The 54094-nt window shown below is 44.8% G+C and overlaps 3 protein-coding genes and 2 long non-coding RNA genes across 7 annotated transcripts; 2 read left to right on the plus strand and 3 right to left on the minus strand.

The window, feature by feature from the left end:
• Positions 1 to 5823: 5823 nt before the first annotated feature.
• Positions 5824 to 11278, minus strand: tra2a (transformer 2 alpha homolog). The gene is made up of 9 exons (XM_053446974.1): positions 11118 to 11278; positions 9470 to 9603; positions 9189 to 9345; positions 8324 to 8377; positions 7736 to 7924; positions 7271 to 7386; positions 6827 to 7033; positions 6674 to 6744; positions 5824 to 6512 (listed from the first exon to the last, which is right to left on the minus strand). Exons 1-9 carry the CDS (start codon positions 11151 to 11153, stop codon positions 6502 to 6504), a joined length of 975 nt encoding a protein of 324 aa, XP_053302949.1. The 5' UTR covers positions 11154 to 11278; the 3' UTR covers positions 5824 to 6501.
• Positions 11279 to 12203: 925 nt separating this feature from the next.
• On the minus strand, positions 12204 to 17202 carry ccdc126 (coiled-coil domain containing 126). The gene is made up of 3 exons (XM_053447138.1): positions 16826 to 17202; positions 13913 to 14575; positions 12204 to 13750 (listed from the first exon to the last, which is right to left on the minus strand). The coding sequence occupies exons 2-3, from the start codon at positions 14148 to 14150 to the stop codon at positions 13545 to 13547; spliced, it is 444 nt and encodes a 147-aa protein (XP_053303113.1). The 5' UTR covers positions 14151 to 14575; positions 16826 to 17202; the 3' UTR covers positions 12204 to 13544.
• Positions 16159 to 51150, plus strand: fam221a (family with sequence similarity 221 member A). Its single transcript, XM_053447137.1, has 7 exons — positions 16159 to 16364; positions 40519 to 40707; positions 40833 to 41006; positions 41070 to 41260; positions 41381 to 41454; positions 41538 to 41670; positions 50915 to 51150. The coding sequence occupies exons 2-7, from the start codon at positions 40643 to 40645 to the stop codon at positions 51001 to 51003; spliced, it is 726 nt and encodes a 241-aa protein (XP_053303112.1). The 5' UTR covers positions 16159 to 16364; positions 40519 to 40642; the 3' UTR covers positions 51004 to 51150.
• Positions 43190 to 45961, plus strand: LOC128461947 (uncharacterized). Of its 2 annotated transcripts, XR_008342311.1 has the most exons (5): positions 43190 to 43296; positions 43705 to 43887; positions 44507 to 44785; positions 45354 to 45501; positions 45732 to 45961. It is a non-coding gene; the product is annotated as an uncharacterized LOC128461947 (long non-coding RNA). The 2 variants fall into 2 exon arrangements; XR_008342310.1 differs by lacking the exons at positions 45354 to 45501; positions 45732 to 45961 and having other exon boundaries at positions 44507 to 45333.
• On the minus strand, positions 47429 to 50224 carry LOC128461946 (uncharacterized). Of its 2 annotated transcripts, XR_008342309.1 has the most exons (5): positions 50113 to 50224; positions 49522 to 49704; positions 48624 to 48902; positions 47908 to 48055; positions 47429 to 47677 (listed from the first exon to the last, which is right to left on the minus strand). It is a non-coding gene; the product is annotated as an uncharacterized LOC128461946 (long non-coding RNA). The 2 variants fall into 2 exon arrangements; XR_008342308.1 differs by lacking the exons at positions 47429 to 47677; positions 47908 to 48055 and having other exon boundaries at positions 48063 to 48902.
• Positions 51151 to 54094: the final 2944 nt, after the last annotated feature.

The following is a 54094-nucleotide window of genomic DNA, read 5'->3' on the forward strand; positions in this document are numbered from 1 at the left end:
TTCCTACACTTATCACTACATCCTAGTTTTTTGTATTCTATTTGACTTTCTTTTATTTAACATATATTTTTACTTTGCTATATTTAGATTTAACTGTTGAGCTAATTGCACTGCTGAGCTGACCCGTTCTTCTCGTCCATCACCTTTTCATCGTTGACCCTGTGTTAAGCTGCACATGACAGATAAAACCTGAGATGTGAAACAAGATAAAAGTTAATGATATGAGTAACTCAGTTTAAATGCTATTGTCACAGATACTGGCAACATTCTAGCTAATCTCTTGTCACCCGATCAAACCTGTCATGCTTTATTTTTGTATACGTTAGATAATTATAGAAGTACACTCACTTGTGGTATTCAAATTTATTTCCCTTCTGATTTGGTCAAACTAATCCCACCTGTTACATGTGTAAAATGATTTACTTTACTTCATCACTTACTGTCAACAATTCATACTCCTGTAATTATGTGATACGGGTTGTTAAATGAGTTATGAGGAGCTGAGTGGGCGGGACAATGTAAACGATGACAGTTACATTGCATTAATGGTTATTTCCTTGAGAAGATGCATGTTGTTTATGGTAACAGCCTATCCCTGTAGAAGCCTGTGTGCAATCTCATTTAGAAAAGTGAGTTGAATTGTGTTTTATGAGGAAAATGTGTAGTAAAAGTGACTTTAGGTGGGTGTAACCTGCACAGGGAGCTGCCATGATGTGTCCCTGCAGGCTCTGCAGACCCGAGATGTGCACGCTGGTGTACAAAGCAGGTTACAAAGGCAGTGTTGGTTCAATGGGACCTTCAGCCAGTGACCAGTCGAGTGTGTGTGTGGTGGGGGGAGGCGAGGGGGCGAAGGGGGGGGGGCGAGGATTTGCTCCTCCACTGCTGAACAAACACACCGAGCCAACCCATTGGTCAGGCGAGCCGTCCAATCACAGTCCCGCAGCCCCGCTCCGTACTACCGCTGCTGGCCTCGGCCTCAGCGCGCTCATTCATTGGCTCCGCGGCTCCTCTATTCTATATGAATCAGCGCGCCAAGCGTGCGTTTGTTTCTCCCCACGCTTCCTGTGCGGGGCTTTGTCACGAGACGTAAAGATGTTAACGAAACACGAGCCTGCGGGCGGATCCGCCGCCGCTCTCTCAACCAGGCACAACTTCTCAGGGAGTTCCAGGGCTGTGTTTACATCCATGGGAGGCTCTTATAAATAAACTCACTGGAGAGGGAATAAAAGAAAAACATTTAAACGCCCACTTCGAGCTCACTAATCGTAGCTTTTAATCGTCTTATTATTTGTTTTGTTTTCTTAAAGCTGAAACACCTGAAACGTGTCTTTAACTTCTTCCCCAGTGACCAGCTCCATAGATTCCTCACTGTATGGAGCTGGCTTGGACCCCGCAGCCGCCTGATGGGGCATTTAGGCTCGTACAATTTTTTCCAACCCCAGTTTATTTGACTTCAACTATTTCAGCCGCGAGGCGCGCACGCACACACACACACACGCAGGAAGCTCGGCGCGCCATGCGGGATAGAAGGCGTGCTCGTGGACGTATAGAGACAGCGGTCATGTGAGCGCGCTCGCCTGGCTCTGTCGGTTTGGATGAGCTGATGCATGGCTGCAGCCTGTGAGTGTGTGTGTGGCTGCAGGAGGAGAAGTGAATGTATCGCTGAGGAATGTACAGAAAGTCTCCCCGCCTCCCCCTCACTCCCACTAGTTTTCAGGACTCCCTCCTCGCCATGGACAAATTCCATAGGGGGACAAACTGACCTAAAGTTTCAGAGCTGGCTGCATCCTTATAATGTTGTAGTAGTGGGGGGAGATTTTCTGCGGTTGACGTCGATGCAGAAACGACAAAATCGATCCCGTGAAAGCCAGAGGATATTTCTAAAGAGGAAGGAGGGGGAGGAGAGGGACCGGGGCAGATTGTTTAAAGTAAAAAAAAAAAAAGAAAAGAAAAGAAACTGCAGCTTATAGCCCAAAACTTTGACCAAGATCTTAGGCTGCGTCGCCATGCGCAAGGCTCCTTTTTCCTTTAATCAGAAACCATTTAGGCTCCACTGAGTCAAGGGATTCTGTTCTGCGGTGAGATTCCTTCTATATTCCTTTGTTTTCAAATCGTATCTTTAGGTGATTCTTTTTTTGTTGTTGAACCCTTAACATTTGTTTTCGTTCCACTTGAGTGGTAGTAACCATCCCTGGCTGGCCGCCTCGGACACAGCCAGGGAGCCCTGTGCTGTGCGCCATGTTGAGGAGAAGCTGGAGCTTCCAGTGCAGCATTAACTCTTGCAAGCTGTTACGAGCTTAATACAGTTATCTTTATTTCTTTTTTAAAGGGGTCCAGACACACTTTTTATTTGTAAGCCCACTGCCTGACCAAAAGCTCCAAATCTGTTCTTTTCCCCCCTTCTCCCCACATTCTCCTATGGGATGACACCCAGCATCTCATTAGAAAATGGCGGTTTGTGCCCCCTCAAAACACAAGGAACATTTCTTTTTGGTTTCTAGAACTGCAAAAAAACTACACGGGTTAATGCTCTCAGGCAAATATTTATGGATAAAAGGGAAATGTATTCCAGTTTATGTGTGTTGTATTTTAAGGAGAGAATTTCTAGTAAAGAAGATTTTTTTTGGTTTTCTCGTGACTTTACCCTTGACCCTCCAAAACTGAAAAAGTTAAATCCTTGAAATGACCATAAACAAGTTTATTCAATTTAAATCAGTTGTGGTGGAGAGGACTATTTAAATTTAAAGGTTGACATTTTCGAAAAAGAAATAATTAGCCCCTTGTTTTCTTAAAATGTTCTATTTAAAGAAGCCACAGATTTTTACTATCATATTGTTGTGTTTAACATGTTTGCCTGTATTTATTCATGAAATATTTGGTTAATTCAACTCCACTCTGCACAGACTGTATTTTACACGCTGCATGGTGTGCACAGGAAACAGCTCGGAATTCTCATTTGTTTAATTTTTTTAATATTTCAGTTTAACTGTAGTTTATTCAAATAATCGTGTGAGAATTTCTGTATTTTTTGTGTCTAGATGGCTGCATTTTTACTGTCGTGGAGCTTGATCAATTATTTCTACGCCACATGTGCATGCAGTGTTTAGGTCTCACGGAAGTGTCTGTCTCAGACTCTTGTCACACACTGTACTATCTGCATGGCCATGTTTTAGCATGGAGCCCTGTCTCTCTTGTGCGACAACAACCCCTCTGGCTGCTGCTGTTTACTGCTCTCAGCACCTTGATTGATTAGTTTCACTGTGTCACTCATGTTGGGAACATTTCTGCCCCTTAAAAAGAAAAGAGTGGAGAGAAACGTGATTTGCAAGTTTTCACACTTGACATTTTGCCATTAGATTGTGTTTGTTGTGAAAATAAAGTGCACAATTTGTTGAATCTCAAATGGAGTGTGGGCCGTTTTTCTTTATTCAAGTGGAAAACAGGTTTCTGCAGTTTCTTTTAAAATGTTGCTGTTATTTATTTAATACAGACTTGAAGGAAAGTGCCGGAGGTAATTATTTGTCCACTTGAGGCTCACGGTTATTTCATTAAAGCAATACAAGTGATTTAATGTGGAAAGAAGAGGGGGTTTGAACCAGCAACCCTTTTAAAGTTGTTATGACATGACGAGTTAACTTTTCTGTCGCCTGTTGATTGTCACTTGTATTAAACTCAAGAGATGTACATATAAAAAATAACACTGATTACAAGCTTCAAATTGTTTCATAGTTGCTCATAAAATATTTTATTATGTTTGGACAAATGTGCCAACAATTAAAAAGTAATAAACACACACTGCTGGCCCAGTAATGAGGTGTTATTTTGTCTGATTTGGGCAGAAATAAAGAGTTACTTGAATTTAACCTCTGAAAAGGGCATTTTCATAAAACATTCAGTTCAGTAATATCAAAAACTGTAGATAAACCCGAATTACAGTGATAAAAAGGTTCAGGTGATATTTCACTCAGACAAATGCATCACAAAGACCTGCGGCTGGTAAATAAGATAAACAGCATGTGCTGGTCACATATCAAACTGATGTTAATGTCGGTTATTCCAAGTGGACCCACATGTTTATTGCTCAGACGTGAAGAATGCAGAGGTTGGGGAATTCTATTCTCCCCCCCACCACCACCACCACCAGTCATCCTGTTTTCAGACCATATAGAATACATGCACATGCTGTTTCCTGTTAACCTTCAGACCTTGCCCTGTACGTTAGCCGCCCGCCCTCCCACTTTTATTCTGCTCACAAAGTTAAAGCAGCAGCTTTCACAGACCTTGGGTGTGTTCGCTCAACATAGCTTTATAAATCTCTGACCTCTACAGGGAAACTTATGATACATTTAATGGAAAAACGAGAAAAGATGGTGGTGGTATATTTTATAGTCGGGGCGCACTGCATGTGTTTTGGTTCCTGAGTGTTACAATGATTAGACTTTTTTTTCATGCTTCCTCCAGGCAACTAGTTGACACTGTTCCTGATATTGTCCTTTCTCTGAAGAGGACAATCATGTACATGTATCTGTCTTTCTGAATATCTGAGTCCAGGCTCCACGGGCGAGTTATCACTGCAGGGGATCTCAGCAGTATGAATACCCTTTCTGTCCCCTACTGGTCAACCTACTGGTGGATAGCCTCGGCCATGACACCCGTGTCATTGTGCAATTTCAATAAAGAGAAAGATAATTTGCGTTTTTAACGCCGCAACCTCACGTCCAATCATAAATCAGTATTTCCTTGGGCATGTGCACCTGTTTCTTTGCAGTCAAAACTTCTGAGAGGAAGCTGCACTACACCTCATATCAGGGGACGATAAATTTAATATTAGTTTATTGATTTCATTGCAAAAAACCCACACAGGCACAATGTGTATGAGCAAGTGAAGTCAACTCAACGTAATCGAAAGGTGAAAATGAGCAGAAAGGTACCCTGTAGACATACAAGTGTGGCTTTGAGAGTCTTTAAGGAAAAGGACCTCATACTTTGACCCTTGATCCTTCCAGCTAGTGGCTACCTTGGAGCCGCAGGAACTATCTTGGAGTCAGTGTGAAAGGAGGCATAACTCTGAGGGGCCCCACGACACGTCAGCAGTGATTATTAACCCCATTTGAATGGAGTGCCTTAGCACTGGGGTTAAGGTCTACAGATAAAGAACCCTCCACATATACTTATCAGCCAATCAGTCTTAAGATCACAAGATGTTTAACCAAAGCTTATTTATTTGAGAGAAAATGAGTTTGACTCACTGCTGATGCGACCTGCAGGGTTTGGTTAAATGTATGAGTGTCCTATGCAGAATATAGCTGGCTTTACTCTGTTGCATTGTAATAATGTAAATCACACGTTTGTTACTTTAAATAAGGATATTTTCCTGTATTGACTTTGATGAGGTGAACTTAACGATAGTCCTTAGAAGGCACCGCGATCCTAAATGTGAGCACAATAGAACTGTTACTGCCATGTCTGTATTCTCACAGTCAACCTAAAGTGAGAGAATACTCTAAACCTTTTTTCCCCTTAAATGTAAACTTTGTATCTTACGCAATAGAAGCAGCGCAATAAAAGCCTGAAGTCCTTTACATGTTTTACCGTGTAGCCTGAAACATTGGTATTTTAAAGAGTGTCTCCTGATTGACCACTTTTAGATTTGTGTGAATATTATCTTATCATGTACTACATCTTGGCGCTAGTCTCATTCTGTGAGTCTCCCTGATTGTTTTCCGACTTCACCCACTCACCGTACAGTTTTAATTCCCACCCATATACGACCAGAGCCCGACTTCAACTTCATGCAGGAGGTCAGAAAAGCACCGTACAAACTTTGTTTTGTATACGTTTGTATTTCTATACAAAGAAACAATTATAAATGCAATACATAATACTCTCTGGAGAAACTGAGACGATGAGTCCTCGAAGAAAAACCAAAATAAGTGAACGTGAGCAGAGAGCAAAGCACCGTAAGCCAGGTATCACATCTTATTACAGCACCATTTTACCTGCTACTTACCAGTCATATCCACCAGAGGCAAGCAGCAATGAGATTTATCAAATTTATAAATTTTTAATGTACATATCCAGATTTATTCTCATATTTACTTACTTATTATAGCATGTAAAATAAAGTGTCACCATTCTTTTTAAGTAAAACCATATTTTATTTCCAAATCCTGACGGGAACAAAGTTAATAGTAATGAGTCTGAATCTCTTTTAATCACCTCTAGACAAAAAAAAAAAAAAAAAACACTGCTGCAGAAAAATATGGAGGAAGGAACTTGAGTGGAAGAATAAAGCAACAGTAACTAACAGTGGCTTCGATCTTTGCTCACACTCAATATGGATGTATCAAAAACGTCTAAAACTCAAGACATCTAGCATATGTTAACAAGAACTGAGAACATAAAGGAGTTCTGTGGATATAGACATGCAGTTCTGAGAACACCTTGGTGGGTCACACACCGTTAGGTATTGGAAGGAAGCTGAACACTGAAATAATCAGCTTAGTATCGTCCTGCGAAGAGAAGATATAAAATTCATATTAGTACAAGTACGAGTCAGTAAAATACTTATCAAGTAATATTTTTTAATATGCAACAGTCGAATTTGATGTCTGGAGATGATAGTTGCAGTTAGACAAGCTTTCTGTTGTTTGCATTTTCTCTTCACACTTACGTGGGCTGTAAGAGCGAGACCGTGAGCGAGACCTGTATCGACTGTAGTACGGTGACGGAGAGCGCCTACGACTGCAAAGACACAAAGACACATGAACACATTGCTTCGAGTCACGAGTGGAACACCGAGAACTCACAGATTACAGTTACACACCTGTCCCTATAATCACACTCTTCGTATCTGTCGTAGCGTTCGTATCCACGATCATTGTAAGAGTCCCTGTCCCTCCCCCTCCTGCCGCCGCTGCTACCACCGCCTCCGCTACGACCACCGTCGCTACGACCACCGTCGCCGCGGCCACCGTCGCCACCGCGACCACCATCGCCGCGACCACCGTCGCCGCTGCCACCGCTACCATTGCTGTTGAAATAAGGGAATCAAGTTTGACTTTCAGGCAGCTCATCTGTTGTGAAACACAGTGTCATGTCCAAATCAGAGTAGAAGGTTACATATCACAAATCTGTTTTGAGAGAAATACACAAATGAAATGAGTAATTCAGAAATCTGAATATTTCACTGTCCTCCATTATTCCCCAAAGGTTCAAATGTACATTAATGTGATGTAAAGCAAAAAGCTGACATTATTGTTGGACTCACTGAGTTGGTCGGCCCATGTAGATTCCTGGTGTGGGGGTATGGGGACGTTTGGTAATGGAATAATCCACTCTGATGCGCCTCCCGTCCAGCTCCATGCCATTGGCTCGCTCCATTGCCTGAAGAACATGAGGGAGGACAAGAACAATGATTTAGCACCATTGCTAAGATGTTAAAAAATTACTCAACTCACAAAGGTCTACCTACAGTGCATTACACACATTGACCTTTAGTATGAGACGCATGAGTGCAAGGTGAGGGAATTTGTGGCAAGGCAGACACCTAGTGGCTTATATATGTAATCACACCTAAATACATTCAGGGAAAACCAAAACCAGGTCGTTTTATCTGAAGTGGAGCAACTTTTCATTTGCACACATCTTGAGCAAAATTAGGTTCTCATATTGAATTAATCCAATCTAATCCGCCAGCTGATGAATAAAAAGAATCGCATGTTATTTCTCATACCTCTTTGGAATCCTCAATTCTATCGTAGTAAATGAAGGCGAAGCCACGAGAGCGACCCGTGCGCTGGTCGTACACCACGTTGACCCCGGCCAAAGGACCATGTCGTGAAAACACCTCCTTCAGGTCGCGCTCTGTGGTGTACAGGCTCAAGCCAAACACCCCCAAACACTTGCTGGGGTCAGGGTTTGCCTGGAAGAGTCAACAAAAGGGTCAGAGTCAGTGGCAAGGCCTTCTGCATCCATCCTGCTCACGTTTTGCATATCATATCAAGTTTGAATCAATATGCAAAGCATGATTCTTCAAGCACAGGACGGAAATTGAAATGTTGGATGCACATGACACAGACTGTAGAAGTGTTGGTTTCCAGAGGCAGTGCAAACCCCAAAATATATTTTCATATATCAGCTTTTTCAGAGTTTTTCACTGTTAAGGGAGAAAACCAAATTCTGTGTGATATTATTTTCTTTAGCAAGTTCCACTTTGTTTCCACAGGGAGTCCCCCCCCGATAATCATCATCAGGAGCAGCATCTTTGACCAACCCAACATTACATCGCTCTTCTCCAAAACATGTCCGAAAATCCACATACCCTCACATCACCATCAGCGCCAGGATTGCTTGCTTCTTTTGGGAATTCTTGGCTCTTTAGATATAGTGAGGAGAGGGGAGGGTTAATGACATTAAGCAGTACGAATCATATTGTTAAAAATAACAGGTGTTTAAATGATTGAATATCAAAAGGCAGGTTTAATTCCAGTTTCCCACATGTTGAAACCACTTGTGGTGGCAAACTTGTTGCTAAAAAGTATATTCAGTGACCTATTTCAGCATTTGCTTTTCTTTTTTCTTCATCTGTTTGAGAGAACGCCATCCACTATCAATTAACTCCCATCTCTCTCTACCCCTCCCATAACTGCTCATTCTGCCATGGCAAGAAGGGTGGAGACATGCTCTGCAGAGAACCACAGAAAGAGTTCTGCAGTATTACAATAAATAATTCAGACATGGAGGATATTAAACAAGCAAGACCGGGTACAGTGTTGGAAGCTACTGTACTCAAGTCTACTCAGCAGCCATCACTTGACCTCTGCCTTTCAGCTGCAGCAGGGTCGATCATCCCCCTCTCTGGTGTAAAATGAGACTTTTCAGTGCAAGTGAATCTTATCTTTCAATCAGTACTAAATATAATCTGCATCTACTTTCTGTGAAGCTTTTTAAAGCCACGTGTCTGTTTTCCAGGTCAACTCTAACCTTTTTTTTTTACTTTAAAGCATAGCTTTGCTCTTTTCCCAAAACATTTAGAGCATAAGCAATTCTGTATCACCTAACAGTTCATGCAGCATATGCATATTACAAAAATTATAAACAATTAAGGGCCATGTCAGTACTGACGTCTTATAATTGTTTGGGAGCATATGTTAAGTGTCTTCTGCTACTTCTATCATCTAACTCACCCTGCTGCCATTCTGGTGGCGGCTGCTTAACCCAGGCGAAGCGCTCTGGCTCCTCCTACGCCTTTGTTCAGGGCTGTAGGAACTAGAATGGGACTTCTTCCGGTGGGAATAGGACCGAGAGTGTGAACGGCGGTTAGAGTGCCGTCCAGAACGAGACCTGAAAAGGATAGGGTTGGGTAGAAGCAGATATGCACCCAGTGAGGATTATTATTATTTTTAATATGAAATAGGATGCAATTACAATGCCCTGAAAGTAGTTGAGAAATTGAGAAAGATTTTACCTGGATTTTGAGCGGGAGCGGGATCTGGACTCAGAGCGCTTGGAGGCTCGGGATGGGTTCGGTGAGCCGGACCTTCTCTCCGACTTGACCCGAGCTGGACTCCCACCGTCCGATTTTGACGGAGAGCGTGACCCCTATTGCCACAGTATCATATTAACTTTCTCACTGACAAGCATGTTTATTTATTTTCACAGAAACAGAATCAAGCACGGTGTAGTGGGATGTTGCTGAGAATGTTGCAAACATAAAGTTGTCTAACAGATATACAGCTTATGTACTGTGAAGGAAAAAGTTAGTAATATTGTAATTTTTAACTATACATTTATCTGGCACATAATGTAGCATATTAATAATCATAAAAAACAAATGTGCATGACTGGTCTATTTCAATGTCCACCTGGGAATCCAAAGGAAAATGAAACATGCATCTTTATGTGACAGAATGGGAGCACATTAAAGAAAAGACATGTGTGACACAAACAGTGTATTTACTTAACCTAGAGACACATTCATTCTTCCAGATTCTTTACACGCTACTCCCTTCTCTCAGGGTTTCTATCCTTCTTCGTTCTTCTTTTTTCAGTTTTCTCTTTTTCTGATTCCAGGGTCTGTTTTTCCTCTTTTCCTCCCAAAACTGACACCAGTTTCATTTTTAGCCATTACTCTGCAAGCGCTTCTATCTGACACCAATCTTCCGTCACATTTCCTCCCTTTCCGCTTCTATGTTCTGCTCTGTACAAGTTTTCATCATTAGCCTTCGTTTATCTTGAATTTTTTCTTCATCATTCTTGGATAAAACTCTTCCAAATCCTTCACGATCAATAACCTTAATGAAAGAAGAACATTCAATAAAATTAAGATCATAGGTTTAGGAAAGAGGAGAAATTCTTGAATATGAAGTGAAGAAGGAAACACTGAATGCAGTACAATTACATTAAATCTAAATAGATCAGACATTAAAAAAATAAGTAGCAAAGTGACAACAATTTAAATTAAAGGTCTGCAAGTTAATAGATATTGGGTTTTAGCAGTGTTTCGGTTTGCTAATTCAGAGCATGAAAGCAGGGAAGGAAGAGTGGCTTTAGGGCTCCAGCTAACATCAATAATATTATAGCAGACTTAGCAAAAACCCAGGTGGTTAAATGTGCAATAAATGGTTTCAGCAATTGCAGTGATAGGAAAATAGCCGCAGCCATAACAAAAGTCGTACGTAACTCTTAATCGTTTCATAAACAAGTAAAGGTGGGATAATTTGAAAACACCGAGTTCTCACCCTGGTGCTATCATGCTAACAGTGCGCCGCATGCTAGGTTGAAGGAGTTGGGTCGAAGCAGTCTTGCTAGCTGAGCAACAACCGTTCAAGGAAAACAATGACTTTTAGTTTTATAAATACTAAAAAAGTAAATACTTTTATTTAAATTAAACATTGTCCGCTTGAGGGAAACACGCAGCACTTTCCTGCTCGTCTCACGTACGTGAGGCGGAAGCGTGTAACATGGTCGTTTGAGCTAATAACTTAGCATTAGCTCAGACTGACATTAAGCTAGCGGGGGGGGGGGTACGTGTGTTTACGGCAGCCACACGGAAGAGAAGAGGAAAAGGCAGAAAATGGAGATACATGTAGGTATCGGTCGATGTTACTACTTACCCGTGTGTCACAGGTTCCATCCTCGATATCACTCATTGCTCAGTGTGGCTAGCAGACAGAAAACAACGAGCGTTAACACTGTTTCTTATTCTGGCTGCTTAATCGCTAGAAGATGGCGCGTGAGGCGGTTTGTATGTTTATGTGCTGCGGAGTGTGACGTCATCTCCGGCGTCGTCACCCACGCCCCTTGTGTGCAAAATCCGAGGCGCACGTGAACGTCTCTCAGCCAACTTTATTAGTCAGTCCATTAGGAGTAAAATATTTCAGTTTTTAAACTTAAAGTAGTTTTCACTGAGATTTCACATTCTGCGTTATAGCTGCTCCAACTATAAACAATATATATGAAAGTAAAATATGCATGTTAAGTCTCCTGCCGTAAACATGTTCTCCTCTATATACAAAAAACCTTATTCTTAGATGTATAATTATTTCCTGCTGGCTGACGAGTTCTTTTATTTGACCCATGTTGGGCGACTGCAGTGGAGAAGAAGCAGAAAGACTTAAGGAAAAAGGTAAATTGTACTTACGTAAAATTCTCGAGCACATACTTTCCATCACTGCTGATGATAAACCAAGATTTGGCTGGTAAATTTTATATTAAGTACCTCTATTTTTCAGGGTGGTGAGCAGAACTTTCTATTTATTTATTAAGGAGGTTATGTTTTAACCCCTGTCCAATTTGTTTGGCAGCACAATTACGTTAAAAACGAAAAATCAGCATATTTAGTTGTGGCTTGACTGAATTTAAGTGTACTCTTGGGCCCTGGCAGAGGTATGCGATCTACAGAGTGCCATTTTATTTTTTATTTTTTGGTTTCTTACGTTTTTAAGCAGCCTTTGGTAGCTTGAAAGGCACTATATAAATACAGGTCATTATTATAATAATTAACACTTGAAATGAACTCACTCTCACACACCCTCACCTTGAAGACACATGGGAGTTACCTCTGAGGTAATCACAGGGTGAATATTTGAATAGAAGCAAATTAGAATGGAAGCATCGTCTTGTCTTTCAAATTATCTCACAACTAAGTTATCCCGAATTAATTTAAGGTCTGAAATAAACATTGATTTAAATGGGTGGGGAACTGTTTTCCATGAGGTCAATTTATTAGTGAGGCGATCTCCAAGCAGCTGACTGGCTCATCAGGAAGCAAACAATTGTGTTATCACTCAGTGTGAGTCAGGGTAGGTCAAACCGATAAAAAAACACACAAAAAAAACAACCAACAAATACACATACCGTTAACATTTAAATATGGCAGCAAAAAGATGAAGCAATTATGACAATTAGTTTATGTTTTAATTATAGTGACTTCATATTCAGAATTCCGTCCACATACAATCCTCAAGTATCATCGATGGGAGTATTGCTCCTTGTCTGGCCGGACAAAGGTATCATTTAAAAGAGCATCAGGCTGAGCACTTCAAAGACTTTCTACTGCTGTGCTAAACAGGGCGAGCTGTGGTTTGTCAGTACTTTAGAAACCACACTCGGGGGGGCAGCTAGAAAAATGAATATTTCAGAACTTAAAATATACCTAAAGTCAAACTTGATGAGACAAGTATTTTTAGAAAACATCTAGAGTCACAGTGCAACATGAACCCTGAACATGTGTAAGCAGTAGGTCATTTTAAGAGCACTACAGGGCTAAATACGGACCACGCGTAACAATCAATCTGTTTTGCATGTGAATTCAAACGAATCACACACACGCTCGTGTTCACAGCGGCAAATGGGCGTCGTCTGATCGTATTCGGCAATAACCCAGCATTGTCTCGCAGCACTTGTATATTCTAATTTACACTGCATCCAGATGGAGTGCAAATTACATTCTTTGGATTATCTCAAACAGCTGAATCACACAGTTTCATTATCCTTAAAAATCCCCACACGTGTAAGCTTAAAGAAGAATCTTCTTCACACAGTATTTAGCAACAGCCCCAGCAAATAAGTGAAATGTTGCCATTCCTAACTATCGTGCTGTTATGTTCAGCATTCTGATTCATTGAAGAAGTATTGCAAAATGTCTTTATACAATATAAACAGAGGAGCTATTTAGGCCATTTTTCATGATTCCATTTTTAAATCTGAGTGAGTTTACATCTCTTAAACAGTCACAAGATTCATTTATGGCATTATAAAAAAAATGCTAGACTTTAAGCAGAATAAAATATAAAAAGGCAATGGATAATCTTGATAACAAAAATAATAAATATCAGCATATGTTAGGACAGAGCATGGAAAAGTCCTCCGTGTTCCCTCTGAGGTGGCTGAACATTTCTGATAAGCATCCCAGGAGCAGTCTTTTCTGGATGTCCGTATGTCTGTCTATTGCTTTTCATTTGCCTGAGGATGTTACATCAGTGATAAATGCCGGAGAAGAGTGACGTGCTAAAAACAGAAACTCCAACAGCCAATCAAAGCTATGCTCCTCGATGTGGTCGAGGCCTATTAGGGACGTGTGGGTGGAGGCGGGACGTCCCCGGGTGGCTGGAGGCAAGGACACCCCCTGCTGTGTGGGAAGTGTTTGTGGAGGAGGCATTGGCCACCGTTTCAATTTTCCCCTCCAGTTTGACCAGCCGGGTCAGGATGTCATCCAGCAACACAGCTATAGTCCTCTTCAGATCAGCTGTGTGTGAGTGTGAGAGAAAGAAAGAGAAAGAAAACACACAGGAGAAAACAAATCAATATCTCCTTCACAAATATGAAACAGATAATGCTCATTCAGGAGTGATCAAGTCATTTCATGTGTAGCACAGAGAGTGGTAACATCTGACTTCATCTTACTTACCATAACCAGCCATGGAGGTCCCCTGCGGTCCGCCCAGTGCGTTCTGGTTCTCCTCCGTCAGGACCTTGACATACCGCCGACTGAGCTCCAGGATCTGCTCGCGTAGCTCGGCGCTGCTCTGATGTCGAGGCTGCTGCACAGTGTAGCGCAGCAGCATGAAGCCCCACACCAGGCCAAATACCATCAGCAGCACACTCAACTTCTGGGACATGTTCCTGCGCAGGAGTGCACCCAGCATGGTACTGGGGGGAGCGGTGAAAGGGAAAGGAGCCTGGCACTGAGCCTGAAGCTCTTATCTTTGATTAAGACTGTGATATGGAGTGTGTAGTTCTCCAGGGCGAGGTCAGAGGTTAAAGTCCACTGCTAGAGATGCTAAGGGATTCAGCGCTTCGCTCCAGTCAACTCCAGCAGGGCCTGGGCTTCCCTTGTTGAAAGGAGTCTCGAAACACTAGCGCATCCTACCGCTGTCGAGAGATGAAAGAGCGTTTAACGGCTGCAGATGCCAGGAAGTGGAACCAGTGAGAAGCCGACGCCCAAAGACACTGATGATCAGGGGGTTTTGGTAAGGGGCCTTTGTTGCAAGATGTCAAAAACCAAATCAGGAACGTAGACTGGGCACTCAGGCAGGAGGTCCGCAGACATTGTTGACTGTGTTGAAAGAGTCTAACAAAAGAGAGAAGAAAATCAACCACAAGGAACAAACATGTGTATTGCCTGTAGTTAAAGATATAGTAACAAAATAAAAACCATCAAAGCCTCATTTTGCCTCCCCCTTTTACTTTAATTCATGCTCAGATAAGGGCCCCGGCTGTCCATCATGGTTTTTATTGAAGATGTCTGTGAGGATTCTTGGGTGGATGAATGTAATATTTTCCATCACACACAAACCCCACTGCAGTTGACACCAAAAATGCACCTCGCCTGCCAGCAGGAAGCTGGTGAACTCATCGAAGTGACTTCCTGTACTATTTACTGACTATAACAGATAGATTTCTGTGCTACTTTGGGTCATGGTGCCCAACAGCCCACTCAGTCATCAACAACTCTGTTTCAGCCCTCTTAGCCCAGAAACCTGATTACCAGTTTAGATTTCCTGGGACCCAGTTCACAGCTCCAGATACGGAGCCACAGCGGCAGAAGGCCTTCATCCACTAATCTCACCTCCACAATGGTTATTGCACTGACAAATAACCTGAGTGCACGGGGGGGGGGGGGGAAAGATGATAATTTCTCAGTTTTCACAACTTTGTCAACAAGTTCATTCTCTGCGTTCTCTCGTGGGTGTGGTCGTGTCACTTCCTATTGAGGTCTGAGAGGGGACAATAACTGAGGGAATAAATTATGAAAGGAAAGGTAACAGAATCTGTTTAGAAGTGCTTCCCTGGGGCTGTGCACACACACACACACACAAATGCGTCCTTCCTGTGACCTGGACACTACTGGGTATCAGCATGCAAAGGATGAGGGAAGAGAAAGTCCTAGTTGAAAACAGACGGAAAGATTAAAATATTCTGAAAAACATGCAAATCCTCCGCCTGTCGTGTCAACACAGCGCCGCCGCCCACTGCAGGTGATGCAACCTTTAGCTTCCAGGCTCAGTAAGCAGCTGACTAATGCTTTTGGCTCCAGGTGAAGTGTAAACTCCCTGACGCATCATATCAAATAGGCTTTCGGTCTCCTGATACAAAGTACAGACATCACATTGACTAAGCTGATTTAACTACTCATCAAAGGGCATTGCATTTATCAGATAACAAACCAAACTAGTGAAACGAGAGGAGCTAGCTCACAGTCACACGACTGCAGACAGTGCATGATACCCTGCCTCGTGCACAGTCACGTACAGATAATATTTCAGCCTGGAGTATCTTAACTCACTGTGCATGCAAAGTGCCATGTTGACAGGTAAGTGTAAAATGTGTCAGCCACAGTGCAGGAGCTGATGAGGCCTTAAGAACTATTTTCTGTGCCTTCCATGAAGTGCAAGTCAAGAGATGGTGGTTATGTCAGGGCTGACACTTAACACCCAGAGCAGTTTTGATATTCAGACCCTGTCCTGTCCTACACTCGCATGGCTGAACACACAAGCGGACCTGCTTATTGTTCTGTGGAAAGGCACAGCACTGAATATTCCAATGGAGGACGAGGACGGCGATAAGGCACGTCGTGTCGGTCAAATAATTAAACTAGAGGTTAAATATTGACCAGGTCAGCCGTCACCTGGGGATGACATGATTGGAGTGGAGGTGGAGAAAGTTAAGGTTTGGAGGCTGAGCGATATATGTGGCTGAGGATTCACGATATTGTCAGTAACGCTAATTATCCTGGTAAATCTCACAATATTGTTATAGTAAGTTTAAAAGATTGATTTGAGCTCCGGAGTGAAGATTGAGGCTTTAAACTCTTTTATGTCGAGAGAGAATTACAAACATTTGATCAACAGCATTCTGAGGTAGGTGTATTAGGTCTTATACCTCATCACTGTCCTTGTAGTTAACATACACTGGTTATATTACTTTTCAATGACTCTTATATTGAGGTGATTGTTCTTTATATCGTTTTTTGTCCAGCCCTACTGTGTGTTCATGACAGGATACTGTCCACTTGCATACACACACAGTTTGACTCACTAACCAAATGTTGATAACTTAGCAAACATGGACTCGCACTGGGTGAAGTTACACACACACACCTTCAAAGTGAGCCACGCGACACTCTCCCAGTTCAAATCGATTTAAAGATCGATGTTAACCTCTGCTCGACCTCAGCTGCAACTGTTTCTCAACTCCAGCAACATTTTTTGTTAGCTCGACATGTTAGCTCGGCTACACGCAAACCGCGCACCCCGCTAAAATGGGGGCATTATACTTGCGTGTGGCAGCTGGCATGAGGGAAGCAGACGCTGTACTGTACCCGGGTGTGTTGTTCGAGCACCGACCCTGAGGCGGGGATGAGCAGAGGGCAGAGAGAACAGGGATCTCCAGCTGCTGCTGCTGCTGCTGCTACCACCGCTGCTGCTGCTGCTGCTGGCTGACACTGAATGATGCTTGTTGTTTGGCAACCCCCCGAGCGGCTGTCGCTGTGTGCGGGGGGAACTTCCTCCTGTCCCCGCTAGGATTCAAACCAAATACCAGCGTAGCCGCCGCCTCCGGCCAGCTCCACGATGAAGTGTACGCTCGCCGCTCTCCGCGCTCGTCAGCCCGGCTTGTTCCTCGGAGACGCCGGGGTCACTGCAGGAGTCGGCAGCTAGAATTCAGAGCATGAGTCTGTGCGGACTGTCATGGTTTCCCCTGGACGTCCGCTGCCTGCGTCAGCTGCACGGCATCATGGGAGGTGTAGTCCTACTGACAGCTGGTTGAGCAAAGCAATGCATACAAAAACAATGCAACACGAGACATACTGTCAGGGTGGAATAGTAGAAATGTTTAGCGCGAGTAAACCATTTTCAGATTAAAGCTTAAAGGGCTACAACATACAGTGTTTATGCTTTGCAAGCAGGTTTTTTTTAATATAGATTAGATAAGATAAGATGAGATAAGATGAGGTGAGAGAACTTTAATTTGATGTACATTAAGTCAGGAATAAATTTGAACTAAATCACAGGACGTTTCTTATTTAATATTGAGATGATGAGATGAGATGAGATGAGATGAGATGAGATGAGATAAAACCAGACCAGACGAGATGATGGGATGAGATGAGATGGGATGGGATGAAACCAGACCAGACGAGATGATGGGATGAGATGAGATGGGATCAGGGCCGGGTCTAGACAGGCATGTATGAGGGGGCAGCCACAAATCTTGAGGGGGCATTGTGCCTAACCCTAACCCTAACCCTATTTAGTTTGAGGGGGCACAACATTTATTTGAGGGGGCCAGGCCCCCTCTTGCCCCTGCCTAGACCCGGCCCTGGATGGGATGGGATGGGATGGGATGGGATGGGATGAGATGGGATGGGATGGGATGGGATGGGATGAGATCAGATCAGATCAGATGGGATGAGATGAGATGGGATGGGATGGGATTGGAGGGGAGGGGAGGGGATGGGATGGGATGGGATGAGATCGGATGGGATGGGATGGGATGGGATGGGATGAGATCAGATCAGATCAGATGGGATGAGATGAGATGGGATGGGATGGGATTGGAGGGGAGGGGAGGGGATGGGAGGGGAGGGGATGAGATCAGATCAGATGAGATGAGAAGAGATGGGATGGGAGGGGATGAGATCAGATGGGATGAGATGAGACGAAACAAGATGATGAGATGAGATTGGATGAGGTGGGATGAGATGGGATTGGATGAGATCAGATGAAACCAGACCAGACGAGATGAGGGGATGAGATAAGATGGGATGGGATGAGATGGGATGAGATGAGAGATAGATAGATAGATAGATTACTTTATTCATCCCCGAGGGGATATTAAGTCGTCATAGCAGCCGGTAAATTTGAATACAATAAAATACAATACAATAGAATAAAATATAAAATATAAAATATAAAATATTGCGGTAGAAAGAATAAAAACAGAAACACAAGATAAAATAGGTAGATAAGGTGCAGTGGCAGATGATGGTAATAGTACTGATGATATGATGGTGATGTTATTGTTAGACAGTATATAAAAAATAGTACAGTATAAATAGTATATAATATATATTTATATTTATATATGATAGTAATTATACCAATATAATAGCAGTATATAGTAATAATAGCAGCAACAGTATATATAATAATAATAATAGTAAAATATAATAATAATAACATGTACACATGTATAAATAAAATATGTGTATATAGACTTATATATACAAAGAATATACAAAGACTATGATATAATATATGATATATAGTACGGGTATAAATATAAGTATTTGGTGATACAATAGATAATATAATATACTGTGAGTGTAAGAATATGTAGACAGAGTGTGCAAAAGACAATATTATTGTATAAAATTATGAATTGAGACAGGTATATTTAGTGCAGTTCTGTGATGGTGGCTCTGACAGAGGTAGATGAGTTGTATAGTCTTATTGCGGTTGGGAGGAACGATTTCCTGTATCGTTCCTTAGAGCAGCGGGGTTGAATGAGTCTGTGGCTGAAGCTGCTCCTTAGCTTGTCCAGTGTTTTGTGGAGGGGGTGAGAGGGATTGTCCATGATTGCCAGCAGTTTTGCCAGCATCCTGTCCTCCACCACCTCCTCCAGGGTGACAAGCTTAGAGCCAACCACAGACTCTGCCTTCCTAATCAGTTTTTTCAGTTTGTTGGCGTCCTTAGCCTTGATGCCCGCACCCCAGGACACCACAGCAAAGAAGATGGTGCTCGCCACAACAGACTTATAGAACATCTGCAGCATCTTGTTGCAGACATTGAAGGACCTGAGCCGAGATGAGATGAGATGGAATGGGATGGGAGATGGGGTGGGATGGGAGGGGATGGGAGGGGACGGGAGGGGATGGGAAGGGATGAGATGGGATGAGATGAAATGAAACCAGACCAGACGAGATGATGGGATGGGATGGGATGGGATGGGATGGGATGGGATGGGATGGGAGAGGGTGATATCAGATGGGATGGGATTTGAGGAGATGGGATGGGATGGGATGAGATGGGATTGGATGGGATGGGATGGGATGGGATGGGATGAGATCAGATCAGATGGGATGGGATGAGATGAGATGGGATGGGATGGGATGGGAGGGGAGGGGATGGGATGGGAGGGGATGAGATCAGAAGGGATGAGATGAGATGAGATGGGATGGGATGGGATGGGATGGGAGGGGATGGGAGGGGATGGGAGGGGATGGGCTGGGATGAGATGGGATGGGATGAGATCAGAAGGGATGGGATGAGATGAGATGAGATGAGATGGGATGGGATGGGATGGGAGGGGATGGGAGGGGATGGGAGGGGATGGGATGAGATGAGATGGGATAGGATGAGATGAAATGAAACCAGACCAGACGAGATGATGGGATGAGATGAGATGGCGTGAGATGGGATGGGAGGGGATGAGATCAGATGGGATGGGATGAGATGAGATGAGATGGGATGGGATGGGATGGGAGGGGATGAGATAAGATTAGATGAGATGAGATGAGATGAGATGGGGAGGGATAGGATGAGATGGGATGGGATGGGATGTGATGGGATGGGATGGGAGGGGATGAGATCAGATGGGATGGGATGAGATGAGATGGGATGGGATGGGGGGGGATGGGAGGGGATGAGATCAGATGGGATGAGATGAGACGAAACAAGATGATGAGATGAGATGGGATGAGATGGGATGGGATGAGATGAGATGAAACCAGACCAGACGAGATGATGGGATGAGATGAGATGGGATGGGATGGGATGAGATGGGATGAGATGAGATGAAACCAGACCAGACAAGATGATGGGATGAGATGAGATCGGATGGGATGATGAGATGAGATGAAACCACACCAGAAGAGATGATGGGATGAGATGAGATGGGATGGGATGGGATGAGATGAAACCAGACCAGACGAGATGATATGATGGGATGAGATGAGATGGGATAGGATGAGATGAGATGAAACCAGACCAGACGAGATGATGGGATGAGATGAGATGGGATGGGATGGGATGAGATGGGATGAGATGAGATGAAACCAGACCAGACGAGATGATGGGATGAGATGAGATGGGATGGGATGAGATGGCATGGGATGAGATGGGATGGGATGAGATGAGATGAAACCAGACCAGACGAGATGATGGGATGAGATGAGATGGGATGGGATGAGATGGCATGGGATGAGATGGGATGGGATGAGATGAGATGAAACCAGACCAGACGAGATGATGCGATGAGATGAGATGGGATGGGATGGGATGAGATGGGATGAGATGAGATGAAACCACACCAGACGAGATGATGGGATGAGATGAGATGGGATGAGATGAGATGGGATGGGATGAGATGAGATGAAACCAGACCAGACGAGATGATGGGATGAGATGAGATGGGATGGGATGAGATGGGATGAGATGAGATGAAACCAGACCAGACGAGATGATGGGATGAGATGAGATGGGATGGGATGAGATGGCATGGGATGAGATGGGATGGGATGAGATGAGATGAAACCAGACCAGACGAGATGATGGGATGAGATGAGATGGGATGGGATGGGATGAGATGGGATGAGATGAGATGAAACCACACCAGACGAGATGATGGGATGAGATGAGATGGGATGGGATTGGATGAGATGAGATGAAACCAGACCAGACGAGATGATGGGTTGAGATGAGATGGGATGGGATGGGATGAGATGGGATGGGATGGGATGAGATGAGATGAGATGAGATGAGATGAAACCAGACCAGACGAGATAATGGGATGAGATGAGATGGGATGAGATGAGATTAGATTAGATGAGATGAGATGGGATGGGATGGGAGGGAATGGGATCAGATGGGATGGGATGAGATGAGATGAGATGGGATGGGATGGGAGGGGATGAGTTCAGATTGGATGAGATGAGACGAAACGAGATGATGAGATGAGATGGGATGAGATGGCATGGGATGAGATGGGATGGGATGGGAGGGGAGGGGATGGGAGGGGATGAGTTCAGATGGGATAGGATGAGATGAGATGAGATGAGATGGGATGGGATGGGAGGGGATGGGAGGGGATGAGTTCACATTGGATGAGATGAGACGAAACGAGATGATGAGATGAGATGGGATGAGATGGCATGGGATGAGATGGGATGGGATGGGAGGGGAGGGGATGAGATCAGATGGGATGGGATGAGATGAGATGAGATGGGATGGGATGGAATGGGATGGGATGAGATGGGAGGGGAGGGGATGGGAGGGGATGAGTTCAGATTGGATGGGATGAGATGAGATGGGATGGGATGGGAGGGGATGGGAGGGGATGAGATCAGATGGGATGATATGGGATGGGACGGGAGGGGATGAGTTCAGATTGGATGAGATGAGACCAAACGAGATGATGAGATGAGATGGGATGAGATGGCATGGGATGAGATGGGATGGGATGGGAGGGGATGAGATCAGATGGGATGAGATGGGATGGGAGGGGATGGGAGGGGATGAGTTCAGATTAGATGGGATGAGATGAGATGGGATGGGATGGGAGGGGATGGGAGGGGATGAGTTCAGATTGGATGAGATGAGACGAAACGAAATGATGAGATGAGATGGGATGAGATGGGATGGGATGGGAGGGGATGAGATCAGATGGGATGGGATGGGATGGGAAGGGAAGGGAGGGGATGAGATGGGATGGGATGGGAAGGGAAGGGAGGGGATGAGTTCAGATTGGATGAGATGAGACGAAACGAGATGATGAGATAAGATGGGATGAGATGGGATAGGATGGGAGGGGATGAGATCAGATGGGATGGGATGGGATGAGATGGGATGAGATGGGATGGGAGGGGAGGGGATGGGAGGGGATGAGTTCAGATTAGATGGGATGAGATGAGATGAGATGGGATGGGATGGGAGGGGATGGGAGGGGATGAGTTCAGATTGGATGAGATGAGACGAAACGAAATGATGAGATGAGATGGGATGGGATGGGATGGGATGGGATGGGATGGGATGGGATGGGATGGGAGGGGATGGGATGGGAGGGGATGAGATCAGATGGGATGGGATGAGATGATATGAGATGGGATGGGATGGGAGGGGAAGGGAGGGGATGAGTTCAGATTGGATGAGATGAGACGAAACGAGATGATGAGATGATATGAAACCAGACCAGACGAGATGATGGGATGAGATGAGATGGCATGGGATGGGATGAGATGGGATGAGATGGGATGGGAGGGGATGAGTTCAGATTGGATGGGATGAGATGAGATGGGATGGGATGAGATTAGATTAGATGAGTTGAGATGGGATGGGATGGGATGGGATGGGATGGGAGGGGATGGGATCAGATGGGATGGGATGAGATGAGATGAGATGGGATGGGATGGGAGGGGATGGGAGGGGATGAGTTCAGATTGGATGAGATGAGACGAAACGAGATGATGAGATAAGATTGGATGAGATTGCATGGGATGAGATGGGATGAGATGGGATGGGATGGGATGAGATGGGATGAGATTGGATGAGATGGGATGGGATGGGAGGGGATGGGAGGGGATGAGTTCAGATTGGATGAAACCAGACCATCATCTCGTCTGGACGAGATGATGGGATGAGATGAGATGGGATGAGATGAGATTAGATTAGATGAGTTGAGATGGGATAGGATGGGATGGGATCGGAGGGGAGGGGATGGGAGGGGATGAGTTCAGATTGGATGAAACCAGACCATCATCTCGTCTGGACGAGATGATGGGATGAGATGAGATGGGATGAGATGAGATGAGATTAGATTAGATGAGATGAGATGGGATGGGATGGGATGGGATGGGAGGGGATGGGATCAGATGGGATGGGATGAGATGAGATGAGATGGGATGGGATGGGAGGGGATGGGAGGGGATGGGAGGGGATGGGAGGGGATGAGTTCAGATTGGATGAGATGAGACGAAACGAGATGATGAGATGAGATTGGATGAGATTGCATGGGATGAGATGGGATGAGATGGGATGGGATGAGATGGGATGAGATGGGATGAGATGGGATGGGATGGCATGGGATGGGATGAGATGGGAGGGGAGGGGATGGGAGGGGATGAGTTCAGATTGGATGGGATGAGATGAGATGAGATGGGATGGGATGGGAGGGGATGGGAGGGGATGAGTTCAGATTGGATGAGATGAGATGAGATGAGATGAGATGAGATGGGATGGGATGGGATGGGATTAGATTAGATGAGATGGGATGGGATGGGATGGGAGGGGAGGGGATGGGAGGGGATGAGTTCAGATTGGATGAAACCAGACCATCATCTCGTCTGGACGAGATTATGGGATGAGATGAGATGGGATGAGATGAGATTAGATTAGATGAGATGAGATGGGATGGTATGGGATGGGAGGGGAGGGGAGGGGATGAGTTCAGATTGGATGAGATGAGACGAAGCGAGATGATGAGATGAGATGGGATGAGATTGCATGGGATGAGATGGGATGGGATGGGAGGGGATGAGATCAGATGGGATGGGATGAGATGAGATGAGATGGGATGGGATGGGATGGGAGGGGAAGGGAGGGGATGAGTTCAGATTGGATGAGATGAGACGAAACGAGATGATGAGATGATATGGGATGAGATGGGATGGGATAGGATGAGATGAGATGAAACCAGACCAGACGATATGATGGGATGAGATGAGATGGGATGGGATAGGATTAGATGGGATGGGATGAGATGAGATGAAACCAGACCAGACGAGATGATGGGATGAGATGAGATGAGATGGGATAGGATGAGATGAGATGAAACCAGACCAGACGAGATGATGGGATGAGATGAGATGGCATGGGATGGGATGAGATGGGATGAGATGAGATGAGATGAGATGAAACCAGACCAGACGAGATGATGGGATGAGATGAGATTGGATGAGATGGGATGAGATGAGATGAAACCAGACCAGACGAGATGATGGGAGGAGATGAGATGGGATAGGATGAGATGAGATGAAACCAGACCAGACGAGATGATGGGATGAGATGAGATGGGATGGGATTGGATGAGATGAGATGAAACCAGACCAGACGAGATGATGGGTTGAGATGAGATGGGATGGGATGGGATGAGATGAGATGAGATGAGATGAGATGAAACCAGACCAGACGAGATAATGGGATGAGATGAGATGGGATGAGATGAGATTAGATTAGATGAGATGAGATGGGATGGGATGGGATGGGATGGGAGGGAATGGGATCAGATGGGATGGGATGAGATGAGATGAGATGGGATGGGATGGGAGGGGATGAGTTCAGATTGGATGAGATGAGACGAAACGAGATGATGAGATGAGATGGGATGAGATGGCATGGGATGAGATGGGATGGGATGGGGGGGGATGAGATGGGATGGGATGAGATGAGATGAGATGGGATGGGATGGGATGAGAGGGGATGGGAGGGGATGAGTTCAGATTGGATGAAACCAGACCATCATCTCGTCTGGACGAGATGATGGGATGAGATGAGATGGGATGAGATTAGATTAGATGAGATGAGATGAGATGGGATGGGATGGGAGGGGAGGGGATGGGAGGGGATGAGTTCAGATGGGATAGGATGAGATGAGATGAGATGAGATGGGATGGGATGGGAGGGGATGGGAGGGGATGAGTTCAGATTGGATGAGATGAGACGAAACGAGATGATGAGATGAGATGGGATGAGATGGCATGGGATGAGATGGGATGGGATGGGAGGGGATGAGATCAGATGGGATGGGATGAGATGAGATGAGATGGGATGGGATGGCATGGGATGGGATGAGATGGGAGGGGAGGGGATGGGAGGGCATGAGTTCAGATTGGATGGGATGAGATGAGATGAGATGGGATGGGATGGGAGGGGATGGGAGGGGATGAGTTCAGATTGGATGAGATGAGACGAAACGAGATGATGAGATGAGATGGGATGAGATGGCATGGGATGAGATGGGATGGGATGGGAGGGGATGAGATCAGATGGGATGAGATGGGATGGGAGGGGAGGGGATGGGAGGGGATGAGTTCAGATTAGATAGGATGAGATGAGATGGGATGGGATGAGAGGGGATGGGAGGGGATGAGTTCAGATTGGATGAGATGAGACGAAACGAAATGATGAGATGAGATGGGATGAGATGGGATGGGATGGGAGGGGATGAGATCAGATGGGATGGGATGGGATGGGAAGGGAAGGGAGGGGATGAGTTCAGATGGGATGGGATGAGATGAGATGAGATGTGATGGGATGGGAAGGGAAGGGAGGGGATGAGTTCAGATTGGATGAGATGAGACGAAACGAGATGATGAGATGATATGAAACCAGACCAGACGAGATGATGGGATGAGATGAGATGGCATGGGATGGAATGAGATGGGATGAGATGGGAAGGGAGGGGAGGGGATGAGTTCAGATTGGATGGGATGGGATGAGATGAGATGAGATGAGATGGGATGGGATGGGAGGGGATGAGATCAGATGGGATGGGATGAGATGAGATGAGATGGGATGGGATGGCATGGGATGGGATGGGATGGGATGGCATGGGATGGGATGAGATGGGAGGGGATGGGAGGGGATGGGAGGGGAAGAGTTCAGATTGGATGGGATGAGATGAGATGAGATGGGATGGGATGGGAGGGGATTGGAGGGGATGAGTTCAGATTGGATGAGATGTGACGAAACGAGATGATGAGATAAGATGGGATGAGATGGGATGGGATGGGAGGGGATGAGATCAGATGGGATGGGATGGGATGAGATGGGATGAGATGGGATGGGAGGGGAGGGGATGGGAGGGGATGAGTTCAGATTAGATGGGATGAGATGAGATGAGATGGGAGGGGATGAGTTCAGATTAGATGGGATGAGATGAGATGAGATGGGATGGGATGGGAGGGGATGGGAGGGGATGAGTTCAGATTGGATGAGATGGGATGGGATGGGATGGGATAGGATGGGATGGGAGGGGAGGGGATGGGATGAGTTCAGATTGGATGAAACCAGACCATCATCTCGTCTGGACGAGATTATGGGATGAGATGAGATGGGATGAGATGAGATTAGATTAGATGAGTTGAGATGGGATAGGATGGGATGGGATCGGAGGGGAGGGGATGGGAGGGGATGAGTTCAGATTGGATGAAACCAGACCATCATCTCGTCTGGACGAGATGATGGGATGGGATGAGATGGGATGAGATGAGATTAGATTAGATTAGATGAGATGGGATGGGATGGGATGGGATGGGAGGGGATGGGATCAGATGGGATGGGATGAGATGAGATGAGATGGGATGGGATGGGAGGGGATGGGAGGGGATGGGAGGGGATGAGTTCAGATTGGATGAGATGAGACGAAACGAGATGATGAGATGAGATTGGATGAGATTGCATGGGATGAGATGGGATGAGATGGGATGGGATGGGATGAGATGGGATGAGATGGGATGAGATGGGATGGGATGGGATGGCATGGGATGGGATGAGATGGGAGGGGAGGGGATGGGAGGGGATGAGTTCAGATGGATGGGATGAGATGAGATGAGATGGGATGGGATGGGAGGGGATGGGAGGGGATGAGTTCAGATTGGATGAGATGAGATGAGATGAGATGAGATGAGATGGGATGGGATGGGATGGGATTAGATTAGATGAGATGGGATGGGATGGGATGGGAGGGGAGGGGATGGGAGGGGATGAGTTCAGATTGGATGAAACCAGACCATCATCTCGTCTGGACGAGATTATGGGATGAGATGAGATGGGATGAGATGAGATTAGATTAGATGAGATGAGATGGGATGGGATGGTATGGGATGGGAGGGGAGGGGAGGGGATGAGTTCAGATTGGATGAGATGAGACGAAGCGAGATGATGAGATGAGATGGGATGAGATTGCATGGGATGAGATGGGATGGGATGGGAGGGGATGAGATCAGATGGGATGGGATGAGATGAGATGAGATGGGATGGGATGGGATGGGAGGGGAAGGGAGGGGATGAGTTCAGATTGGATGAGATGAGACGAAACGAGATGATGAGATGATATGGGATGAGATGGGATGGGATAGGATGAGATGAGATGAAACCAGACCAGACGATATGATGGGATGAGATGAGATGGGATGGGATAGGATGAGATGGGATGGGATGAGATGAGATGAAACCAGACCAGACGAGATGATGGGATGAGATGAGATGAGATGGGATAGGATGAGATGAGATGAAACCAGTCCAGACGAGATGATGGGATGAGATGAGATGGCATGGGATGGGATGAGATGGGATGAGATGAGATGAGATGAGATGAAACCAGACCAGACGAGATGATGGGATGAGATGAGATGGGATGAGATGGGATGAGATGAGATGAAACCAGACCAGACGAGATGATGGGAGGAGATGAGATGGGATAGGATGAGATGAGATGAAACCAGACCAGACGAGATGATGGGATGAGATGAGATGGGATGGGATTGGATGAGATGAGATGAAACTAGACCAGACGAGATGATGGGTTGAGATGAGATGGGATGGGATGGGATGAGATGAGATGAGATGAGATGAGATGAGATGAAACCAGACCAGACGAGATAATGGGATGAGATGAGATGGGATGAGATGAGATTAGATTAGATGAGATGAGATGGGATGGGATGGGATGGGATGGGATGGGAGGGAATGGGATCAGATGGGATGGGATGAGATGAGATGAGATGGGATGGGATGGGAGGGGATGAGTTCAGATTGGATGAGATGAGACGAAACGAGATGATGAGATGAGATGGGATGAGATGGCATGGGATGAGATGGGATGGGATGGGAGGGGATGAGATGGGATGGGATGAGATGAGATGAGATGGGATGGGATGGGATGAGAGGGGATGGGAGGGGATGAGTTCAGATTGGATGAAACCAGACCATCATCTCGTCTGGACGAGATGATGGGATGAGATGAGATGGGATGAGATTAGATTAGATGAGATGAGATGAGATGAGATGGGATGGGATGGGAGGGGAGGGGAAGGGAGGGGATGAGTTCAGATGGGATAGGATGAGATGAGATGAGATGAGATGGGATGGGATGGGAGGGGATGGGAGGGGATGAGTTCAGATTGGATGAGATGAGACGAAACGAGATGATGAGATGAGATGGGATGAGATGGCATGGGATGAGATGGGATGGGATGGGAGGGGATGAGATCAGATGGGATGGGATGAGATGAGATGAGATGGGATGGGATGGCATGGGATGGGATGAGATGGGAGGGGAGGGGATGGGAGGGCATGAGTTCAGATTGGATGGGATGAGATGAGATGGGATGGGATGGGAGGGGATGGGAGGGGATGAGTTCAGATTGGATGAGATGAGACGAAACGAGATGATGAGATGAGATGGGATGAGATGGCATGGGATGAGATGGGATGGGATGGGAGGGGATGAGATCAGATGGGATGAGATGGGATGGGAGGGGAGGGGATGGGAGGGGATGAGTTCAGATTAGATGGGATGAGATGAGATGGGATGGGATGAGAGGGGATGGGAGGGGATGAGTTCAGATTGGATGAGATGAGACGAAACGAAATGATGAGATGAGATGGGATGAGATGGGATGGGATGGGAGGGGATGAGATCAGATGGGATGGGATGGGAGGGGATGAGATCAGATGGGATGGGATGGGATGGGAAGGGAAGGGAGGGGATGAGTTCAGATTGGATGAGATGAGACGAAACGAGATGATGAGATGATATGAAACCAGACCAGACGAGATGATGGGATGAGATGAGATGGCATGGGATGGAATGAGATGGGAATAGATGGGAAGGGAGGGGAGGGGATGAGTTCAGATTGGATGGGATGGGATGAGATGAGATGAGATGAGATGGGATGGGATGGGAGGGGATGAGATCAGATGGGATGGGATGAGATGAGATGAGATGGGATGGGATGGCATGGGATGGGATGGGATGGGATGGCATGGGATGGGATGAGATGGGAGGGGATGGGAGGGGATGGGAGGGGAAGAGTTCAGATTGGATGGGATGAGATGAGATGAGATGGGATGGGATGGGAGGGGATGGGAGGGGATGAGTTCAGATTGGATGAGATGTGACGAAACGAGATGATGAGATAAGATGGGATGAGATGGGATGGGATGGGAGGGGATGAGATCAGATGGGATGGGATGGGATGAGATGGGATGAGATGGGATGGGAGGGGAGGGGATGGGAGGGGATGAGTTCAGATTAGATGGGATGAGATGAGATGAGATGGGAGGGGATGAGTTCAGATTAGATGGGATGAGATGAGATGAGATGGGATGGGATGGGAGGGGATGGGAGGGGATGAGTTCAGATTGGATGAGATGGGATGGGATGGGATGGGATAGGATGGGATGGGAGGGGAGGGGATGGGATGAGTTCAGATTGGATGAAACCAGACCATCATCTCGTCTGGACGAGATTATGGGATGAGATGAGATGGGATGAGATGAGATTAGATTAGATGAGTTGAGATGGGATAGGATGGGATGGGATCGGAGGGGAGGGGATGGGAGGGGATGAGTTCAGATTGGATGAAACCAGACCATCATCTCGTCTGGACGAGATGATGGGATGGGATGAGATGGGATGAGATGAGATTAGATTAGATTAGATGAGATGGGATGGGATGGGATGGGATGGGAGGGGATGGGATCAGATGGGATGGGATGAGATGAGATGAGATGGGATGGGATGGGAGGGGATGGGAGGGGATGGGAGGGGATGAGTTCAGATTGGATGAGATGAGACGAAACGAGATGATGAGATGAGATTGGATGAGATTGCATGGGATGAGATGGGATGAGATGGGATGGGATGGGATGAGATGGGATGAGATGGGATGAGATGGGATGGGATGGGATGGCATGGGATGGGATGAGATGGGAGGGGAGGGGATGGGAGGGGATGAGTTCAGATGGATGGGATGAGATGAGATGAGATGGGATGGGATGGGAGGGGATGGGAGGGGATGAGTTCAGATTGGATGAGATGAGATGAGATGAGATGAGATGAGATGGGATGGGATGGGATGGGATTAGATTAGATGAGATGGGATGGGATGGGATGGGAGGGGAGGGGATGGGAGGGGATGAGTTCAGATTGGATGAAACCAGACCATCATCTCGTCTGGACGAGATTATGGGATGAGATGAGATGGGATGAGATGAGATTAGATTAGATGAGATGAGATGGGATGGGATGGTATGGGATGGGAGGGGAGGGGAGGGGATGAGTTCAGATTGGATGAGATGAGACGAAGCGAGATGATGAGATGAGATGGGATGAGATTGCATGGGATGAGATGGGATGGGATGGGAGGGGATGAGATCAGATGGGATGGGATGAGATGAGATGAGATGGGATGGGATGGGATGGGAGGGGAAGGGAGGGGATGAGTTCAGATTGGATGAGATGAGACGAAACGAGATGATGAGATGATATGGGATGAGATGGGATGGGATAGGATGAGATGAGATGAAACCAGACCAGACGATATGATGGGATGAGATGAGATGGGATGGGATAGGATGAGATGGGATGGGATGAGATGAGATGAAACCAGACCAGACGAGATGATGGGATGAGATGAGATGAGATGGGATAGGATGAGATGAGATGAAACCAGTCCAGACGAGATGATGGGATGAGATGAGATGGCATGGGATGGGATGAGATGGGATGAGATGAGATGAGATGAGATGAAACCAGACCAGACGAGATGATGGGATGAGATGAGATGGGATGAGATGGGATGAGATGAGATGAAACCAGACCAGACGAGATGATGGGAGGAGATGAGATGGGATAGGATGAGATGAGATGAAACCAGACCAGACGAGATGATGGGATGAGATGAGATGGGATGGGATTGGATGAGATGAGATGAAACTAGACCAGACGAGATGATGGGTTGAGATGAGATGGGATGGGATGGGATGAGATGAGATGAGATGAGATGAGATGAGATGAAACCAGACCAGACGAGATAATGGGATGAGATGAGATGGGATGAGATGAGATTAGATTAGATGAGATGAGATGGGATGGGATGGGATGGGATGGGATGGGAGGGAATGGGATCAGATGGGATGGGATGAGATGAGATGAGATGGGATGGGATGGGAGGGGATGAGTTCAGATTGGATGAGATGAGACGAAACGAGATGATGAGATGAGATGGGATGAGATGGCATGGGATGAGATGGGATGGGATGGGAGGGGATGAGATGGGATGGGATGAGATGAGATGAGATGGGATGGGATGGGATGAGAGGGGATGGGAGGGGATGAGTTCAGATTGGATGAAACCAGACCATCATCTCGTCTGGACGAGATGATGGGATGAGATGAGATGGGATGAGATTAGATTAGATGAGATGAGATGAGATGAGATGGGATGGGATGGGAGGGGAGGGGAAGGGAGGGGATGAGTTCAGATGGGATAGGATGAGATGAGATGAGATGAGATGGGATGGGATGGGAGGGGATGGGAGGGGATGAGTTCAGATTGGATGAGATGAGACGAAACGAGATGATGAGATGAGATGGGATGAGATGGCATGGGATGAGATGGGATGGGATGGGAGGGGATGAGATCAGATGGGATGGGATGAGATGAGATGAGATGGGATGGGATGGCATGGGATGGGATGAGATGGGAGGGGAGGGGATGGGAGGGCATGAGTTCAGATTGGATGGGATGAGATGAGATGGGATGGGATGGGAGGGGATGGGAGGGGATGAGTTCAGATTGGATGAGATGAGACGAAACGAGATGATGAGATGAGATGGGATGAGATGGCATGGGATGAGATGGGATGGGATGGGAGGGGATGAGATCAGATGGGATGAGATGGGATGGGAGGGGAGGGGATGGGAGGGGATGAGTTCAGATTAGATGGGATGAGATGAGATGGGATGGGATGAGAGGGGATGGGAGGGGATGAGTTCAGATTGGATGAGATGAGACGAAACGAAATGATGAGATGAGATGGGATGAGATGGGATGGGATGGGAGGGGATGAGATCAGATGGGATGGGATGGGAGGGGATGAGATCAGATGGGATGGGATGGGATGGGAAGGGAAGGGAGGGGATGAGTTCAGATGGGATGGGATGAGATGAGATGAGATGGGATGGGATGGGAAGGGAAGGGAGGGGATGAGTTCAGATTGGATGAGATGAGACGAAACGAGATGATGAGATGATATGAAACCAGACCAGACGAGATGATGGGATGAGATGAGATGGCATGGGATGGAATGAGATGGGAATAGATGGGAAGGGAGGGGAGGGGATGAGTTCAGATTGGATGGGATGGGATGAGATGAGATGAGATGAGATGGGATGGGATGGGAGGGGATGAGATCAGATGGGATGGGATGAGATGAGATGAGATGGGATGGGATGGCATGGGATGGGATGGGATGGCATGGGATGGGATGAGATGGGAGGGGATGGGAGGGGATGGGAGGGGATGGGAGGGGAAGAGTTCAGATTGGATGGGATGAGATGAGATGAGATGGGATGGGATGGGAGGGGATGGGATGAGATGGGATGAGATGGGATGGGATGGGATGGCATGGGATGGGATGAGATGGGAGGGGAGGGGATGGGAGGGGATGAGTTCAGATGGATGGGATGAGATGAGATGAGATGGGATGGGATGGGAGGGGATGGGAGGGGATGAGTTCAGATTGGATGAGATGAGATGAGATGAGATGAGATGAGATGGGATGGGATGGGATGGGATTAGATTAGATGAGATGGGATGGGATGGGATGGGAGGGGATGGGATGGGAGGGGATGAGTTCAGATTGGATGAAACCAGACCATCATCTCGTCTGGACGAGATTATGGGATGAGATGAGATGGGATGAGATGAGATTAGATTAGATGAGATGAGATGGGATGGGATGGTATGGGATGGGAGGGGAGGGGAGGGGATGAGTTCAGATTGGATGAGATGAGACGAAGCGAGATGATGAGATGAGATGGGATGAGATTGCATGGGATGAGATGGGATGGGATGGGAGGGGATGAGATCAGATGGGATGGGATGAGATGAGATGAGATGGGATGGGATGGGATGGGAGGGGAAGGGAGGGGATGAGTTCAGATTGGATGAGATGAGACGAAACGAGATGATGAGATGATATGGGATGAGATGGGATGGGATAGGATGAGATGAGATGAAACCAGACCAGACGATATGATGGGATGAGATGAGATGGGATGGGATAGGATGAGATGGGATGGGATGAGATGAGATGAAACCAGACCAGACGAGATGATGGGATGAGATGAGATGAGATGGGATAGGATGAGATGAGATGAAACCAGTCCAGACGAGATGATGGGATGAGATGAGATGGGATGAGATGAGATTAGATTAGATGAGATGAGATGGGATGGGATGGTATGGGATGGGAGGGGAGGGGAGGGGATGAGTTCAGATTGGATGAGATGAGACGAAGCGAGATGATGAGATGAGATGGGATGAGATTGCATGGGATGAGATGGGATGGGATGGGAGGGGATGAGATCAGATGGGATGGGATGAGATGAGATGAGATGGGATGGGATGGGATGGGAGGGGAAGGGAGGGGATGAGTTCAGATTGGATGAGATGAGACGAAACGAGATGATGAGATGATATGGGATGAGATGGGATGGGATAGGATGAGATGAGATGAAACCAGACCAGACGATATGATGGGATGAGATGAGATGGGATGGGATAGGATGAGATGGGATGGGATGAGATGAGATGAAACCAGACCAGACGAGATGATGGGATGAGATGAGATGAGATGGGATAGGATGAGATGAGATGAAACCAGTCCAGACGAGATGATGGGATGAGATGAGATGGCATGGGATGGGATGAGATGGGATGAGATGAGATGAGATGAGATGAAACCAGACCAGACGAGATGATGGGATGAGATGAGATGGGATGAGATGGGATGAGATGAGATGAAACCAGACCAGACGAGATGATGGGAGGAGATGAGATGGGATAGGATGAGATGAGATGAAACCAGACCAGACGAGATGATGGGATGAGATGAGATGGGATGGGATTGGATGAGATGAGATGAAACTAGACCAGACGAGATGATGGGTTGAGATGAGATGGGATGGGATGGGATGAGATGAGATGAGATGAGATGAGATGAGATGAAACCAGACCAGACGAGATAATGGGATGAGATGAGATGGGATGAGATGAGATTAGATTAGATGAGATGAGATGGGATGGGATGGGATGGGATGGGATGGGAGGGAATGGGATCAGATGGGATGGGATGAGATGAGATGAGATGGGATGGGATGGGAGGGGATGAGTTCAGATTGGATGAGATGAGACGAAACGAGATGATGAGATGAGATGGGATGAGATGGCATGGGATGAGATGGGATGGGATGGGAGGGGATGAGATGGGATGGGATGAGATGAGATGAGATGGGATGGGATGGGATGAGAGGGGATGGGAGGGGATGAGTTCAGATTGGATGAAACCAGACCATCATCTCGTCTGGACGAGATGATGGGATGAGATGAGATGGGATGAGATTAGATTAGATGAGATGAGATGAGATGAGATGGGATGGGATGGGAGGGGAGGGGAAGGGAGGGGATGAGTTCAGATGGGATAGGATGAGATGAGATGAGATGAGATGGGATGGGATGGGAGGGGATGGGAGGGGATGAGTTCAGATTGGATGAGATGAGACGAAACGAGATGATGAGATGAGATGGGATGAGATGGCATGGGATGAGATGGGATGGGATGGGAGGGGATGAGATCAGATGGGATGGGATGAGATGAGATGAGATGGGATGGGATGGCATGGGATGGGATGAGATGGGAGGGGAGGGGATGGGAGGGCATGAGTTCAGATTGGATGGGATGAGATGAGATGGGATGGGATGGGAGGGGATGGGAGGGGATGAGTTCAGATTGGATGAGATGAGACGAAACGAGATGATGAGATGAGATGGGATGAGATGGCATGGGATGAGATGGGATGGGATGGGAGGGGATGAGATCAGATGGGATGAGATGGGATGGGAGGGGAGGGGATGGGAGGGGATGAGTTCAGATTAGATGGGATGAGATGAGATGGGATGGGATGAGAGGGGATGGGAGGGGATGAGTTCAGATTGGATGAGATGAGACGAAACGAAATGATGAGATGAGATGGGATGAGATGGGATGGGATGGGAGGGGATGAGATCAGATGGGATGGGATGGGAGGGGATGAGATCAGATGGGATGGGATGGGATGGGAAGGGAAGGGAGGGGATGAGTTCAGATGGGATGGGATGAGATGAGATGAGATGGGATGGGATGGGAAGGGAAGGGAGGGGATGAGTTCAGATTGGATGAGATGAGACGAAACGAGATGATGAGATGATATGAAACCAGACCAGACGAGATGATGGGATGAGATGAGATGGCATGGGATGGAATGAGATGGGAATAGATGGGAAGGGAGGGGAGGGGATGAGTTCAGATTGGATGGGATGGGATGAGATGAGATGAGATGAGATGGGATGGGATGGGAGGGGATGAGATCAGATGGGATGGGATGAGATGAGATGAGATGGGATGGGATGGCATGGGATGGGATGGGATGGCATGGGATGGGATGAGATGGGAGGGGATGGGAGGGGATGGGAGGGGATGGGAGGGGAAGAGTTCAGATTGGATGGGATGAGATGAGATGAGATGGGATGGGATGGGAGGGGATGGGAGGGGATGAGTTCAGATTGGATGAGATGAGACGAAACGAGATGATGAGATGAGATGGGATGGGATGGGATGGGATTAGATTAGATGAGATGAGATGGGATGGGATGGGATGGGATAGGATGGGATGGGAGGGGAGGGGATGAGTTCAGATTGGATGAAACCAGACCATCATCTCGTCTGGACGAGATGATGGGATGAGATGAGATGGGATGAGATGAGATTAGATTAGATGAGATGAGATGGGATGGGATGGTTGGGGATGGGATCAGATGGGATCAGATGGGATGAAATGAGATGAGATGAGATTGGATGGGATGGGAGGGGATGGGAGGGGATGAGTTCAGATTGGATGAGATGAGACGAAACGAGATGATGAGATGAGATGGGATGAGATGGCATGGGATGAGATGGGATGGGATGAGATGATGAGATGATATGAAACCAGACCAGACGAGATGATGGGATGAGATGAGATGGCATGGGATGGGATGAGATGGTATGAGATGGGATGGGAGGGGAGGGGATGGGAGGGGATGAGTTCAGATTGGATGGGATGGGATGGGATGGGATGGGATGGGATGGGAGGGGAGGGGATGGGATCAGATGGGATGGGATGAGATGAGATGAGATGAGATGGGATGGGATGGGAGGTGATGGGAGCGGATGAGTTCAGATTGGATGAGATGAGACGAAACGAGATGATGAGATGAGATGGGATGAGATGGCATGGGATGAGATGGGATGGGATGAGATGAAATGGGATGGGATGGGATGGGATGGGATGGGATGGGATGGGATGGGATGGGAGGGAAGGGGATGGGATGGGAGGGGATGAGGTCAGATGGGATGGGCTGTAGATGAGATGGGATGGGATGGGAGGGGATGGGAGGGGATGAGATCAGATGGGATGAGATGAGATGAAACGAAATGATGAGATGAGATGGGATGAGATGGCATGGGATGAGATGGGATGAGATGGCATGGGATGGGATGGGATGGGATGAGATGAAATGAAACCAGACCAGACGAGATGATGGGATGAGATGAGATGGGATGGGATGGGATGGGATGAGATGGGATGGGATGAGATGAGATGAAACCAGACCAGACGAGATGATGGGATGACATGAGATGAGATGAGACGGGATGAGATGATGGGATGAGATGAGATGAGATGGGATGAGATGGGATGAGATGGTATTGGACGAGACGAGATGTTGGGATGAGATGAGCAGAGGTGTAAAGTAACGAATTACATTTACTCACCTTACTGTAATTTAGAAGTTTTTTGTGTACTTTGTAATTTAGTAGTTTTTGAAATGGGTAATTTTACTTTTACTTAAGTAGATTTTGACTGAAGTATTGTACTACTACATTGGAAATTACGTCCGTTACTGAGTAAAAAAAGTTCAAGGGGCAAGGCAATTCTCACTGCAGTGGTAGATGCTACATAGAGTGGATGACGTTCCCTCACGTGCACGTTCAACATATGAAAATTGATCGTAAAGTTCACTGTTCGCGAAAAATATGCGCGACATGCACAACACTGCACAGGGAGCCACTGCAGAGTGGCTGAAGAGGCGCCCGCAGCTGAAGAGCCGCGGGTTGCCGACCCCTGGCTCCGGCGAAAGAGCGATTTGTTTACTGCTCCGCCGTTAAAGAGATGCGGACGTCAAAGCATTAGTTCGGCTATAATATTAGTTCATCCTCGCATTTTCCCCTCACGGTCGCGCGCCCCCACCTCGATGGAGCGCACCACACAGTTTGAGAATCACTGTACTACACAGGGCCGGCCCTAGAACATTTGGGGCTCTATGCAAGCTTCACTCCTGGCGCGCATCCCCCCCCCCCCCCCCCCCCATTAAAAAAAAATCGCAACGACATGGTGCAAGCATTCGATTTAGACAGCGTCTCTCCTCAGGCAAGGAAAACAAACCGTAACGTTTTAGCTAGACCTCAGATAATATGAAAGTGTTCACCATTCAAATTCATTATTTGTCATTAAGTTGCGTTCAGTTCAACGTTCTCATAAAAATTAAAGTGTTCAATGAACACGTTCTGTTGAAACTCAATAGCCTACTGGCCTACCTGCCTCGGCCATCAGCGAGTGACTCTTCAGCTGTGCTGGATTGCTGTTCACTGCAAAGCGAGCCCGGATGAGTTCTACTCACCTTGAAAATCAGCTGCTGCTTAAACTCAACAAGAAGTTTGTAAACTAGTGCTCAAAAGGTCGACCAAAGTTTAACCAAAAGTTTAAATATACAGTGGGACAGCGGCATTTTAATTTTTATTTTAGCTGTCATGTGGTTCATGTCTTGACATGTCCTCCCAAAAGTTATTAAATGTTGACATGTTAAATGTTTGACATGTTTAATGTCATTGCACTTATATTTGTAAAGATTCTCCTTTAATTAAAAATAACTGTTTTTGGATTGGATTTAGGACCCGTTGTCCTTTTTTGCACTGTATAGGAGCGGCCCCCATTAATTTGTTGGAAGTAACTAAGTAACTTTTACTCAAAGTACATTTTAAATGAACTACTTTTTACTTTTACTTGAGTAGATTTTTAGATGGGTACTTTTACTTGTACTTAAGTAAAATTTCATCAAAGTAAAGGTACTTTTACTTGAGTACAATATTTCCGTACTTTTTACACCTCTGGAGATGAGATGAGATGAAGATGAGGAAATAACAATAAAATGATTCCCTTTCTCGCTTGTTCCTCGATCACACTGACTGTTCTGTCAGCTCATATAACCTCAGTATTTGAATTTACCTGTCTCTATCCTGTCCTCCCTATGTTTCTTGCTGTCTTCAGAGAGGACAGCTGCAAGGTTTAGAGGGAAATGTATCAGCTGAACATTCATCTCGTGTGCCATTATGGTCCTTTCCTAGATTTACTGCACTGTTGAGCTTTGTCGTTCATGTGATTACTCTTAAAGAATAACTTACCTTTTAACTCCACCGTCTTTATATAAAAGGAAACTTCAAGGGATTCATTAACCAAATAATTCTTTGAAGTCAGTTTGTTCCAATGTAAGCGTCAGTGTTCATAGATTCCTTTGATGTCGTAGACTGTTGCTAAAATGGAAGATTTATACGATTTGAAGAGAAGAGTGATAGCACCACCTACTGCCAAAAGGAGGTAATGCCTCGTTTGACATCTTTAATTTGATGTACATTAAATCTCAGTTTTTTTCTCCATCCACATGATTTTTATGGACGACTATTATGGCCAAGCAGGCGGAGTAAACAGAAGATTTCTTTTTTTAATACTTCATGTTGAGAATAAAGTCAACGTGTTAAGAAAAAAGTCAAAATGTCAAGAATAAGGTCAAACTTAATCAGAGAAAATTTATTTTTTCATATCATATATCGAGAATACAGTTGAAATGTCAAGCATGAAGTCGAATAGTCAGGAATGAAGTTGAACTAAATCAGAGGACATTTCTTATTTAATATTGAATATTGCAAATTATGAAAAAATGTCATTTAAAAAGTTGAAATGTCCTACCACAAGTCAAAGGAGCTTTGTTTTTCAATATTGCAAATACAGCCCAAATGTCAAGACTAAAGTCAAACTGAAAAGAGTTGGAATGATGATAATAAAAAAAAGAAAGTTTAAATTTGAAATTAAAGTCAATTTTGTACGAATATATCAAACTACTAATGTTAATGCATATGACGGCCTCTACAAACTACCTTGTTGAAATGGATGAGTGAAATTTTTCTTCAGACTCACTACGCCTCTTTCTTCAGTAACAGGAATATTATGTGTCTTAGTAGAGAAACACAGTGTGATAATCAGTAATAGGTCTTTGAAGAGATTATGCACAAAACGTGTTTGTTCAGAGGGAGAAGCCACACAAGCTTGGACAGATGGAACAACTGGATTTGATCATGGACCAGGGGAGTTTACTTTATTTTCAATATTTCCACTTTATTCTTTAAAATGCAAAAAAATTCTCTTCTACTAATTTAAGTCTTTTTTTATTTCAATATTATCATATAAGCATTTAATTCAACTAAAAAATGTAAAAACCTTAAAACATTTTTAAGGTACCTTATACCTGGCTCTAATACTCTTCCATAGTTTAAATTTTTACAAATAATATCGTTTTTGCATTTCTTTCCTTTTTTGCAGTTCTCTTTTCGACCATTAGAGGGATGTCTAAATCCATTTCCATGGGAACCTCTCGGGAAGTAAACAGAAGTTGTTTGTTGCCTTTGACGAAAAGCCCACAGGTTTAAGGTTCGGATTTCTGACCATGGAGAAGATAAGTCTCGATAAATCAGCCTTGGAAGCGGTGGATGAGTACTGCGAGTACAGAAGGTTTGTCTCAATATCAGACTGGGGGCTTTTAAAGTAGATCTTGGCTTTAATAACCACTGGAGGGTTTAAAGTTATATTTCAAATAATAGTCTTTACTGTATCTAATAGTGGTTTGTCTTTGTAAGGATTGTTGGTGATGATGATGGAGGAAGGCTGATGAGCCCAGAGCAGTATGAGGAGTACAAGAGGACGGTCCTCCCTCACCGCATGAAGAACAGACTGTTTGTGAGCTTTGGGATGCCTGATGGTATCGACTGCAAACTGATTGGTCCAGAGACTCAGTGCTTCTGCTCACATAGGTACTGCAATACACTATAACACATTAAATGAGACGTCCCTCTCCATGTCATGATGTCGTCTAGGTACAAGCAACATAAGACAGAGTTTGAGGTGGTCCCCTCTGAGCGGCCTCTGGCTCTACCGTGTCAGGTGAGGGGATGTCGCTGTCCTGCCTTTCAGTATGTTCCTCGAAATGGGCCAAACCCAGTCCGCTGCAGGTGTAAGCACTTACCTCAGGACCACAGGGAAGCCATGGGACACCTGTGCAAGAAGTGTGAGTCCGAAAATGGCATAAACTAGCAGAAATTATCTCTTAACTGGGAATAATCTTATATACAGCTAGTGTTAAAGGTAATTTTCACATACCTGATTCTTGATAAAAAAAAAACTACAGGCAGATCCTGCTCTGGGTTCCAGAGCACCTTCACCTGTGGGTGTGGTCAACCCAGCTCTGCCCACCAGACCCTGGTGAGAACAACTTTAAACACAGGATCTTTCTTTAGATAACTTCAAAAAATTGCAATGCCCTCAGGCTTTATTTCACTTTGCAGGTTGAGACAAAATCGGAGAGGGAGGCACGGGGTCGGCCTGTGGGCAGGGATGTCCCCTACGCTGCCATGGGGGGGCTGACGGGGTTCAGCTCCCTCCTGGACGGCTACCTCGACCTGGAGGCCTGTGGCTCAGGTACCTGTTTATTTGACAACCTCTACAATAGAAGCTACAATAACAGATCCATCTTAAAAATGGTTGTGTGTAGGATGAGAGAAGAGCTTTGTTGTCAGTCTGGTATCATGAGTCTGGAACATTCCTTGCACATGTGGTCACATGGAGCAACATCAGCTCGCAGGCACAACGGATACCAGTCAGGCTAATTCTCAGCTCAGGCTTTCTTCCATTCATCAGGCCTCTGTAAAGACGGAAACATAGTGGACGTGTGGGCTTGCATTGGACAAAAGGTGAAGGAAGTTCCACTACGAGGCATGTGGGGGCAGCAAAGAGCAGCGCAGCATCAGTACTGGATAAACAGATTATGGATACAAAAAGGATTATGCTATCTTAAAACGACAAAAAAAATGCTGTCAGAAAGCCAACGTGAGTTCATTATTTCTAATGGCTTCCTCAACGTTTGAGGGGTCATTTTCACTTCCTCTGAGAACCCAGGGCAAATGTAATTAATGACTGAACGTGCGACATTAATTACATTTATCATCCATTCGCGTGTAGTTCATTATGCATGATTTAATATGCTTTTGACTGATTATGCCACGATTTGGCTCTTGCTATCCTCACACAAAGGTGCTGAGGTAAGAGACTAAAATCTCACATGAAAATATCCTGAATGAGACTCGCTCCCAAACATCCTTCAGAAGCTCAGGTCTGTTGTAACCGCCATTTTCTTTTGTTTTAGGGTTTTAGGGTAATTGGAGGTGGATGAATTGAAAAAAACTGACATTCTGTAAAATATGAATATGTGCTAGGTGGTGCACATGAATGGTTTTAGTCACCGTTTCACATCAGGGGCAATTTTGTAATCACATACTTAAAATATTGAATAAGCTCCCTATCTGTGAGCAACCCAGTCTCATCAGAAAATGTTCAATGGCAACGTTGGTCCACTTGGACCGACGTTACCATCTCACAATCTGGCCTCTCAGATTGTGAGATGGTAACATTTAGTCCTCCCATTGTTTTGCATTGGCGTGTTCTCACGTCACGTGACTCTCAAGCTCCCGTCTGCGGAGAGGAAAAAATGGCGGAGATTCCTTGTTTTTTCAGATAAAAATATAATTTTGTAACTTAGTTTGGGCATAAAAATACATTCTGACACCATTTCTAGCGAGAAATGTGGTCTTTGCTTCCACAGTCTTCAGCCAGTTCGTGCTTATGATAAATATTTTAATAGTTATCACGCATGTTTTTATCGTTGCTATGATGGTTGCCATGGCACCACGGGCGCAGCTTGGTGTTTAAATCACAGTCCCTGCGTGGTGTCCTTCAGTGATCGTGAATGTTATTCATGTTATATAATAGTAATATTTGAGGCTAGATTACATCTCTAATGACAAGGATCATGCGAGTCTGTTTATACCGAGGCCGGCCCGAGTGCGCGACCGGCCCGAGTCCGCGAGCCGAGCGGCCCGAGCGGCGCGAGCCGAGCGGCCCGAGTGCGCGAGCGGACCGAGTGCGCGAGCGGACATGACGTGTGGCTGTCGTAAAAACCCTATTTGTAAACAACCAGCCCTTTAACTCGGGACTGCGTCATAAACACGGCGCGCTTGGAAGACCACGATGTCATCTTCCTTCTGTCAGGTAAGTAGTTTATTGTTTTTAAAGATCGTTACGATCTAGGTTTACAGTCCGAGTGCGGAGAGAGTCCGTCAATCCACACTATGGACGCTGTTCATCAGCTAATACGCCATTGTTAGCCACATGCTTCAGCCCACGGTAGCCTGTGCTACCTGGGAGGTGAATACATGGTTGTTGAAAGCAGTTCAAGACGCTTAGCTCATCATTGAGGGACGCTACAATATAAATATAAACATGAATTTGATTTATGAATGCTTTAGATTAATAAGGAGTGTATTTGTCTACCATTACTCCACAATATCAGGTCAATTTGGTTTAATGTATAGTATGCACTATGACAATAATGTTTCCATGTTATGGAGTTGCGATTCATTTTATAAAACAATTGCTATGTTCTGTTTTTTAATCAAGGAGGATCCAAGTGAAGCTACAGGAGTTTCATTAACGTCAACAACTTGGACCAAACAGTTTGTTTTGCTTGATGAAGAGCAGGAAGGGCAGCCTGGAGAGAAAGAGAAGCCGGGTTGAGCCCACTACCATCATCCACGTACCACGAGGAAGATGAGGGAGAGAAATGATCCTACCATTAAAGAGGTACTTTTAAGTTACATACCAGAAAAAACATTTTATATAATTTGCCAAATATACATTTTTATTAAATCCCCAAAGTACACTTGCTGAAATACAAGTTAATATCACACTGAAAGAATTTTGATCAATCATGCTTCCCTGCTGTGATTGTTTAACTAGGAAAACAACTTTTTCCACAGGAAGGCAAGTAAATTTAAGGAATACATGTGCAAAGTTTTCCTCTGTTATGTATAATGATGACCCCCATCAAACATAATGTTAGCAATATTTACACCTTTTAATTTATACTGTTTATTTCTGTCTACATGTGTGAATTTGCCTTCATTAGTTTCAGAAAAGAGCGATGATGTATCGGTCAGTGGGCGGCAGCACGAGACTCCGCAAACTAGTCTGTAAGCAAAGCAGACGAAGGCATCGAGGTTGCGGCCTGCCATCATTGTTATTTTGCTTAAGGGACTGAATATGTTTCATGTAGAAATATTAGCATTTCCCTTATATCTACCAAAACTGCTTGTTTCACAGACTGCAGTTTTGTTTTGATCCGATGTGGTGTGCAAATACAACCGTATCTGCAATGGGTTGTGGGGCATTAACATTTGTAACTCTAATTTTGTTTTGACAGACTGTGAAAAGAACGTTGAGAACATCACCACTCTACAGGAAGACACAGTCCAGTAATGGGTGTCAGAAGTTCAGTAGTGAACGACAGGTACTGTGGAAAAATATGTGTCATTGTTGTACAATGTCCTTTGACTCTGTTTAAACAAGGTTAACACAAAAAGGTTTGATTGTAAACTGATATCAGTATGAATTCATGTTATTCTCCTCGTCAAAAGAAACAAACAATCCAAATTACCTGCAGAAAGCCCTTGATGGACGCTTCAGCTGCATCGTCAGACTGGTGAGACAGCAAGATGCCAACTTTAATGCCAATTTATTTGTGTAACATTCTGTGACCAAATGTATAGATAACTTTTTGTAGATTGTAAAAATAGATAACCCATTTATTACAAAAAAACTACACTAGAATTATCGCACTGCGTTGTATGACTCCGCTAACCAGAGCAGTGTCCGTCTACATATTTCTACATATTTTCTCTCATATAAATGACACTGTATCTCTTGACAACTGAAACCATAAGATGAGGTCAGTGTGGCCTTGACCTTTTTACTTTAAGACAAATACAAAGTTAGACAATCCGAAAACATGCAGTTATGCCTCCGGCGACTCGCTATTGCAGAGGCATTAAAACCGTAGTGTAGTAGATTGGATTTTATTGGTGTTACATTGGACATCTTGTATGGGTACACCAAAAAATATATTTGGTTTCACATTCTAGATGGCAATAAGCAGAGTCATCAACTCAGGAAAAATATTTCTGTAGAAAAGAAAGCCTTGTATGTGTGTATGTATACATACACACAAACGCACAATTGAGACGTTTTTGTCTTTTATCATATATTCTCAGGCAGTACTGATGCATTTACTGAGAGGGGACGTGAGGGCCTACTCTGCGTGCTCAGAGTTCAAGCCCAGCAGGCTGCAGCGGGCCTGACATATTCTGGAACAGCAGCACAGTCTTTGGATGACTCCTCTGAAGATGAAAACATGGCGAGGTACTTCTCCACTGATGAAGAACTGTGAGGGCTGTGATTAGCTACACTCTCTTGCTACAATGCTACTCATGCTACTCCCTGGCAGCCTTAGGAAGGCATTAGCTTGCTGTGTGGTAGCTGTTAGCTTCAGCATTTTTAGTTTTTAGTGGCCTGTCTGATGTTTATGTTAAAAAAAAATCAGAGGGAACCATCTTCATAATTTAACACTATGGTTTGTTTGTGTCCTTCAGTTCTTCTCAAGAGAAGCAGTACAGGTGTGCCTCAGCTCCACGGTCCCTCCTGCAGCCTCCGCTCCTGATGCTAACCTCATGTCTCCATCACACCAAGCAGCAGACCTGGATTGACAGACCTTTCTCCAGAGCTGCCCCCTCCCTCTGAAACCCCCCTCTCCAAAACACTATTTGTGTAGTTTTTAAAGTATTTTTTGCATGAGAATTGTTGATCATAACATTTCCAGCAGATGCCTTAATATAATGTTTGTGCACAATAAATGACATTGATCATAACATAATGGTATTTCCTTGCACTTCTACACCATGATATTGTCAGATAAGATGCTGATTACATTAAAGCAGTGAATGCTCTGCTTTAAGCAACATAAACACACAATGATTCAATGGATCTGAAGTAGAATGGGCACATTACATTCTGTAGAGAATGCCTCAGTTATGGAAGTCAGAAAATAACTTTCTTTATCTGAGGTTCCAGTCATTTATAGTCACAGCAAAGCACACAGGTCTGGTTGTCTAAGTGGCGCCCATATCATATTGTTTAAGATGTGTAACATCAAGTTTGTGTTTCAGTGCAAAATTAGTCATTAGTCAAGAGTTCACCTTCTTCTTTACACTAAAATTAGGTGACCCAGATGTTTCACAATGCAATCTGATAAGGTCTTATGAGAAACATTCTTAACATTAAAGAAATCAACACAGAGGATAGCAATATCTGTTTGACTTTAATCCGTAGCTGATAATCAGCGGCCTGACTTATTCAAACACATTAATACTACAATGAATAAGGCAGGGGTTTTCCATCAGAAATCATTTCTGGGACATTAATTTAAAAGATCTCCAGTATAAGCAAATGTATTCTAAAATTGGTTTATATCCAAGTGTGAGGCTGTCCTGGCACATGGAAATAAGATATATATATATTGTTTGTATTAGCTTTCCCTCAGTTTAGTACTTGCACTTCTTGAAAAGCTCTATATAAATAAGATGTATTAATGTTTATACATTGCCCTCTAGTATATGTTTTCCTAAAAGTCACTGTAGATACAGAAATAACAGTATGGTTCAGGTGACAGTAAGTGGAAGCTGAAGGTAATTTCCATGTGCTCAAGAGAAACATAACGTGACAATATAGTTGATTTCTGATAGAAGGCCCTGCCTCATTCATTGTAGTATTAATGTGTTTGAATAAGTCAGGCTGCCGATTACCAGCTACTGATTAAAGTCAAACAGATATTGCTATCCTCTGTGTTGATTTCTTTAATGTTAAGAATGTTTCTCATAAGACCTTATCAGATTGCATTGTGAAACATCTGGGTCACCTAATTTTAGTGTAAACAAGATGGTGAACTCTTGACTAATGACTAATTTTGCACTGAAACACAAACTTGATGTTACACATCTTAAACAATGATATGGGCGCCACTTAGACAACCAGACCTGTGTGCTTTGCTGTGACTATAAATGGCTGGAACCTCAGATAAAGAAAGTTATTTTCTGACTTCCATAACTGAGGCATTCTCTACAGAATGTAATGTGCCCATTCTACTTCAGATCCATTGAATCATTGTGTGTTTATGTTGCTTAAAGCAGAGCATTCACTGCTTTAATGTAATCAGCATCTTATCTGACAATATCATGGTGTAGAAGTGCAAGGAAATACCATTATGTTATGATCAATGTCATTTATTGTGCACAAACATTATATTAAGGCATCTGCTGGAAATGTTATGATCAACAATTCTCATGCAAAAAATACTTTAAAAACTACACAAATAGTGTTTTGGAGAGGGGGGTTTCAGAGGGAGGGGGCAGCTCTGGAGAAAGGTCTGTCAATCCAGGTCTGCTGCTTGGTGTGATGGAGACATGAGGTTAGCATCAGGAGCGGAGGCTGCAGGAGGGACCGTGGAGCTGAGGCACACCTGTACTGCTTCTCTTGAGAAGAACTGAAGGACACAAACAAACCATAGTGTTAAATTATGAAGATGGTTCCCTCTGATTTTTTTTTAACATAAACGTCAGACAGGCCACTAAAAACTAAAAATGCTGAAGCTAACAGCTACCACACAGCAAGCTAATGCCTTCCTAAGGCTGCCAGGGAGTAGCATGAGTAGCATTGTAGCAAGAGAGTGTAGCTAATCACAGCCCTCACAGTTCTTCATCAGTGGAGAAGTACCTCGCCATGTTTTCATCTTCAGAGGAGTCATCCAAAGACTGTGCTGCTGTTCCAGAATATGTCAGGCCCGCTGCAGCCTGCTGGGCTTGAACTCTGAGCACGCAGAGTAGGCCCTCACGTCCCCTCTCAGTAAATGCATCAGTACTGCCTGAGAATATATGATAAAAGACAAAAACGTCTCAATTGTGCGTTTGTGTGTATGTATACATACACACATACAAGGCTTTCTTTTCTACAGAAATATTTTTCCTGAGTTGATGACTCTGCTTATTGCCATCTAGAATGTGAAACCAAATATATTTTTTGGTGTACCCATACAAGATGTCCAATGTAACACCAATAAAATCCAATCTACTACACTACGGTTTTAATGCCTCTGCAATAGCGAGTCGCCGGAGGCATAACTGCATGTTTTCGGATTGTCTAACTTTGTATTTGTCTTAAAGTAAAAAGGTCAAGGCCACACTGACCTCATCTTATGGTTTCAGTTGTCAAGAGATACAGTGTCATTTATATGAGAGAAAATATGTAGAAATATGTAGACGGACACTGCTCTGGTTAGCGGAGTCATACAACGCAGTGCGATAATTCTAGTGTAGTTTTTTTGTAATAAATGGGTTATCTATTTTTACAATCTACAAAAAGTTATCTATACATTTGGTCACAGAATGTTACACAAATAAATTGGCATTAAAGTTGGCATCTTGCTGTCTCACCAGTCTGACGATGCAGCTGAAGCGTCCATCAAGGGCTTTCTGCAGGTAATTTGGATTGTTTGTTTCTTTTGACGAGGAGAATAACATGAATTCATACTGATATCAGTTTACAATCAAACCTTTTTGTGTTAACCTTGTTTAAACAGAGTCAAAGGACATTGTACAACAATGACACATATTTTTCCACAGTACCTGTCGTTCACTACTGAACTTCTGACACCCATTACTGGACTGTGTCTTCCTGTAGAGTGGTGATGTTCTCAACGTTCTTTTCACAGTCTGTCAAAACAAAATTAGAGTTACAAATGTTAATGCCCCACAACCCATTGCAGATACGGTTGTATTTGCACACCACATCGGATCAAAACAAAACTGCAGTCTGTGAAACAAGCAGTTTTGGTAGATATAAGGGAAATGCTAATATTTCTACATGAAACATATTCAGTCCCTTAAGCAAAATAACAATGATGGCAGGCCGCAACCTCGATGCCTTCGTCTGCTTTGCTTACAGACTAGTTTGCGGAGTCTCGTGCTGCCGCCCACTGACCGATACATCATCGCTCTTTTCTGAAACTAATGAAGGCAAATTCACACATGTAGACAGAAATAAACAGTATAAATTAAAAGGTGTAAATATTGCTAACATTATGTTTGATGGGGGTCATCATTATACATAACAGAGGAAAACTTTGCACATGTATTCCTTAAATTTACTTGCCTTCCTGTGGAAAAAGTTGTTTTCCTAGTTAAACAATCACAGCAGGGAAGCATGATTGATCAAAATTCTTTCAGTGTGATATTAACTTGTATTTCAGCAAGTGTACTTTGGGGATTTAATAAAAATGTATATTTGGCAAATTATATAAAATGTTTTTTCTGGTATGTAACTTAAAAGTACCTCTTTAATGGTAGGATCATTTCTCTCCCTCATCTTCCTCGTGGTACGTGGATGATGGTAGTGGGCTCAACCCGGCTTCTCTTTCTCTCCAGGCTGCCCTTCCTGCTCTTCATCAAGCAAAACAAACTGTTTGGTCCAAGTTGTTGACGTTAATGAAACTCCTGTAGCTTCACTTGGATCCTCCTTGATTAAAAAACAGAACATAGCAATTGTTTTATAAAATGAATCGCAACTCCATAACATGGAAACATTATTGTCATAGTGCATACTATACATTAAACCAAATTGACCTGATATTGTGGAGTAATGGTAGACAAATACACTCCTTATTAATCTAAAGCATTCATAAATCAAATTCATGTTTATATTTATATTGTAGCGTCCCTCAATGATGAGCTAAGCGTCTTGAACTGCTTTCAACAACCATGTATTCACCTCCCAGGTAGCACAGGCTACCGTGGGCTGAAGCATGTGGCTAACAATGGCGTATTAGCTGATGAACAGCGTCCATAGTGTGGATTGACGGACTCTCTCCGCACTCGGACTGTAAACCTAGATCGTAACGATCTTTAAAAACAATAAACTACTTACCTGACAGAAGGAAGATGACATCGTGGTCTTCCAAGCGCGCCGTGTTTATGACGCAGCCCCGAGTTAAAGGGCTGGTTGTTTACAAATAGGGTTTTTACGACAGCCACACGTCATGTCCGCTCGCGCACTCGGTCCGCTCGCGCACTCGGGCCGCTCGGCTCGCGCCGCTCGGGCCGCTCGGCTCGCGGACTCGGGCCGGTCGCGCACTCGGGCCGGCCTCGGTATAAACAGACTCGCATGATCCTTGTCATTAGAGATGTAATCTAGCCTCAAATATTACTATTATATAACATGAATAACATTCACGATCACTGAAGGACACCACGCAGGGACTGTGATTTAAACACCAAGCTGCGCCCGTGGTGTCATGGCAACCATCATAGCAACGATAAAAACATGCGTGATAACTATTAAAATATTTATCATAAGCACGAACTGGCTGAAGACTGTGGAAGCAAAGACCACATTTCTCGCTAGAAATGGTGTCAGAATGTATTTTTATGCCCAAACTAAGTTACAAAATTATATTTTTATCTGAAAAAACAAGGAATCTCCGCCATTTTTTCCTCTCCGCAGACGGGAGCTTGAGAGTCACGTGACGTGAGAACACGCCAATGCAAAACAATGGGAGGACTAAATGTTACCATCTCACAATCTGAGAGGCCAGATTGTGAGATGGTAACGTCGGTCCAAGTGGACCAACGTTGCCATTGAACATTTTCTGATGAGACTGGGTTGCTGTGAGACACACATTATTTGTTTGTTACCGTCGCATCTGATTTCTCTGCTCCATCTCTTCCAGATCAACACACAGAAGACAGCTGTCTGCAGACCAGCTCAGCATCAAGGGTTAACCAACCATCAACAATCAAGAAGAAACACAACCATTAGGAGGAAAACCATATGGGAGATGTCATCAGCGTTGGACTTCGTGTTGTTTGTGTTTTTTTGTCGTGAGCCGTTTGTCCTAAAACTTGAAATTGTCAGGTTGGCTAAATAATGTTGAGCATGTGTTGTTTAGGATATCGACTGGCACATATGGAATTTACAGTAGCTCACATCGCTGATACCCTTTTGCAGTTTTCTGAAAGTGCCTCATCTCCTCATACGTGTTCCATAAATTGGTCAGTTTACACATCTGTTTGTGTGATCGATGTTCTTTTAAGCCGCCCACTCAACACGTCACCAAAATAACATCAAAACCACACATGCTACGAGCAGCGTTTTTTAATTTGCGGATAGATGCATTGTCCCCGATTGATTAATCCCATTCCTCACGGCAGATCAGCGGTGATGAGAGCTGATTTAATCCACGCGGTAAATAAGGTTTGAAGGAGGTTTGGTTTGTCTGATTGGCGGCCCACTTTCCTAAGTCTTTTTTAATGTGCAAAATACATTTAACGGGGATCTGAGTGGGGATTCACACCCACTCATGTGTTCCCACTGTGCAGACGTGCAAGTCACACTGGATCAGCATCCACACTGGGGCTGACCAGTGCATCTCAAGTCACCTGTGTAGTAGTGTATAACCTGAGGGAATGAGGGGTGTTTTTACTTGTACTTCTATCTTTGTGAGGACCAGTTTGAGCTGTAAACCTGATGAAGTGAGGACATTTCCACCAGTGTTCACTTTCTAAAATAAATCAGAGGGGTTGGTTGAATTTGTTTTATGGTTAGAATTTGGCTGTGATGGTTATGGTTAATTTAAAGGGCCTGGGATGGCATTATATCAATGAGTGTCAGACTGAGATAGAAGTACAAATAAGTGTGTGTGTGTGTGTGTGTGTGTGTGTGTGTGTGTGTGTGTGTGTGTGTGTGTGTGTGTGAGCTGAACAGGTGGTCTTAAGGGTAAGGAAGTAGGGCTACGCCTGAGGCACGCCATGGATGCACCTGGGTCCCCTCTGAAATCTGACACTTCAAATCCACCGCGTATCGATGACGACTGTGGCATCAGGTTGCCACAGCATAAAGCAGCTACACACAAATTCACAGCCGCAATCACACTTTAAACCAATCATGTTTCCCATTCACGACTCCGAAGAGCTTTGTCGACTGTTATAATGAAGCATCCTTTAAAAAACAACAACACTTGACTTGATTCCATCGCTTACTCCTGGACATCTTTCCTCATAGAGACCCTCTGTGAGAAAAAAATGAGGCAGTCAGTGGAGAATGAAAGAGTGAAAACCCAATTAATTTGAGAGGTAAAGGCCTGGCACATTAGTCTGACACAATTACAATTTAGGGTAATTGGCTCGCCATGGCAACCCCTCGTTTAAGGGACTACAGGTAATTTACTGTGGGGTTGCTTAGAGGGAATGACTACAACTCTTTCTTGATCCCCATGGAAACCACGCCCAGTTTGACTGACGGATCCGATGTTACAAACCAGGAGGTGAGTGCCGAAGATTAAATTGGCAATTACTGCCAAAGGAATGACTTAATTACCCCACTGACGGTCAGGGTATGCACACACTGACTGAACCGGAGACCAAGAACACACTCCCCTAATTTCCCCACAGGTTGAGAAAGAGTTAGCAAAATCTTAGGCGGGGCAAACACAGGACAAGACGGACAGGCACGGACGAATTCCTTGAAACTGACAACCGGGTACAACTGAGAGGAATGATTTGGATTAAAACAGTTTAAATAATGGGCCTCGAAGCTACCTTCAAACACCATCCACTCAGATTTCCAGTGCTTCACGCTTCTGTCTGTAGTCCCTTTAGGACAGACCTTACCCTAAACCACCCGGGTCTCCTGAAAGAGTGTAAGAGTGTGTGTGCATGTGTTTTTTGTGTGCGTGATGTCTCTCTTTTGTCGTAGAGACAGTGGGGAATCGACAACGCAGCGACTTCACAGAGGTTCTGCTCCGGTCCCCTCCTGCGTCGACAGACTCGAGGAGGAGGATGAGGAGCAAGTGGGGAGAGAAATGGATTTAGCTTTTTCCACAGAGCACTATGATAACAAACAGGGGGGGGGGGGGGTGTTGTATAGGTTTAGTTAAATCAATAATAACGACTGAATATCAAACAAAAAGTGGGTTTAAATACATGCAGCCATACACAACCCCTTATCTGTGGAGTGTATATCTTACCATAAACACAGGTATGGTACTGTTAATTATTGTTTATAAAGAGCAGAGTTATCAATACAGCTTAGCAACAATATGTATATAAGGGGTTTCCACGTAGCACATGGGAGAAGTTTGCCTTTAAGGCTTTATGTGAGGGAGCTCTACTAACAAAGCGTTTCCACCAGAGGAAAAGGGTCAAACATAGGACTCAATTAATATAGTTGCATTAACAGGTTGACTTTTGTATCCCGTTGTCTTGTGTACATAAATAGATATTTGTTTGTTAATACCTCAATAAATTATTAAAAATGTCTGGATACATGCTTTTCTGCCCTCTTGCCAAGAGAGGAGATCGATACCTCTCTTTCTGTCCCTTACAGGCCATTATCGGTAGCATGTTTACTGCCAGTGTAACAACGGTAGCTGTCGATATTTACTTTAAGGTAAATGTTTGTATTCGGTTCAGTCTCTTATTTGAGGCTATTCCTACTATTTCCTCGCTGTTGTCATCCTGTTTTTTAATATTCACTGAAAAGATTCATAAACCTCTCGGGTTCGGACTGGGATGTATTTTTCTCAGGTTGCAAGATTTTCACCTTTAAGAGTTTCCTGTAAAGCTTTTTAAATAAATAGAGTATAATGTGTTAATAAGTACGTTTTAGTGATGGTCGACAGATTTGCCCTTGTGTATATCCAGGCAAGTTTTTGCCCTTCTTTATGCTAGGCTAAGCCAACCATCTTAGCTTTGCACTGAACTGACCAATATGATATAGCATTAAAACTATTGATTGAAGACACTTTACACAAATCATGCCGGGGTTATTTTAAGGGTCAGCAGATGAATCATCAACTGCAACCTAAACCCCTCTGAACTAAGGGTTGTTCTTCCGGTTTTGATTGCTGCTG

Source organism: Pleuronectes platessa, chromosome 18, assembly GCF_947347685.1.
Source record: "Pleuronectes platessa chromosome 18, fPlePla1.1, whole genome shotgun sequence".
In the NCBI taxonomy this organism is placed as follows: Eukaryota; Metazoa; Chordata; class Actinopteri; order Pleuronectiformes; family Pleuronectidae; genus Pleuronectes; species Pleuronectes platessa.

Bases quoted from the DNA above. Each gene is read 5' to 3' on its own strand.
- tra2a (XM_053446974.1), bottom strand. From the start codon at position 11,153: ATGAGTGATATCGAGGATGGAACCTGTGACACACGG. The intron at 9,346-9,469 runs GTAAAATCTTTC...TATCCTTTTCAG, and splicing joins CGCTCCCGCTCAAAATCCAG to GTCTCGTTCTGGACGGCACT. The intron at 7,387-7,735 runs GTATGAGAAATA...CATGTTCTTCAG, and splicing joins GAATTGAGGATTCCAAAGAG to GCAATGGAGCGAGCCAATGG.
- ccdc126 (XM_053447138.1), bottom strand. From the start codon at position 14,150: ATGCTGGGTGCACTCCTGCGCAGGAACATGTCCCAGAAGTTGAGTGTG. The intron at 13,751-13,912 runs GTAAGTAAGATG...ACTCACACACAG, and splicing joins GACCTCCATGGCTGGTTATG to CTGATCTGAAGAGGACTATA.
- fam221a (XM_053447137.1), top strand. From the start codon at position 40,643: ATGGAGAAGATAAGTCTCGATAAATCAGCCTTGGAAGCGGTGGATGAG. The intron at 40,708-40,832 runs GTTTGTCTCAAT...TGTCTTTGTAAG, and splicing joins GAGTACTGCGAGTACAGAAG to GATTGTTGGTGATGATGATG. The intron at 41,261-41,380 runs GTGAGTCCGAAA...AAAAAACTACAG, and splicing joins GGGACACCTGTGCAAGAAGT to GCAGATCCTGCTCTGGGTTC.